This window comes from Anomalospiza imberbis, chromosome 12 (assembly GCF_031753505.1).
Source record: "Anomalospiza imberbis isolate Cuckoo-Finch-1a 21T00152 chromosome 12, ASM3175350v1, whole genome shotgun sequence".
Classification (NCBI taxonomy): domain Eukaryota; kingdom Metazoa; phylum Chordata; class Aves; order Passeriformes; family Viduidae; genus Anomalospiza; species Anomalospiza imberbis.
The window spans coordinates 18,383,032-18,455,120 of record NC_089692.1 but is presented as its reverse complement, the minus strand read 5'-3'; the positions used below and the strand labels follow the sequence as shown (position 1 = coordinate 18,455,120).

Genomic DNA, 72,089 nt, shown 5'->3' with positions numbered 1-72,089 from the left:
AAATGTCTCGTAAATGGGAATGAGAACAGCATGACAACAGCGAGACCTTGAATCGAGGCGAGCTCTGCTCAAAAGCAGCAAATAACCAGGGCTGTTTGTATCTGTGAGGATTCCATCTTGCATGGATTTGCATCCCTGAAATTTCACCCTCTAAAATTAGTCTTAACCACCAAAAATTGGCCTGGCTCGGGCTCCAAGTGTGGTTGAACCACCGGCTCCCATCCCTGAAGCGAGAAATTTGCCAAGGCTGTCTCGAAATTTGGACACTGTTCATTAAAAAGTCAACCCAGTTTAGCTTGAAGGGTTCCATCGTACAAATGAATAGAAATTACAAAATGCTTTGTCCCAGGACTCCCAAACTGGGTTATCCAGATAAAAGTCTGCTTCTTCTCTTATTTTCTATCCTTCCCTCCTTTCCCCCGCCTCTTTTTTTTTTTTTTTAATCAGCGATTTTCATCAGTGAAATTCATTGCTTTGGGCTTGGCTTTTTCGAACCACACACATTTCGAAGAGTCACTTGCCAAGGAACATCTGTAAAAGTATTTCTAGATGTTTGGAATTTCCTAGCAGTAGTAGGGAAGTTTGGTTTGTTTGAATCTTTCACTCAGCAGGAGGAAAATTGAGCTCAACATGTTTATGAGTATAAAAGCCATCTGTTTGATAGGGATCCTGGAAGAAGACTGAAGGTCTGACTCTGAGATGATGAAGTGAAGAAGAAAGGTTTCTGTTTCCTGTTGCTGAGAATTAATTATGCTGTTAATAGTGTGTTAGAAGAAGTAGGAGTGCTTTACGTTATTACTTAAGCCCAAAGAAATAAATATGACTTTAATGAAAAGCTTTCCTGAAGAAAAATCCACCATAACTTTTTAAAGAGCTGGTCACGTACCCAAAAACATTTACATGCTGGGATGCTTCTCCCTAAGTGTGGTCTGGCAAGAGATTTTCCTCCTCCTTTTCCATTTCTTTGTGGATAAAACATTGGTATTTTTGAGGAAAGTGACTTCCTTATGTGCCAGACCATCACCTACAGCTTGGATTTAAGTTGTCACATAAAGACGCTTGATGTCACCTTGTTATTTGCTGCATTTCTTACAATTGGTGATGCTTTGTGGCTTCCCTGGGATGCCCAGAGGAAGGAGGGCTGGTAAATCAGATTCACCCTGTTGGTGGGAGTGGAAATTAGCAAAGAGAAATAGGAGATCCCTCACCAGAGCTGATAAAATAATTCAACAAAAATACCCCACGTCCAGATCATGGGTAAGAGCTGAGCTGCTCGCAGCCATCTTTGGAGGAACTAAAATCCCTCTGCTCTTTGTAAAAGGAACCAAGGGAGATGAGGCTGTAATTTTACCACTGGAACTGGGTTTTTTTCAGTGTGGGGTGAATAAACTCAGTACTCCCTCCCTAAAACATTGTTTAGATAATTCAAGTCAAAATGTATTTACCACAAAATTATTTTCTGATGCTTTACGGTAAAACAACTTATCTGTCACAAATCAGTGATTAAAGGTTATTGTGAATGAAATTATTATGAATAAAACATGAAATTGGATGGTTAAACTACATTGTATAACTTTAAATTAATCAGAAATTATTTATTAGCAAGTGTTTCTGCATGTGTTAAGGAAGCAGATGCTCAAAAGCAATTGGTTCTAAATAGTGAGAAAGAATTAAATTTTTTTTTAAAATAAAAATTATAATTAAAATATATGTATTTGTCTGCAACTGGTGATTTTTGGGGTTTGATGGGGGGGGTTGTGTTTTTATATTTTCTGCGGATGTGGGTTTGTGGTGGATTTGGCAGTGTTGTGTTAAGGGTTGGACTCAATGATCATAAAGGCCTTTTCCAACCTAAATGATTCTGTGAATCCGTGTCCGTGGAATTGAAATCCACTAGGCAGCCACTAAATAGGAATGGAAAATTTCCTTATTCACAGGATTATCTGCAGACAGGCACTCGCAGAGGTCCTGCACGGGGGATCTGCAGGAGGAAGCCATCCCAACGCCCCTGCACAGCACAGAAATTTCCTGCCCTTTCCCCCTCTCCCTTTTTATTCCCGGCCTGGGCTCCCTCCAGCTGCAGAAACCCTCTTTTAAAATTCAAATTCTCATGGCACAAAGCTGAATAAATACCGAGGGTGGAGAAGGTGGGCAGCACCGCCGAGCTCCGGCACACACCGGCTTTGTCCCTGCTGGCACGGGGACCAGGCTGGGGGATTTTGGGAGGGCTGCCAGCAGGGCAAGATGCCACCAGTATTTTCTTTAGTGCCTTGTAAAGCCCAGGTGAGTCCTGACACCGTCTGTGTGGACACTCAGGGCTTTATGTACGAACCGTTTGGAGCGTGTGGAGCGCGGAGCCTCCTGTCACGGCCAGAAGGATTTGGGTGTACAAAGAAAAATACAGCTGAGCTAACAGAGCTTTTAAAAGAAGCTGACTTGGGTGCCTGATAGCCCCTGAGTAGGGCTTGCTTGTCAGCATTGCCAGCCGAAATCTCTGAAATCTGGGCCTTCAACCTGAATGTCCGAGGAGAGCCAAAATAACACATTATGAGCGTTAATGCAGTTGAAAGCAAAACCGCATGTTTTCCAAAGGGTTTAAAAGCTCATTTGAAGTAGGGCAAAGGGTCAGAAAAGAAGGAGTCCCATTTATGGAGCTCTGGCAAGTGTTTCCAAATGAAGAAGCCCCACTTAGAACATGTACACTTCATTAGATCACTGCTGCCCTTGTCGCCGGCAGGAAAAGAGGAGATGCTCGCCCTCGCTCAGAGCTACAAACTCCAAAAGTTTCCCAACATACCCCTGAAAAACGGGAAAGAAACAGCTCTTTGTTAGGAGGGAGTGGAAAGAGCATAAACCCCAAATGTTGGGTTTTTTTAAATTTTAAAAGGGTTTTTTTTATGCTTAGGCATAGGAAATAGGAAAAAAACCCAAATCTGGGCATGTTTGATGGCGCTGTTATTGCTGGGTGTTGTGGTGGGCTGGGGCAGGGGGGCTCAGCACCACCCATGGCAGGACATGAGGGGTTGATTTTCGTGGACAGAGGTGTGGGGTCACTCCTGCTCCTTGCTGCCTCCAGCTCTTTATCCCCATCCCAGACCTTTTGGTCAAGCTTTTGCTTTGGCGTTTGCCACTTTGCAAGATTTTGTTTCATCTCTGATTCCTAAGAAGTGATGTCCTTTGTAATCACTCAGAAACCTGTCCCTGGCTCTGCTCTGGCCACCCAAATCCCCCTTCTGAGTCCTGTTACCCACAGGTCCTGATCCTTTTTGTGCTGTCCCAATTCAGAGGAGCAGGGAATGAGGGAAAGGCAGGATGCTCCATGCCCTACACCCTATTCAAAGTCTGCAACCTCCAGAGAGGACCAGGATGCCTGAAGCAAAATTTCTTGGGCCTGGAGACGCTCCATGAACCTGTAAAGATGTGATGGAGAGAAGCTGTCAGGCTACCTGCCTCACAGGACTACTGCAGGTTTCTTGCCAGCACACCTGGCTTGTAAAAATCTGGCAGGAGCCACCAGGATTTTTCCCCTCAGGGACTGGTTTCCAGTAAGTGCAGCCTTTGGTGTGAATTTCTTGGTCCTATTTTAAAAAGCTGAAAACTTTCCTTGGTGCCAGGTCTTGCTCAGAGTGAATCCTGCCCACCTCACTGTCCCAGGCTTGCAAAAACCACATGCAAAGTACTCACAGCAGGTGAGTACTGCTTTTTTTCTGGGGATATTTTTTTGGGGGAAAAAAGGTGTTTCTGTTAAAAAGAAACACATCCCTGGTCCACGGCTGGAGCTGAGAGCAAAAGGAACATTTTTGTCTGAGGTTCCAGTTAAATCACTGGCAGGACATCACTGCTTTTGGAGCACTTGAACTCGGCTCCAACACAAATCCATAAAAAGCTGTTAAGTTGTGATGAAGGGGAGCCCCGGTGGTAATGAGTTTACTCCAGGCCTTTAGGGCAAGCTGCAGACTCCTGCAGGGCCACGACTCCGCTGTTCCAGGAGGGCAGACAGGTATTGCTGCAATGTCCTGTCCCTCCCTGTGCCCCTGCCAGAAACCCTGGAGCAGATCAGGAGTAGATCAAGAGCGAGCTGAGGTGTTGATCTGTGTCTCCATTACAACTTCCAGCTCTGTCAGAGCCTGGAAAGGGCCCTTGGCTGGAGCAGCAGCTTGGGCTGGTGCTTTTATGGGGATGAATAGGATTAAAAGGTGAGAGAGCTGGAGGGACAGAGCATGTTGTGGATCAAATATCCCGGGGAGCCTCTGCTGGGCACCAAGCAGAGCTTTAGGTGTGTCCCTCACACTAAACAGGATTTCATCTCCCTTCAAAACAGGCGCGGGGAAGGAGAGAAGAGAGATGAGCCTAAATAACTTCAAGCTGAACAGTTTCAAGAAAGCCAAAATTTGTCAGACACGTGGGGAAAACCCACAGCAATCAGCAGCTGCAGATCATCCCAAAACCCATCCCAAAAGCCATCCCCAAACCCCAAAGACCTATGAGGGAAAGGGGAAGACAGGGTCCAAATGCATGAGGAGCCCTTTCCTTTGGGGCTGTGAGTGGTGTGAGATCCTCCGGAGATCACAAAGGCTCCTGGGGTGGAAATGCTGGGAGATTTTGGCCCAGGTGATATTCCCTGGACACCATGGAGAACCTAATCCAGCCTCCTAATGCAGCTTCCCTCCTCTGGGCACCCCATAGCTACTGGAGTGGCTCGTGCCATTTGATACCCTTCATTCTTCAAATCAATCCCAGCACAGGGATTGATTTAAATCCCACTGTGGGATTGATTTCATCCCAGTGTGGCATTGATTTAAATTTTTGCTCTGCTGTAGAAACGGCTCCGAATCTGGGGACATTTGGGGGGATTTATGACTTCAGGAATGATAAAGCAGCAAGACAACCCTCAGGTTGCATCCTGCAGAGCAGTGCAGGGGGATGGCTGAGATGTTCCAGCTTTATTTGTGCAGAAAGGGGAGAACTGGCAGGTTTTGCAGATTTTGGGATGGATAAGAGTGACAATGAAAGCTGGAGGAACCCAGAGATGTGTTGCCCTGCAAGGCAGAGCCTCCTGGCTTCTTGCAGCAGCAAAATCTTTTCTGTGTCCATGTTTCCCCTTGCCTTTGGAAATCAGAATGGTTTGAGGGTCTTTGCATCTGAGAGTCTAAATTAAATATTGACTAAGAGGTTTCATGTGAGCTTGAGTGTTTTTAAAAAATCTAAATGGATACCACAGGGTGAGTTGAGGGCTCCAAAACAGATTCCAAGAGAATAAAGGATGTGTGAGTTAGAGGCGTAGGAAAAGTCTCAAATGGCAGATGAGTCAGCAAAAACCAGAGACCCAGAAGATGCAGAAATAATATTAGGGATATGAAAAAAGTGGAAGTAGAGATAATTTTCCTGTACTAAAGTAAGGAAAGAAAGTTTATCTAATATTCCCCAAATTACTCTTCTCCAAATATTTGTTGGTTGATTTGCTTTTCCCTTCCAAAGCCTCAACAGCCTGATTTTATTTTCCTGGCTGTGTGGAGAACCAGGAACAGCAGCAATCTGGATTGCAACATGAAATCCTATGGCTGGCTGGAAAACCTATACCTGGTGTTGAAGGGGCACAAGCATCAATTTTTATTAGAGCTTTATTTGCTACTTTTAAGCAATGAAAAAAGTCTGCTACAAAGTGAAAACACATGTCCCATAAAAATTATTGATGTGCACAGATAATGCCGAATATCCCTTGGGTACCCAGGGGATGGAAAGAGTCAGAAAGTCATTAGTAGGGAGGGACAAAATAATTATAAAACATGTTGCTTTAGACAAATTGTAGCTGAGACTTTTCAAGTCAATTTTGCCAGTCTGAATTTCAATTTATCCTTCTGTAACTCACTAATTATGAACTGCAGATTTCAAGAAGGGAAATTGGAATTGTAAAATCATGTGTATATATTTTTTTATATTGTCCATCTGTGCGAATAGAGTAGGAAAGTGCAATATGTGAAATTCAGTAAATATTTAAAGCTCTTTCAAGTCGTGAGAACAGAGAACTGATGGAAGTGTGAACTAATTGTATTTCCACACTTTTATCTTTGTTTTCTTTTCCCTCCACAGTATTAAAAATGGGAAAACAACATTTGAAATGTTGTGGTTGTAAAATTAGAGAGCAGTAGACTTTTCTTCTAAGAGTGACCATGTTTTAGTACAAAGTCTTATAAAAAATAGAGAAAAGCAGTTTTTGCTCATTTCTGCACCTCACCACAAAGAAGATCAGCAATGCCAAGGACTTGGTGTGGCTTTGATTAACTTTTCCTGCTCATTCTTCTTGTTAAAGTTCATTTTGAGGTTTGACTGATCCTCCTTTTGCCTCTGTTTTGGTCCTCCCTCAGTGTTGGGGTGGTTTGAGGAGCTTTTTCTTGGGATCTGTTGCTGGTGGAGTGGTGGGACCTTGCTGGGCTGGAGAGGAGGTGAGGGATTGGTTTTATCCAGAGCTGGGGCAGAGGCACAAACTCTCATCCCACGGCTTTGGAGCTGGCACAGCACCCCAGGGAAGGCAGCGGGGCAGCAGCAGGCAGTGCCACAGCTCAGAAGTGGAGCAGGGGATACAAATATAACTCAAACGTCTCAAAATCAGCTCTAAGTCCAGTGCAAAATACTTTAAAAAAAGTTTTATTCCCCCTCCTTCTGACAAAGTCTCTTGATAATCCCCAGGAGCAGCAGAAAAGAAGGGAGAAATGGAAGGAAAGAAAAGGTTTTGGATGAAAAAAACTTTCAAGGAGCAGAAGCAAATTCATATAAGATATCCACTTCCTTTTAGGTTAAATTTTAAACCAAGGCTAGCCTGTCAGTACTGGGTCCAAATTCAAGTCATTCCAGGCTTGCCTAATTAAAAAGAAAGAAAAAAAAAAAAACACTCTCCAGGACTGGTGTCAAGGGACGGTTCACAAGTCTAAGGACAGAGCCTATCCCTTCATCAGAAAACAAAGAGAAATCCTGAATATGCATGAAGACAGTCAGGAGCTTTCCCGAGCTCCCACTCCTCTCCTTGGGAATCCAAAAAATATCATTTGAGACCCTGCTGGAGCTTGTGAGACACAAGCGGCCATTGTCCCCAGACCCACGGCGTGAACCACCTCGAGATTTCCCTTTCCTCTCTCCAAAGAGGGGATTTGCTTTTTTTTTTTTAATGTCAATAAATATCCTGCCCGAGATTAGACTGTCGGGACAGAATGCCAAGGAAAAAAAGCTGCAATGCCCCAAGCTGGAGGCCCCCGAGGTGCTCCCAGAGTGGCCACTGGGTGCAGGTCACACTTTTATTTTTAGCTTTGTCCCAAATTCTCCAAGCTCTGCCTCATGGAGAGTGATGGTCCCACAGGCTGGAATATCCAAACACCTCTGCACTAAAAGAAGCCTGATCTCCCCCCAGCCCAAATATTTAGTTAGATTCAGGATGTTATTTTTCAACTTTCTTTTTCATCTCACTTTGTGCTGCTCCAGCCTCGGTTGTGTCACTGCTTTCTTTGTCCCCACGTCCTGCAGAATGTTGGGTGTCTCAGGCTGGTTGTGTTCAGATTTTTGGGTTGCTTTACCTGGGACATTAATTCAATTTATCGCCAACAACCAAACTTCTGGCCATGAAGTTTGGGTGTCTTTTGGACACATCGTCCCAGTAATAATTTTTTCCCTTGGTGTGCTTTGGCTGTGTCTCCATGGGAATAAATGTTTTTTTCCTGTTTATTTTTGTTTCATTTAGTGGCAAATCCCATTCCCCAGCATGGCAGACTGGTGACCCTGCAGGGATTTTCCTTAAGGACAGTTTCAGTCTAATCCTGCTTCTGCCCTACTCAACACCATCCATTTTTTTACCAACCAGAAGGAAGACAGAAATAAAATGAAAATGTGCTTGAACTTTTCAGAAATGGCAGATCAGCTCAAAATTTGACTTTAAAAGATTAAAAAAAAAAAAAAAAAAGTGGAGAGGAAAGAGAATGTTTTCTGACCACCAGAATTTAACTTGCATATTCAGTAACTGGATTGTTTAAGATATCCAACCTGGAGCAATCTTCTTTCACCTCCTTTATTTTTTTTTCTTTTTAATGATGCATGAAGAGAAACAGACCCCTTGAATTATGACAGCTTTGTGATGGGACAAGGTTCTCATGCTACTGTATTTTAATATCTTTCCCAACAATGACATCTTCTCCTCATTAAAGGTAGGTCAGGGAGTGAATCTAATAACTTGTGGAAACCTAAGGAGCTGAAACCTGCCCTTGGCTTTTCAGGAAACAGAGGTCTTTCAGAAATACCAGAGAAATGAGATTCTATTTTTCCAAGGCATCAATTTTTTAAAAATTTTTTTTAAGTAACCCAAAATGTACATAATCATATTATAGGCAATCAGGGTGCTATTCAGCTCCTATATCAAACAGGCACGTCATTAGCACAGCAGGCTAATTGCTGGAGCTTTCCTTGACCTGGCACTCCAGCATTAAGGCTCTGGGTGGCCAAACGATTTTCATCATTTTGCCTATGCTCCACGAGGAAATCGAGGGCTGTGATTGCTGTGGTAATTTTCCTTTCAGAACAGATTGCCTGATTTGACATTTTAAGTACAGTATCTTGTAACTGCCAGGCAGGGGAACCTTTCAAAGGCACCGCCGGGAGCGCAGCCCTGGCTTTGCCTGCCTCAGACACCCTTCTGTGCCCGGGGGAGGCTCCTCCTTGTGAGAACACAGCAGCACATCATGAGAACCCAGTTGCCACCGAGATAAGGTCATGTTGGGGAGAAATCTGAGCTCCTTAACCTCTGATCTTCCCCACCACTTCCAATTCTGTGACCTCGCGGCGCACGAAGTTCACAGCGACGGCAGGAGAAACGCCTGGATTCCTCTTGGAATCCCCATCAAGAACAGGACAAACTTCTTTTTTTTTTTTTTTTTGATCTCTTAGACTGTTTGAAAATACACTCTGTGCTGTTCTACGGGTTTCTAACTGGCTGCCACCAAAGAAAAATTTCTTCCAGCTCCTCAGCCATGATGATGATGATGTGGCGATCTAAAATATCTGCCCTGCTTAAACTAGAGATGAATTTAGCTCCTGACTGGATCAACAGCCAACCAAGGCAGTTGTTGGCACTTTAAGGAAAGGTTTGGGATGACATTCTCTGAAATGGCTGCATTCTGAAATCTCAGGGAGCAGAAATCAATAATAAACTTGAATTAATCAGGGCCGTGTTTTTTCACCAAAAATTCAGCATGAAACCCCAAATCCACCAAAAGTCAATGGAGGAGGAGAGTCATCAGTGAGACATCTCTTGGTGTAAATTTATTTAAACTGACACTGGATCCAGAATTTCTATTTTCCCTGTGTGTAACAGAGGGGGAAAATTTGAGGTTTTTTTTTTTTTTTTTTTTTTTTTTTAAGGGAAAGGAAAGAGAATGAGCTTAGCTGGAGGCTGGATGGGAGCCTGGAACGTGTGTGCACACCTGGAGCAGCTGCAGGTGAGATGGTGCAGGTGGAGGCAACGAGCCTCAGAATCCCCACGTTCAGTGCTGCACAGAGAATTCCAGGCTGCCATCTCCCCAGTTCTGCCCCTCCAATAGAAATTTCAGATTTGAGCTCAGCTGGTTCAAATGAGCTGTGGCTCTATCAGATATTTGGTCTCTCAGTTTGCGCGGGGTGAGAACAGTTTATCCTTGGGATAATCTCAGAGCTCAAGCAATAAAATCTGGCAGCTCTGGATCCAGAGGTACCAAAGGTCTCCAGCTCTCAACTGGAGCTCTTTTTCTTCAGAGGGTTTTAAACCCAAGCACGTGTCCGCTGTGCCTTGGCAAGCAAATGCTCTCTCTTCTCCAGGCGACTTGTGAGTCTGCTGCTCTTGCCACTAACTCAGACAGTCCTTTCTTGGTGGGAAGAATGGATTTAATTATATCACAGTTCCCAGTTTTATTAATGCTCGAACAATATGAGCATTAAAGTGAAATTATATGCCAAGTACTGCAGAGGCCACTGAAACGTTTCCTGTTATTGTGTTGTAATGGAGATTGCAGGAACACGGAGCTGTTCCAAGGGGCTGCAGCAGAAAATGGCTCTGAGCCTCTCCAAGATCCACAGAGCTCTCAGGACTATCCTGACAATAGAGTTTCTAGGAATCAACAGCTGAGGTGGCAAAGAACTCCCCCAGGAGGGCTGGGCATGGCTCAGGCACTTCCTTGCTTCCTGATGGGCAGCAGATCTCCTGGGGCAGGGCTGGAGCTGCTTTGGGGAATGGGATCACAGGAATGGGATCACAGCTTTCCTGAGCCACACGGAAGCACCGAACTCATGAGCTGAAATTAGGAGCAACTACAAAGTGTAGAAAAGCCGCTGCTGTTGAGACAGCAGAGCTGGGTGGCAAATTTCTGGTAGGAATTGGCATTTGGGCCCATTTTCCTGAAGGCACCTTGCTCCTGACACATTCCCCAAGAGTAGGATGGCATCCAGCAGTGCCTGTGATTCCCAGCAATGAAGAGGAAACCTGTCATCCCTGTGACATTCCTGCGAATTTTCATACCAGCTCACAGCATCACAGAATCACTGAGTAATTAAAGTTGGAAAAGGCCTCCAAAACCAGCATCAAGCACAGCATTGGAAAAGATCCCCAACAGTGACAAGTCCAGCCTTCAAGAAAATACCACCATGCCCATTAAATTATACCATGAAATGCCACATCTTCTTCTTGTTTGAACACTTCCAGCGATGGTGACTCCACCATTTCCCTGGAGAGCCTGTTCCAGTGCTTAAACACTAAACAGGACATTTTTCCTAATATCCAACTTGAACTTCCCCTGCTGCATCTGGAGGCCATTTCCCCTTGTCCTATCACAAGTTTCCTGGGAGAAGAGGCTGCCCTGCACCTTGCCATAATTTATTTTACTCCACCTGAAAGGAACACATTAAACTGTAGCTGTTTAAATTCTCCTGGCTGTGTTCCTGCCCTCCTGGAGGATGGTGTCCTTCCAGCCTAGGTGTGGAATTCCTCTGGAATCCTCACCACCAAAGCATCCTGAACTAGGGGTTGTGCTGATGAGAGATGCAGCTGAACTTCCCTGATTTCAATGGCAAAACTCCACGAGGATGGGATTTCCTGGCCTGGGATTTAACCAGATTCACACTCAAAGTTTCTAACAGAGAAATGCACCTCTTCTGCATTTTATGCCCATTCTTCCTCTGGTCTTTAATGTTAACTTCATCTCTGTCTCCCATCTGACTTTTTTTTCCCCTCCATCCACATTTACTGCAGTAAAAATGAATAATTCCACCATTTCAGCTCAATATATTGCTCTGGAATGAGTTCAGGGAGACATGTATGAAGATGGTTTCCTGCCATGGCCAGCAAGTTGTTTCTTTGTGCAACCTCTCGTGATCCCTTTCCAAGGGATTTCAAATCAGTTAGGATAAATTAGAATATAGCACTGGAATACAAGTGAAAATTACAGTGTTCTCATCTATTTACATGGAGACTCTTGATAAATAATGAGTCAGTGGTTGCTCTGGACCTGGAGTTGCCTGGATAACCCACAACCCCTTTGTTTCCTTTTTAGGATTTGTTGTCACTACCTTAGCTGAGAGTGGCTAGGGATGGTTTAAACCATAATTTCATAGAGTCATAGAATGATTTGGGCTGGAAGGACCTTAAATCTCATCTCATTCCACCCCTGCCATGGATTCCACTGTCCCAGGCTTCTCCAAGCCCTGTCCAACCTGGCCTTGGACATTCCAGGGATCCAGGGGCAGCCAGAGCATCTCTGGGCACCCTGTGCCTGGGCTTGCCCACCCTCACAGGGAATAATTCCTTCTGAATATTTCATTTAAATCTACCTTCCTTCAGCTTTGCAGGCTGCATGTTTTTCAGGTTATATGGTTTTTGTAAAATGCTCTATTTATAAGGTGTTTTGGAACAGCTGAGGGAAAACCAGGCACCTGAAACATCCCAGGGTCTTTGGTCACTTCCAGAACATCAGGAATCTACATTTCATCGACCTGGGAGGTGACAGATTTTCCATGCAATTGGGAAACTTGGTAATAATGTTTAAATTTATTTTCTTGTAAGAAAAGTCATCAGACAGAAGAACATCTCCCTTTTGCCATTTCCCTTGTAATGCTGAAGCACCACAGAAATGCTGTCTGGACAAGGAGTGAGGAATTAAGAACTCAAGCACTGAAAATGGGGGAATTCATCCTGACGCTGGACTTCTGCAAGCTGTGAATAGTACAGGAATTAACTCTGCAAAATGCATGTTTTTATATGAATGATGCCATATGCTTATCTCTCTAGCTGGCTATAAACCACATACAAATAATTGATTTCTCAAAATCCCCTTTCCTTCCAGCTGGACACTCACTGGGATTTTGCAGTTGGTTCTGCACATCAGGACAGGAAGAATTGGAAGGAAAACCAACTGTGGACAAAACTGGCAGAAAATTCGGAGAGAGCCGTGAGCTTGGGCAGGAGAGATGCCAGGAAAGGAAAAGGAGAAGAATTGTGAAAGAGAGACAGGCTGCACACAGTAGTCTTAGTGTTTGCACTGGTTAAACCCCTTTTATCTCACATTCATAAACACAGGCTCTCTATATGATATAAACCACATTTAGCTGTCATTGAAAGGCTGTGATTTATGGAACAGGGCTGTCCCTAAGAGGGTAACAACACTTGGTGCTTATTTTGGCAGGTGCACTAATTCAAACTGCTGAGCAGCTCAAAGAACAGCTCATGCTAATGACAAAAGGTTAATGATTTTAGTTTCTTTTCCTTTCTTTCTTTTTATTTTTTTTATATATTGGAAATATTTGTTCAGTTTAGGCACCACTTCATATGTGACCCCAGCTCCAGCCAAGCAGATGTCAGCTCACTTTGCATTTGGCAAAAGCAGCGTTTGAAGAACATATTATTTTACTTTCAAACACAACTAAATAGCCATCAGCATTGCTGGGCTAATAAAGAGACATACACAGACCTTTGATTCTCCTTTATGTTTGCATTTAATAGGCAAGAAATTATGATCTATTTCCCTAATAAATCAGAATTGGCACGTCCAATAGAAAAATTGCCATTAATATATTTATTTTTCTGTTTATCTATCAGTTCTGGGGGACTTTTTGCAATTTCTCCATGTTCCTTTAAGGGTCTTGTTACCTGAAGCTCCTCTGGCTTAACAGATTTGTCTGTCCTTGGGGTCTTTCATGGGGTGTCATCATCATCTTTCACCTTCTGCCTTATCCTGGTGATGATGAACACGAAACCCCTCCCTGTTCTGCACTGGGAGCAAACAGGTGTAAGAGAAAAGCCTGGGAGCTCTGCACCAGGCACAGAGATGCCTCAGGTTTGAGCTTTTATATTTTTCACATTCTGTGCTGCTTTAGTGTGCAGTTCTGAGCTTCACATGAGGGGATGGTGAGCTCTCTTCACAGAGCAGGGAGACAAAACAATTCCTTCTTCAGATGGGGACCAAGGACAAATGATCCCAATCTCATGCCCAAGAGCACAAACAACGTGGGCTGGAGAGAGAAAAACAAGCAGGATGGGACTGCATGGGCTGGAGCTGGAATGGGACAATGAACTGCAATGTGCCAATGGAGCAGAGCTGATCACAGTGAGAGCCCCCGGGAGCGCTCGTGCATTTTGGGACCATTTTGGTTCATCTTGGGTTCATTTTGAGACCATTTTGGTTCCTCTTGGGTGCAGCCCTGGCCAGGCCTTGTACTACCCAAGACATATCCATTGAGGCCTTTTAATAAATCCCTACTTTAACTCTGTCCATCCTCTGTTCTAGGTCAGCCTTCACAAGGCATCAACAGCACTGGGAAAATAATAAACCCCAGAGTTTTTAACCCTATTGAGAGCTTCAGAGGACAGATCTTCCAGGATGCAAAGCTTTGCTCTCACTGTCAGCACCAGAGTGCTCAGAGAAGTCCTGTACTGAGCACAACAAGGCCACTCAGCTCATGTGCAACAGAACCAAAAGCAGCAGCAAAGTCCAACAATAACAACGAAGCAGCAAAACACTGGCCAGCAGTGAAAAGTAGGTCATTGTGAATGCATCCAAGAGCTGTATCTCCACAAGGAACTGGGCAGCAGCCAGAGAGACATTTGTCAAATTAATCATGGAAGATCAGGTGCCCATCCCCTCCCTGTCCTCTCCTCATTAACCTTTGTCTCCAAGGCAGGTTTGAGGCAAACTCCAAATAAGTGTGATTTTTCCTGGATAGTCCAACTTCATGATTATTATTATTATTATCATCATTATTTTCTGAGCCACAGCATTGCTCACAGTGCAGGCCACGTTCCCGTTGCTCAGCCAAGCAATCCCTGATACAGGGAGGGGAACCGGTCCCACCACTGGCTCCTGGCTCTTGCTGCAGCCTGACACGTGCAGAACTGCTTAAGGTCCAGCTGTGGCCCCAGCTGGATCTGCTGAGGACCAGCAGAGCATCAGAGTGGTTGTTCACATCACAAACCAAACCTGTCCCAGGCCTGGATTAAAGCTGCAAAGCTCCACAAGCAATTCCCATAGTAAGTGGCTGATAGCAGGAGAATTCTCCCCTGGAAAAATGGGGTTGGATTATCCCTTTTTAATGCTCTCTGAGTAGGGCTGTATCTAAAGTGGTCACATTAGGAAAAGCAGAAGTGTACAAGAAGCCCCTGAGGTTTAAGGAGTAGCTGTTCAGAAAGCTCGAGTCCATCAGCTATTTGCTAGGAAGCAAAGAAGGAAACCTGGAAAGCATTAGGAACAGAAAGACCACCAGACATGAAAAATGGTATTTTTAATGCTGAAGTTATCAGCAGAAGAGGTTCTCAAACTTTACAAGCAGGGTTTTAACAGTGACACCACTGCAGGACTTAACAGGTAAAATGTGCGCAAATTTAACATATTTTTTCCCCCGCCATTGGTCAATATTTCCCTGCCACCAAAGTCAAGAGTTATTTTGGCTTGGCACCAATTTTTTTCTGAAGGACTCCTCTCTGCAAAAGATGAATAAATGACAAAATATGTGAGAGGATGACTAAAGCACTGGATAAAAAAATAGATTATGGGCACGGGGTGAAATATTTGGTAATGCCTGCGAGTGTGGCTGCCTAGGAGAGAGAAAGACAGGCTGAGCATTTCAGTGGAGAGCAAAGAGAAGGATGGAAACCTGGATGTTGGAAGTGAGGCTTGGTCCAGGAATCAAAACCCATAAAACACATTAGTTCTGGGGTGAAAGTAGTAAAGAGTCTACTCCAGGTTAGCCAAATATCTGTGGCTTCAATAGAAGCCTTTAGGAAAATATGCAACCACTAAACCATTTTTACTCAGCCTCCTCCAAACACAAAATATTCCTTTAGCTATTTGAGGCTGGTTTTTCCCTCCCAGCCCTCCTGACCTGCCTCACAGGGCTGAGTCAGGAGCAAAATTGGGAGTAATGAAAAATCACCATCTGCTTTTGTCACCCCCATGACCCTGGTACCAGTTGTTCCTCACTGGCCACATTTCTTCCAGCTTGTCCATGCAGATAAGAAAAGCTGTGACATTGAATTTACTCTGCATTAATAATTCAGAAAAAAAAAAAGGAAAAGTTATTTTCAGGGATCTTTTTGCACTGAAAATCCTGGAGAGAAGTGTTTGTTGTGTCTTTGAAGGAAGACCCATCACTAAGTCACTGTAACTAATAATGGGGATATTGAGGGAGAGCAGAATTTACTGGAGCACTGGGATTACTTTTGTTAAAGCAATAATGCCTCATTTGTTCTTATGACAGAGCTTTACAACAGTTACACAGGCAAGTCTTTAACATCCATCAACATTACTGTCTGGATTGTATTATCTAGGAAATCCCAGAGTCACTAGCCTACAGGTTGAATTAGCTGCAAATTCATTTCAGATTAGAATCCCTTTTGTAAATGCTGCAGTCACTCAGGCAATACCTCAGAGAAACCAGGGGGATGTTATTGAATTTTGTGTTAATAATTCTTTCCCAGCCCTTTTATTTTTTTGGGAACTGCTGCTTCTTGAAAGGCATTAAGGCATTAAGCTGACTTTAAAATAACAGCAGCAAATAGTTAAAAAAAAAAAAAAAAAATCTCCCTTTATGCCCTTGCTGCAAGAAAGAAAACATTTCAAATACAGTTGATAGAGTATCTGTCCCTCATTCCGGGTGTTTCAAAAATATGGCAGCAGAGAGGCCCAGAGCAAATCAGTCAAAAATTCCTTCCCATTTTTTGGCCATGCTTTGCCCAGGTACCTTCTCTGTACCTTACCTGCTTGGTACCTCTTGGATAGATCTTATCTCAGAGTGCTTGGAGCAGCTCAGCTCCTCTTCCCTCTGCAGCCTGGGAAGATCTCAGCAGGCTGAGATGCACTTTTCCCTCCTGATGTGGTTCTTTGCTCCATTAAATGTTTTTGAAGAACCTGGGTTTTTTAGACATTGCTGCAGCTTGCATAGAATTAAACCGAAAATAAGAGCATTATTGCAGCTTTTCTGGTGCAAATGGAGGCCAGGACTGCTGACCACAGCTGGATTTCACCTGGGCTGCATTTGGGTCTCTCCTGGATTTTTTTTCAAGTGGTACTCCAGCAAATAATCCTGCGGGCAAGAAAGAGTGTCTTTGACTTGAGAATGTTTGAAGAAAATGAAGTTTGAACTCCAAACCACAAATAGTCACAACAAATTCCTGATTTGAGGGTTATATGGAGCCAACCATGGGGCAGAGCTGCCACCACACGACTGCTCAAATGTCACATACAACTCTTGGGTTTTGAGTTGTCACTGCTGAATTCCTCCCAGAAAATCCTCAGGCCAAGGTACTTTTTGGCTGATAATGCTGAAAAAAAGGATTTATCTGAAAATTCACTCATTGCCCACATTACTTCTACTAATCTTTTGCATCTTGTTATAGGGAGAATGGAGAAATCCAAATGAAGGAGCAGATCCCTCTCCTTGACGCTCTCCCTAAAGGACCCTTTCCATGCAAGGGAGTTAGAGCTTGGTTTCAATGCCCCATTAAAATCTGTGTTGATGATACCCAGGATATTTTCATTTTGATTCTTTAATTTTCTAACTTATCTTTTTATGTAAAGTGTACTGCTTCCCTCCGAGAAAGAAAAGGGAAAATATCCTCCGTACTTTCTTTATAATTAAAGACAGTTTTGTGTTCTGAATGAAGAAGTAGATGCTATTTATTGTGCCAGAAACAGTCAAAGCAGCTGTTTAACCTGAAATCTGCAGCCTGCTCCCTCCAGGGCTCTGGGACATCATAAATAGCTGTGGGTGAATGTGGGTTTCATTGATAAAATTTTTTTAAGTATTCAAGGTGAGGTTGGATGAACCTCAGAGCAACCTGGGATAGTGGAAGCTGTCCCTGCCCATGTCAGAGGGTGGAATGAGATGAGCTTTAATGTCCTCCCCAACCCAAACCATTCTGTGACTTTATGATTTTGCTACCTGAAGTGAATTAATTTTATGAATTCTCAGAGCAGCTTTTTGCCTGTGTTTGAAGACAAAGCTGCAGCTTTCCTTCCCTAAAGAGTGGTTGTTCCCTGATTTGTTAAGTGCCTGTTTCAGTTGAAGCGCCTTGTTTTCTGGGGACCATAGAGCCCCAATTCCTACCCAAGCCAGGTCCCTGTGACTGCCACCCCCTCCCCAGACACACACACACAGAAATAATGGCTATTTTAGCCTGTCACTCTCTGCAGCCAAGCCCTCACCTCTGTTCACCGGGGTCTTTACATAACCTGACCTCCAGAAGCCAATTACATCTGTTTTCTTTGTGCTCATGTGTTTCTGGTATTGACACCAACCTCGCTTTCAACAAAGGGTGGGTTCCCATGAACTCCGTCCTTTATTACCAGCTGGTTCTTATTAGAGATTACCCAATAAAAAAGGAGTAATACAGTCAGCAGTGTGTTCCTACATGTAGCACTTTTCCATGTGTTTCAATTTACCAATCAACCAATAAAGCCCTGCCCTCCAATGAACTGCATTCCATACCTCACATTTTTTGCTTATTTTGATAAATGTAGCTTTTCATAGATAAAAAGGGCAAGAATCTGGCTAACACTGTCTACTGTTAGCTGGAACGTTGATGTTGAGTAGATGAATTGGGGAATGCTACTTGATCTTTTCTCTGACAGCTTATTATACCTCGGTTCCTGGGCTTCTAAAATTTCTCTTGCAGAGCTCCCTGTCATTGTGCTTAGTTAAAACTTGTCAAAAAATTATCAAACCCAATTTCAGGCTTGTTTTACTTATTTCCTTCAGCACCGAGCAGGCAAGGGAGGTTTTGAAAGGCTACACTCAGTGCTGCTGTTGCAGAGGTTTCTGAAAGCTAAAATTCCTTATCCAGCATTATGTGTGGGATTAAAGGGCTCAAAGTCGAAAATGGCAGCCCATAAAATGGGTCATTTCTAGAGCAAACTGTTGGGAAGGAAAGTACAGAAAGCAAACAGCAACTGGATGGATTCCTCGAGTAGGGAATCTGGAAGCAGATTTGGAAAGTTGTTCCTTGCCACTGATCTTCTCTCCCACAAAACCTTACACACATATTTAATGTGAAGCACTTCAAAAGTTGCACTGGAGGCAGTAAATAGCTCACAGGATTAAAAAGGAGCACATGCATTCCTTCATTTTCATCTTTTACCAGGAGGAGCTGAAGCCTTGGTTGTGGCTCTGATGATCCTCACTGGGGCCAGGCACAAACCCAGCGCCATCAGCAATGAGCTGCCCTTCAAAGGCAGGTGGTGGGCATCTGGTACAGCAATGCTGAAGAGTTAAACTCTCAACGTTTTATTTAGAAATTTTAATTTCAGCAAATTCATTTTATCATTTTGGCACATTTTAAGAAAAATGCACCCTACTTGTATGAAGCTGTGGTCTGTGAAGGACTGACCTGGTCCCCTGCATGCAAAGCAATCCAGGTGGGATGAATGATATGAAACCCTTTAATTCTCCTAAACACACCTTCCCTTTGACACTGACTTCTGAACTTGGCTTCACTATCACTTTTCAGCAGGAGAATGAAAATGCAGTAAATCTCTCCATTAAACCAAGCTGCTGAAGAGGGAACTTTACTGTTTGAAGGTAGTTCAAAGTAGGTTGAAAAACTCTTTAAACCCCCCTGAGGTATCAATGTGCTCACTGGAGGCCTGGGTGCCTCTGACTCTTCCCTGCCTTTCTCCATCAGAGGCAGGGGAAGTTCAGCTGTAGGAGGAAAAGATCCAGAAAGTCACTGAGAGTTCATCATGTGAGATGTGGAAACCTGACCTTGATGCCACACAGATATCAGCAAACCTGGGATTTTCCAGGCTGTCTCAAAGGCATCTTAATTCTGTCAGATTTTAACAATCCAAGGCACTGCAGCACCAACAATCTCCTTTTAGGTGACAATCAAGCAACAGCTACGAACCCTCACCCTGCACTAAAATCCTAAAGACTCAAATAATATTCTGATGCCTTGAACTTTTCCTTTTCCTTCTCCTTTAGAGAATTTTAGGGGAAAAAATTCAGTCCCATCAGAGTTGAGGACAAAGTTTTGACTTCCAAGGAGCCTCATGGAAAAGTGTGGGTTTATGTCCCCACAGTTATCCTGTAGAAATCACTGAATAAACACTATTTTCAGAATAAGAAAGTTTGGGCTCTGCCTAAAGCACTTCCCTGAAGTGTCAGCCTGGAAGATGAGATTCCTTTGCTTTTCCTCTCCCACTGCCTTCTCCCAGGGCACAAAATGCTTTTTCAGGGTGTTTTTCCCAAGGGAACACAGGCTGGTTCCCTGGTTCCACAGAGGCCAAGGTCCTGGAAGGGTACAGCAGAGCACAAACCTACTGCAGGCATGAAGGTCCCCTGCTGCTGTGGGGCCAGGTGAGATGGATCCATTCTTCCTGGAGATTTTTCAGATGGAGGTTTTGTTTTTGTGACCATATTCTTCATTTCTAGTTGCAATTTGGAGAAGAAATCAGGAGAGGGCTGCTCCCCCTCTGATACTCCTCCCGATGGAGGTGAATTTGCCACTGGTGAGGTGGAATTCTACCACTTCCTCGCTGGTGAATTTGCACCCTGTGCCCACAAATCCCAGTGTTCCTTCAGACTCCCACATGCTTCCAGCTTCCCAGAAAGCATCCTGAATTCCTGAGCCACAGCTTCCTCCAACACACAAGAGGAGTTTTTACTGAGGTGCAACAGTTACTTGGCAAACACATTCCATTTAATAAATACATTCCACTGAGTCATTGATTAAGTCTTACATGAAAAATAGAGAGTTCTGCAGAAGATTCATTTCCAGAAAGGGATTTTTTTCTCTTTTTAAAAATAATTGGAATTAGATTCTGGGCTGGAGGGAAAGCTGGGGGTACTGATAACATTTTGACAATGATGAGTGAGGCTTTAGGAAATAAATACAGCCAGGATTATTGAAGTCTTTTCAGCAGCAGTGTCTCCAATTCAGTGGAATCATATGAAAAAATATTTGCCTTTTTCAAGTCACCTAATCATTCTAGAAAGCTGGCAGCAATTCAAGTGATGTACATTTAAAATGTCAGGCTAAATTATGGATTTCAGCCTTCAGAATGTGCTGTTAAGTATAATTCATTTGTGTTTTTCAATCGAAAAAATTTTGAACCTTAAGCTTCTTCCTGTATTCCTGGTGTGGGTTTTGTTGTTTATGCCAAGGAAGCACCGAAATAAATAAGTGAAGGAAGAACAGGCAAAACAAGAGGACATGGAGTAACCAGCACATTTCCTGGAAATCAGAAAATATGCAAGAAGGAGAAGGAATTTATGAAGAAAGAAGGGCCAAGACGTGATTTTCCCCACACTCCCTGGCCCTGACAAGCCACATCACCCAGAAAGGCTCTCCCTGAGATCACTTCCATCACACACCCTTGGCCGTGGCTGTTGTTTGTTGTCACTGTTATCCAACCTTGTTCTTCCCCACAAAGGGAACAGAATTACATTAAATGCTTCATTTCCAACTTCAATTTATTTGGCTTTTTCTCCCAGCCATTGCAGCTCAGCTGTCCTCTCTTGGCTAGATTAAAGAGACCTTTAATAGATGTTATTTTCTCCTCGGTGAAAATACTTAATGTGTTGTAATCAAACCTCTGTTTGATCTTTTTAATAAGTTAAACAGACCAATTTCCTTAAGTCTGTTCCATCAGACACCTCCTATATTTTAAACAAAAGCTTTTGCAAAGGAAAGCTGATTTTTGCACCACTTTCAACACCCATTCCAGACTTTCAGTACATGCTCTCCAAAATAATACCCCAAAGAGCCATTTTGAGCCTTCACTGCCTCAACTGCTCTCAGTCCCTTCAAGATGAAGACATTCCAGCTGGCAACTGAGTTTTGGATAATGAAATCATGTTCTCAAGGACAAGAGGATGTCACTTTTGATAGGATGAGGAGGAGGATAAGGTGCCAGAGGAGGTTTAGATTGAATATTTGGAAAAAATTCTTTATGGAAGGGGTTATCAAGCATTGGAACAGGCTGCCCAGGGAAGAGGTGAAGTCTCCATCCCTGGAGGGGTTAAAAAGCCCTGAGGATGTGGCACTTGGGGACATGGGCTAGTGGTGGGCTTGGCAGTGCTGGGGGAGTGGTTGGACTTGATGTCTTTTGGTCTTTTCCAACCTAAATGTGCAGTTTTACACACCCTTGTTGCCATGTTTGTGAGATGGGACCCACTGGAGTGGTGTTCACACTCCGAGTTTGCATCAGCCCCAATGCCCGTGGTGGCCACGGCTTCCCCAGCTGGACGTGCCACTTGTCCCAGGGGCCACCAGTACAAGGGACAACGCCTGCAGACAAACTTGGCATCACAAGGACCATGGGAGGCAGTGTCACTCCTTTGGGCTGGTCAGCAGCAGGGTCCTGAGACAAAGAGAAGGAAAAGCCCTGGTGCCTCTGGGGTTTGTGCGGGGTCACCCCACAGCTGTGTCCCCGAGGTGCTGGCACTGTCCCCATCCCAGTCCAGGGGCCAGCTGGGGAAGAAGCTCAGGGGAAGTGGTGGCTGGCAGAAAATAAATCACAGCGCCTCGGCGCTGTCACTCTTTGCCCCAACTGGTTTCCACAAACAAAACTTCACTGTCCACTGACAAGAACAAATAAACTGAGTTGGGAGAGACTGAAAGTCACAAGGGATCAGAAATATTTACCTTGATACCTTATAAGGGTAATAACCACTTTGCTGCTTTGCAGCCACTGACAGAATTAAAAAAAAAGAAAATCAAAACACAAACCAAAAATCTATCTAAAATGTTTGGGGCTTTTGACTATTCCAACCTGTCCTGGCAAAAGCATCAAAGCAGGATTACAACAAGGTTTTAATTATACACACTTTCCCCCACCCCCCTTCCCTTCTCCCCTCCAAATCTCTTGCGTTTGATTATCGAGATCAGTGGAGTCAGCCAGATATTGCAGTTCATACAAATGATTTCATTCAAGCTCCTCCACCAAAGACACAACGAGCATTTTAAAAGCTGGAGGTGCCCCTTTTGCTCTGGGCTCTGTGTGTTCACCAAGTCCTGTTGTGTTCCTTTCTTTCATATTCTTGCAAGCCACATTTTTCAAAATTACCTGTAAGAGTCAGAAACTCATGCGTGCCAACAGCCCCAGACAAATAAATAACCCACCCTGGGAGGAAATATCCATCATCTGCTGGACATCAAATAAATCCTGCTGGGTCCTGGGCTGCCTTTGGCCAATGCTCCTCAGAGATAAAGTAGTGGTCAATAAAAATATGGATCCATTCACTTATTTGGGAAGTATAAAACACAGCAAAAGCTTTGGGAGGGAATAACTTCACTTATCAGTGTTTTTTCCTTGTCTGCACGATTGCAACAAGGCTTTAAGTCGACAGTTGAAAGAGCTGGAGGTGAATAGCTGAAGCAGCGCCGGGAGAGATTTGTGTCATCTGGGAATTGGACACAGTGGGTTAATTGTAGCACTGACACACCGGGATTATTTACCCCTGGTGATCAAAGGAAACTCATCCCCAGTGGGTGAGGCTGGAAGGGATTTCAGCCCTGGATGGCTCTGACAGTTCAGGCTGAGCTCAGCGGAAGGCGTTGGGTGTTTCACTGCGCTGAGCATTGGGCAAATGTTCAAATATGGAGCCTCGCGTTGAACTTCTGATCTTTACAGTTGAGGTTCTCCACTGAAAGAGGGTCAAAAGTTTTAATTTTCCGAGGCTTCAGATCAGATGACAGCCTCAAAAGTAGCTTTGCCAAAATGCCATTTTTTAAAGACAATCTCCTTCCACCTGTGAAACAAACCAGCCTGGTATCACATTTACAAGGATGAGGAAAGGGAAAAAATCCTGTCTGAATAGTTCAGTCAGTGTCAGGGTGACCGTGTGCTCTACAGCCAAAAATTATGTGCCTGACTTACAAAGTGTAAGAAATCTGACGGCTTGAGGCACAAGAACAAAATCAGAATTAAATGTAATTTTCGGTTTGCTGCTTGTCCCTTGTGCAGCCTCTCCCAGGATTTTAAACTGTGTGTGACTCATGGTTCTGCTGGCCCACCTCTACCCTGAGCGTGAAATCGTGGATTACAGGGCTACTGTACTTGGATTTATGACTAAAAGGCCCAGCTCTGCCTGTGGATCCTGTTTTCATTAGCACTTAAATCGAAGCAATTGCATGTTTGTGTGTGTAAACGCATTTAAGAAAACCCACTGATTTTCCTTCTTTGTTTTTATTTTCCTTTTTAATCAGCGATTAAAGTTTTCCTTGGCTTCCCACTCCCAAGTCTCCATAGATGCAGAGTTTGTTCATCCCTGACTGGGAGAACTCCCTTCCATGTGTCTCCAAGGCACCCAGCCCAAGGATCTTAATTAACACAGTAATGGGCTGGGCAACCACGATTTTTCCCACTTCATGATTTTCAAATGCGCCTCCTGACATGTATTGCACCTAACGCACTTTGTTTTTTCTTAATCGAATTGGATTACAGCTTTTTACACGGAATTCACCTTATGAAGGATGAACCTGTTTTTCCTGGTCCAACCCTTTCCCTTCCAGTCCCTGGTGTGTTTGTCTTGGTGCCATTGGTTACATCCCTAAATCCCAATTCTCCAGTTCTTTGTGGTGGCTTTCATATTTCTAGCATTTGGGAATTGCTCAGGTTTTCAATAAGGATTGCAGGTCACTGCATTCATCATTAGAAATCCCTAATTACAAATAAGTTGTAGGTTCCTGTATTCATAATTAGGACACCCTAATTACAAATACAGCTAGAGGAGCAATATTATCCCTGCCCATGGCAGGGAGTTGGAACTACATGATCCCTTCCAAGCCAAATAATAATAATAATAATAATAATAATAATAATAATAATAATAATAATAATAGTAGATTGATGCATTAAAGGTGTAGGCAGAAAGGATAATGAGACTGATTTTATTTTTAGAATAAGAGAAGACAAATAACTCTCAATTTTTTGTTTAACTAAAATACCAAAGACAATGACTATTTTATATCTTCACTAGAAACCTTAGGAAATAGAATTAGAATTGACCAAGAGGTCAATTTCTGCATAACAAAAACTGATTTAGGGCATGAGGTTTTACTATTCTTGGTACAGCACAGTCACCTACAAAATGCAGGGAATACACAAAAAAGCCAGATGCCTAAGATAAAAAAAGAATGGAAAATATATTTCTGAATAATCTCATTTTGGATAATAAGTTTTTTAACAAGAGCTGGTTCTGGAGGAAACTGCTCTTTGGAAGAAAGGTCAAGAACAATTTTTTTTCCCCCTCTTTTTTCTGTGGTCTGCATCTCCAGTGGAAAACACTGCCCTGGAAGATGGCATCTGTGCCAGCCCCAGTTGCTGAGGGCTAAGGAACGTTCCTCAAAATCCAGCAAAAGGCCTTGGTGGGGAGGACATGCTCTCATTCCCCCTCAGTTTACAGGGCATGTTTTCTCTCCACACCAAAAGTCATTTGGGGTCATCCCACAAGCCCATTCCCTGAGTTTTTGGTATTTGGGTTGCATGAGGGCCTGTGGTGGGGACGCCTCCTAAGGAAGGGAACACCAGCGGCCCCAGGAGCACCCAGCTGCCTTCAGCATTTCCTTTTCCCCCACAGATTTGTTTCTCCCCAGCCCTGGTGGGAAGGCTGTGACATTTTTTTTTTCTGAGGAGGCTGGGAAGGCAAAGGGGACAAAATGTCCTGGGACATGCTGGAGAAGGAGAAAGTGGAGGCCGATCAGCCTCAACTGTTGCACTAAAGGATTAGGACCACAGAAGATCCAGCAAAAACCACCAGGAGGAATTCCAAAAGGTCATGGTCAATGCTGTATTTCATGTCCAACCCTGAGGAAAGACAGCTTTTGTTGCTGAAATATCACAGGTTCCTTTAGGAAACCTTATTTATTAAAGCCATGGGATGTTTAATAATGACAGCTTATCTAATGCTGGATATAAATGAGCTGCTGGAGTAAGAGTTGCCTGCACAGAAACTCCACAGCGTGATGGGCAAATTCCTACAGCCCCAGAGCAATATCCCTTGGGAGCAGCTTTTGTGTCATGGAAGCAAATTTTGGAATATCTCACCGAGGACTACCAGGAGACAAACCAGGAGCTCCCATATTTGCTATTGGGGTGTTTGCAGCTCCTGCTAGACAGTCCCACAGGCTGCTTGGAAGCAAACAGGGCCACTTGGCCATGTGGAGACCTGGAAGAAATTTAAACTCCAAAGGGGTTAAATTTCAAACCAAGTCCATGTCTTCTTTGAAGTTGCCTGACCCTCTCCCTCCCATCCTTTTGGTTTCCCACTGATAGGGCCCCAGAGAGCTGGGGGTTTTAGGGCTCTGCCAGGCCCATGGCCCAGTGCTGGAGCCTGGGGCCAGCTGATTATTTGCAGGGTCCAACTGGGAGCCATCCTTCAGTTTTCCTTGACAAGGATCCAAGAATCCTTCTGCTGACACAAGGAGCCAAACAGTCCAGAGGTGCAATTTGTCCATCAGTACAAGCTGTTATTAAGCCATCCATTGCAACCCATTCCCCTCCCTTGCTGTCACATTCCCACTTCTTTTCATGCCTCTAATTTGTCATTCCCATTCCCAGGCTGAGAATGGCACAGAGCAGGGACTCGCTTTTTGGTTTGGCCCATGTATTTTCACCCCAAAGCATTTCTGCCATCCCTGCTTCCTCTGAAAAATCCCTCATTTCCAGGTGGCAAACGAAGCTGGATCTGGCTGTGCTAGCTCAGGCTGCTGTGATCAACCAGCTGTGGAAAAGCATCACCTTAAAGCAAAATATTTTCTGCAACAGACACAGCCAGAGACAGTCAAGAAGACAAAGTCTGGCTGCTTTTGCTGTCCCAAAATTACACCCATGACTGGTCTGGAAAATGGCCCAAGTTCCATCAGAAAGATGTTTCTGCTCCCAAGATTAAAGGGGAAAAAAAATCATTCCTTAAGTTACTTTTTTCTTTTGTCTACCTAAATCTCCTTTACCCATTTTAGTTTATCAATATACCCCACCTAGATACAAACCACTCCTGTCTTATTAGAGTCCCTGATTTTCTTTCCCCACCTTATGGAACAATTTTACTTTACAACACATATTTCTGCTGTTACAGACTCTCATCCTACAAAGATTCATGGGAACTAGAACCAAGCTAAATATTTGAAGCAGGAATTGAGGCAGAATTCAGTATTGTCCCTGTGAATTCCTTGTCCCTCATACTTAGCCTAAAACAATCCCAGAGGTTAAAAAGACTCAAATGTAAAAAGCTTTTTCTGCAACACATCATCTCCATGTTTCCTCAATAAATTAAAAAGCTGAGTGATATTTTATAGGGGATTCTTTGGTAGAAATACATGGATATTCCTTTATTTTCCTCCTTCCACGATTTTTAGGAGCAGCAAATGTCCCATATCTTAGGATGAGAATAAACTATTTGCATGGATTACCAACAATTAAATAGCTGGGTCACATTCTGAACAGATTTCTGAGGCTGAAATCCCTGCCTGAAAAACAGCCCAAAATTCCAAGATCGATCACCAAATGGCTGGAGCTTCACACATCTGGAATTTAAAACTTTTAACGTCTCTTCTCCATAAATTTTAGCCACCTCAAGGTTTTTCCTTTCCACAAGTACAACTTTCCTGACATGTTTTAGTGCCTGAGGTTAAAAATCACACTTTGCCTCAGCTCTGTCAGGGTCAGATTTGTGGAGGGTAATTGTGTTGGACAAGATATCTTTGAGATTGCTTCAAAATCTGTCACTTGGGGGGAAGAAATAAGACTTTTCCACAGGGCCTTTGAAGAGGAAGCTTTTCAAGTGAGCAAAAAGGGCTGGCTCAGCTTGCAACAGGGGGAAGAAAAAGTGAAGCTAAATGACCTAAACAGCATCTCAGCCCTTTCTGCAGCCAGATTAAGTGAGCAGATTGAAGTCCTTGCCAGGGTTAAGGCCAGTCACCTCAAGAATCGAGCAAAAATCAGTGGGTGAGCCAATTTTCCCAGAAATCTCCAGAGATTTGCTTTAGGAATGATTTTTCCGTTCTGCTCAGCACTCAGTGGCACAGTTTCACAAAGCTCCTCAGACCTTCCAACATCCAGCTTTAAAGGGTGGTATTTCCTATTTTGACTGGTCGAGAGCTCATCTGTGCATCTCTGAACATGTGCAGAAGGTCTTTTGCCAAAGCCTCCTTTTCTCTCCCTCTCCCTTCATGGGCTTTAATGGACAGAAGGAATGTCCTTGGTCCATTTGCCACCTTTGCCTTTTTTTTTTCAGCATTTTGTGTGCTCCTCCTGTGAGGCTGCAGCCACTTAAATCAAAGCAAGAAGGTGAACCACTGGCATCTTAGCCCATGGCTCAAACACCTGAGCTCTTAGCAGGAAATAAAAATCCAGGTTTCGCCTCTAAAGAACAGGATTGCTCTTAATGGAACCAAGTTCCAAGAAAAACCTGAGGTACAGTCTTTCTGGAGGGAAACATTCCAGAATTATTGCCTCTGAGTCTGGTTAAGGTCAAATTAAGAGCTGTCATAAAACACAGTGTTGGCAGGGAGATACCCAGTGCCTTGTGCTTCCAGTCTGTCTCGCAGGTGGGATGAGCTCAGACATGCTTCTTATAAATAAATTTATTTGAAAAAAATTAAAATAAAGAAAATAAAAATTGAAATTAATTTATTGGGAAAAAAAAAAGAATAAAAATCTTGATTATCTCCTGGCTGAGTGGAGTTTTTAAAGCTCTCCCTTCCCTTTGCTGTGCTGTGGGATGCTCATGGGCTGCAGCTGCTTTTGCTTTTTCACTCCTGTGTCCCTCCCATGCTCTCCTTTCTGAAGGTGAGCTATCCCAGGCAGATGCTCGCTGTCAGGAAGAGTGACAACTCCGTGGCAGGAGCCCAAGAGCACTGGGCTGAGCAGCAAGAGCCCCTCAGTTTGTTTATTTGGTTCTGGCATGTCACTGAACACAGATCAGACCCTGCTCCTACCCATTGTGCTCCTCCCGTCCTTGGCTCGCAGGATTTGGATGTGATGGCCCAAGCCAGGAGGTTTCAGGGAAGTTCTCTGTGTGTCTCCTGAGCTTGGAGAGACCCTCAGCAGCTTCTGCAGTCCTTGTGAAGCTGTGATGTTAACCTCCATGTCCTGGCCACATCCCAAAATAAGTAATTACAAACTTCCTATCTTATTCCAGCCTCCTATGTCAACTCCATGGAGTGTTCTTTGGCTCTGATGATTTCTTCTCCATTTTTCCTAAATTCTTGCATAGCACTGCTTTGTGCTGTTTGTGCTGAATTACCCTTCTTCCACTTGTGGTGGTTGTTTGGGATGCAAACTCTGCCCTAGAAAGAAATGAAGGGCAGAAAAGTTTCCCAAAATTCTCACATGAATTCTGCACGAGGTCTGTGCGTCCTGGCAGGGGATGGATGGGAGCAGGAAGCTGGCTACCCTGTTCCATCTATTTCCAGCTGATGGATGGCTCTGCAGCACCGTTGGCAAAAGCCATCATTCAGGGTGTGTCACAGGACAGAGCTGCCCCCAAACCAGGGGGCAACTAGTCCCCAGACACCTCACATGGGGTAAAGCCTGTCCCCTCCCCAGTGGTGAGTCCCAGTTTGTGATGCTCACAGAGCTCCTGGCAGAAAGGGAGCAAGAGCACATCTCAAACTGGTTGTGGTTTATATCCAGCCGCTGCTCATCCGCAGAGGTACAATGTGGCAGTGGAGGTAAACTGTCTTCTGAGTCACCCAAAAATCGGGATAAATACCCCTTCTTGCTAACAAAGGAACTTTCCACAGCCCTTTCTGCCCTGCAAACTGAACTCTGCCTTCCCAGCCTCAAACCGGCCCACCAATCTGCCTTATCACCCCCCGATCATGCAGTGCTCTCAACTCCAGATTTCCCCCAGGACTTAACATCCCTGACCCTTGGCCAGACAGTGCAGGAAACACGTCATAAAAAAGTTTAGTGGGTCTAGGAACAAGCCCAGGGACATTTGTGCACCCTGAGAAAAAACACAGGCGCAGCTGCCTAAAGCCAAGACATTTACTCACCTTGGGATATTTATTATTCCTTTCTTCCAACCTGCTTTGCGCGCTGCCATCTGTCTCTGAGGACAGGAGGAGCACATTCCAGATTATCCCTGATGCTTAAAACGTGGGAAGGCAATGATATAAATGGCAAACGAGGTGCTCAGAGGTCATGGGCTTTGCTGAACATCTCTGCTGACCACCAGACCTCTCTGCCTCCCACTGACTCCCAGGTTTGGAGCATTTCCATAGGATTTCTTTAAAAATGAAGGAAGGCTACTTCAGACACATATTTAATGAAAAAAAGCTGCATTTTTATGTTATAGGAGTAGGGCTTGAGGTGGGTGATGTGGGAGGATTCAGAGTTTCTGGGGATTTGCAGCCCTGTTGTGACAATTTACATCCAAGTACATCGAAATCCTTGAGAGGTTTCTGTGACCGCAGACCTTGTGTCTGCTTCATTCACTTCTCCACTCTTTTTTTTCTGATTGATGTGAATCAAACCCCTAACACAGTGCTAGTGGGGCATGAGATTTGCTTGCAGAAAAGGGTGAATTTCTGTTTTGAGGTTTTGTTTTTAAAAATCCATCCTGAGCAGTCGCAGCCACACAGCTGAAGACACCTACTGCATGTGTGCAAATAGGTAAATATACAAACACATAAAAGGTGAATAAAGAGTTTTCCAGCTAGGACAGGCAGCTGTAATCTTTTGGGGAATAAAAAAATTTCCTCTGAACCCTCTTGCCTTATTTTGACCCTTTGAACTAGGACAGAGTGGCATTTGTGGGAGATCCTACAGCCAGAGCAGGCTGCATATTAATAACTCTGAAGCTTCAGCACTGGAGGGACAAATGTTTTAAGCCTGAAATTTTTGCAATCACACAATTTTTGCTGTGTAGGGCCCTGTTAGAAGTAGTAAGTGCCCATGTTTTGCTACAGAGGAAATGAGGAGTCTGAATCCTTCCTGTCCCCCATGCAGGCCCCCTCTCCACCCCCCATCCCAGCTATGCTGCTGAGGCACCAAAGGCCATCCACGTGAAATCTTACACTGAACCTGCTTCCTTTTTCCACCGCCAAGGCTTTTGCCACATCAATGCAGCTCCCACCCTAGGATCTGGAAATTCTGTATCCCTTTTCAGTGATGGCCCTTTGATTTTTCTTGGACCCGGCTGTGTTTTTAAGCCTTTCTAAGATAGCTGCCCAGGAGCAGGAAATTCTGTAGACCCCACTCTGTCTCAGGAAGAGGAGATGGAGCCAAACTCCTATTAGCTCTTCCTTTTCATTTGTGACTGTTTGGAAGAAAAAAAAAATAAAAATCATCAGACACAAAAGATCACCAGGCCCAGGCATTTTTATGGAACTTCTTTATTCCTTTTCCTTTTCTTCCAGCATTTAGCACAAAATGTTTCCATGCATGGCCCATGCCCAGGTCAGGGGTAACTCTGTGCAGAGCCTGTGGAAGGCAGAGCGGTTGTTGGTTGTAGAGGAGTTTTCAGCCTCAGTGCGTGAATCAAATACCTGAATCAAATTATTATGTGCAGCTGTGAAAATTGTGATCCTGAAACCTGATTACGACCGCCCCCCTCCCTCCAAAGGTCAGTGACAATATACAAAAGACTTTCCCTTCTCCAATGTAAATATTTCATGAAACAAAGATGACTTTCTCCCTCAGCCCTGTGTTTCTCAGGGAATGGGGCTGGACAGTGCCAGCAGAGTTCAGAGCTCACGGGAGGTCAGGACAGAGACACGCTGTTCTCTTGGTGATTGGTCACTTCTTTTTGGAAACATTTTTTTCCCCTTGGCTGCTTGTCTCCCTCACCTCACAAACCATTTCAAGAAAACTGGTGCTAATCCCTAAAGGGCCTTGTGATGTTTCGTTTTCTAACAAACAAACATTTCATTTGACCATGGCCCTCTCCACATCCATTTTCCATGCAGTGAAAGACACACAAGCCTCTACCTTCAGAGATTTTCACTTGTGTGCTGACAGGCACTGGTTTTCTCCCTAAGCAAGGTTTGTTATAGTGACATATATAGAGAATAAAGTGATCTGCTCATTCTTTGACTGGTTGAAATGTTGTGCTCCAGCCAACAACCCAGTAAAGAGGATGCAATCTGAACCAGAACGACCCAGCTCATGATACTCAAGGTTCCTCACAGTGAGATCCAACCTTAGTTTACATCGGAAGTCTTATTTCCCCTTTTTCTGGAGTGGATGGATCTACTTGTTAGAGCAGAAGTGATTCACACCAGTAAAGCATCCCAGACTCAGCTTTCAAACCACGCATTAACGGCGCTGGATGCAAATGTCTTCCGTCTGCAGAACATCTGCAGCAGCTGTGCTTTCCAGGCGGGCTTTGCTGACAAAATGTCAGCCTGGGCTCCTGCTCAGGCTGCTCTGCTGGGAGTTTGGAGACCTGGGTTCAACCCTGAGCAAGGCACAGCCTCCCCGGGGCCTCAGGGAACAGCGGTCTGTGGGGACAGGAGTGGCGGATGCAGACACGGAGAGCTTGGCAGGGTGGGACCTGCTGGGCAGGACACAGGGACGTGCTGGCTCTTGTCCCTGCCCTCCTTTGTCCCAGCTGCTCCCTGGGAGTGGCAGAATCTGGTGGGACACAGCAGGAACGTGAGAAGGGCAGGGTCAGTGTGGCCGAGCTGGGAAGGACAGCATGAGGATCCTCCTGTGGAGCTGTGGAGCACACAGGTAGCAAAGCAGAAAGATGGAGCAGGAAGGAGAAGCAGAACCACCCCTGCCCTCAGGGCTTGCTTGTTATGGGATGAAAGCCCCAAAGCTGACTGTGAACTTGGGCCTTGGGATTGGCAATTTGCTGGGCTCCCTGCCAAGCCACGAGGCCAGATGTTCCCGACAACGTCTTTGAAAACCACTGTCTCAGTCAGTAAACATCACATCAGCCCAAGCTCAAACCTGATTAAAGGAAACTTTGGATTTTCCCCTTAATGAGGAAGGGGTGAAAGGTAGGAATGTACAAGGGATTGCTCTTAGCCAGAAATGAGTCAAGCAAGTCAGTGTCTTTATTTGAGTGACTACAACTACTGTGTAACTTCAGGCTTGGTGCAACTTCAGTGTAACGTGGTCACTGGAGAGCCTAAAAAATCTTGGGTTTCAGTCAGAGGATCCTCCCAGAGTTCATCTGATTCCTGAGGCTCATAAAAACCCACATTTCTTAAGGTAAGAAACCTGGGCTGGAAAATTGCACCAAAACAAAGTGTCTGTGGGAAATTCCTGCTCCTTATTGCTTCCATGGCTGATGCTTCCTTGTGGTGTGACATTTGGTGACAATGGTGTGACAGTCACACGATGTCCCAACACATCCAAAGAAAGGTAACCAGGGATTTCAGAGTGGCACAAAGATGAACTGCTGCTCTCTTTTGAAAATACAAATAAATACACAGCTTGTTGGGGTTTTCTGCCCTCTGACTGTTCATTCTCTGCCTGTATCACAACAAGGCTGGACATCTTTTTGTGTCAGCATTGCACTGAGATGATGCTGTTGAGGCAGAAGGCTCCAAACTGTGGCTTTTTCGTCTTTATTCACAAAGTCTTCTAGAGATGCTGTGCTCCCGAAACACTCCCAGCAGCAGTAAACCAGAGTGCTTGCAAATAACACAGATTTAAGCTCATCTGAGTCGCTTTCTGCAATGATATTTCAAGTTCTAAGTTCCTAAAGGGAATTTTCTGGTGGCGTTTCGAAGTGTATTTACAAATATATCCCAGACTTGGCAGTCTCTGTTTCTGAGAGACCATCAAGAGAACTTCCCAGCTTTTTACTGGGATGACAGCAAGTGGATGGGAAGTGGATTGTTGATGTTAATACCAGATGAACTCTCTGGATGGATTTTGGTGTATGATAAGATGTAGGGCTTGGATGTGGATTTATGGTAACTACTCCCAGAGCACCTTGGCTTTGCACAGCCCAGGCTGTGGAGCAGCTCCTGTGGAGGCAAAGTGGATTTGACTTGGGAAGTTCTGCTACAAATCTTTATTTACACAGCTCTAAGGGGGCTGTGCAGGAAAAAAAAAAAAAAAAAAAAAGCTCAGAAGTGTCTCTGTTAAACCCAGATCCTCTCACTGATGTTTCTGTGCAAGGGGTACCAATGTGTGTGGTGTCCCACCTGTAGGCAGGTACAGGATTTATTGGGAAATAACTCCACTGGAAAGTCCAAGAAGTGGGAAGAGAGATGTGGAGGATTACAGCTGTTGAGGTTTTATTTCTTTACAGGGATCATTGTTGCATATCTTTCTGCTAGAAACCCCAGTGCCCAGCTGCAGGTTGTGTGCAAAGAACAGCCAAGATCACGTCTGAACAGGGACTTAAAGCATAAAAAAATGTGATGGATTTACATTTTCAAAGCTGGAGAGGTGGCCAAGGATGTGAGTGTGTGTGCACAACCACTCAGATGGTGCTTCTTCTTGTTATTATGGTTAATTTTTAAAATATTTCTTCCTTTGGAAAGAAGGTATTCTCCAATAAAATGGAGATATTGGGCAAACTGCTGAGTGTAAAAGTGAAGAGTTAGGAAGTTTACCAAATCTCGTGGAAGCTGTAGGGAATTCCAGGGCGAGAATCCCCATCCCCATGTCAGATAGCCCAGTGTGATATCCACCCCTATTAACTGCTCCAATAGCAGAGCACAGCTATAATTTATTTTTCTGCAGGCAATAAGAAAAAACATTCTGAGCCCTAAAAAGAGTTTAAAGCAGATGAAATCAGATCAACTACTTGGTGGGAGTTAAAAATGACTGTAGGAGCATTCAGAGACATTCAACAAACCATTAAATGCTTTTGTTCCTGGCAGCCTGGACTGGCCAAGCTGATGGTCGAGCAGTAATTTATTGAACTACTTTGTCCTCCACATGCACATGTGTGATGTAAACAGAGAGATAATAAACAGCAGCTGGGGATCCCTTTTTCAGGCAAAAGGGAACTTGTTTGAAATTTTTCTTGCTCCCAACTGTAAAAATGTTTACTTTTTTTCAGGCTGGGACAACGGCCTGGGTATCAGAGCAGCGTTAATCACCCTGAGTGACAGAGATGAGAAAAGGGTGGGAGCTCCAGCCCTTGGTGATGGCTTAAAGCAATCCCTGGAAATCAGACAATGTCAGTGCAGTTTACTGCACATTTTTATGTACGTAGTCAACGCTGCTATTAACAGCTGGACTTCAAAGCTCAGATGGAGCAGGAGCCTTGAGGTCTGGGCAATGTTACTTTTTCCCCCCTCCCCATCCTTGTAGTCATTAACCAGAGTTGGTTTACATGAACATCAAGTGCTGATAAGGATGTCTGAGTATTGACACCGAAATTGCTCAGTAAAGAGAGCAATTTATAGGAAAGCCAAGTGTAAGACATTAGTCATGCACTATTAGGGGACAGCGAGGCTTTGCAGGAGGAGCTTTTGAACTCGATTGGACTTGAACTTAATGAATCAAATTCCAGAGGAGAGGTTTGCTTTGTGTTGGCCAAACATATTAAACCAATATTGCTCTGTAGGTAATAATAGCATTTCAATTAGCCTAATTCTGCCTTAATTGGAAGTACAATTATTCTGAACAATCAGAGCTAAATTGCAGGCTTATAACTAGTAAGGAAGGCTGAAGGTTGAAAAGGGGTTATTCCCTAATATTTTATCTGCTGATAAATGAACAATTGCAAAAGATTGCTGCAATTGCAGCAAAATAATTGAAGTGTAATAGAAGTTAAAATATAACAGAGTTTCATAGATGTAATAATGTAAAAATAGAAATTGTATGAAAATAAAAATATTTTTAAATTTTAATTGGCACGTTAAGGCAGAGAAGCCAATCCCAAGAACTGTGTCTGATTGACAGTACCTGATTTCCATGGTGTTGGCAATCCCATGGAAAATTTATTTTAAAATAACCTTCTACTGAGGAGAAAAAAAAGACAGCATAGAATTAAAGTCACATTTAATATTGAGATTTAAACCAAGTCTGAGTACTTTTCACAGAACACACTATTAACTTGTAGAACTCATTGCCACGGGATTTTATGGAGACCAGAAGTAAAAATTAATTGAAAATGAAGAAACAACATCCATCAATGACTATTAAAGTCCAGATACAGACTCCAGAGCAGGAAACCTCATACGTACTGATTGCCAGGAGTTGAGAAAGTCCAGAAGGGAAAGATCATTTAATATATCCTGCCCATTGCAATTTTTTGGGATGATATCTACTGGTCCCTGGTACAGCTGAGGTGACAGCACAGACAGGAATTTATTCTGATGTGGAAAACCAGGTTATAATTTTCTATCTCTTGATGAGCATTGTATTTGCCTCTTCCAGGCTGTGAAAAATAAGGGTGGGATTTGTGTGTGAAATAAATACAACAGCTGCAGCCTGGACCAGTTTTTGTGGTGACATTTATTCATGGAAACAGCAAAATCATCAATGAGTCCTTTAAAAAGAAAAAAAATCTTCTCGAGTCCATGTCTGGCTGTGGGAACACGGATGAATTTTGGAATGTCAGGGACTTCAGGCTGGGTACCACAGTGCTGGTGGGGGATGTCCACGTCCCCAAGGTGCACCCACAGAGCCAGGCTTGGATTTTCAACGTGACAGCACCTGTTAATTGTCCAGTCAGGTATTACCTATTAAACATTTACTGCCTATTTCCTGTACATGTCTGGTGAGGCTCGCAGGAAATTTAGAACAAATTAAGCAGCAGCTGTAATCCCTCACACTCCCAACAGCCCTGAGATGATAAAATATTAGAAATCGATGCCACGAGCAGCAGCCACTCTTAAGGCAGAAAACTTCCACCATGTCCCCAGCCTGGGCAGCCCAGGAGGTGAAATTACTCAGCTGGTATCTCTCCCCTTACGCTGCCTGTCTCTCCACCCACACTTTTGGTATGTTTGATGGGGCTCTTTCATCCCCCCCACTGTTCCCACACAATTTCACATGTGGTCTGAGCAGGGCACTTCCTGCCGTTAAAAAAAGCAAACCCAAGCCCCCTGCAGGAACAGCCTGCGTGCAGAACACCCAAGTTGACAGAGTGTGAGAGAGAAGGACTAATCCATACCAGATGAGCAACAGCAATAGCCCTACTGAGCCAGGCCAAACACAGAGCAGAAGACAGAACAATCCTTTTCTTCCCCCCCACCTCCTCCCTGCTCCCTCTTCAAGTGGACACTTCAAAACACTAGGAAAATATTCCAAGGAGCATGGCCCTAACTTTAAACCGATATTGTTTGGGTTAAGTTGCCTACCATGCAATGTTCTTTCTTCACTTTCAAAATAAACCCTAGGAAGCATTAATGCAAATACTGTATAAACACACATTCATTCCTACATTTTAAAATCTGCCCCGGCGCTCGGGCTTGGGTTGCTGTTTAATTTGATGCGAGAACCAGATGTATCTTGAAATTGCAGATCTTCACAACCTTCTTACATGTAAACAGGAGGAAATGTGATCCATATCTGAGACAGAGACCTCCAGAAAGCAGCCCCTGGATCCCGAGTGCTTGTCCTGCCTTTGGATGTGCTTATCACAGCTCCCATTTCATTCCAGCTCCCAACTATCAGATCGAAGAAAGGAAGTGCACCAGAGTCAGATTTTTGGACAAAGCTCAATAAGTGCCTTTGGATTTTAATTTTTTTTTCTAGTTAATTACTTTGGACCTCTTAAATACTATATTTTTTGACTTTAGAATAGGCATATTATAAGTTAACTTATATTTTCAGTTAAAGAAGGCAAAAAGAACAACCTGATACTTAAATTGTATTGTGATGTGATTTTTCAATAGTATTAAAAAGGCTTTGAATAAATACAAACACAAAATTTAAATACAAACACATAAAATCAATATATTGTATTATGGCATTCTAATATCAAATTATTCTTTCAATTGTCTTTCTGAAGGACGCTGCCCAAAGTAACCTTAGTTCATTGAAAATAAATATGTTTTTTTTAGACATTCTGAATTTTAGGAATTCAGTTTTAACCTCAATTTTTAAACCTGAATTTTTTTTTGTGGCCCCAAAGTGATATATTATGGGTATAAGACTTCATGAAAAAAAAATCATGCCCACAAGTGCAGCGGAAAGTGATCATTGGAAATTTCTGGTTAAAAGGCATTTTTTTAAATTGGAAGAAACCTAAAAAAAATTCCACCACCTTCCCATAATATGTTATCAATTAGATGCTCAGTTGGGCATTTGAAAATTCACCTGCAGACTGAGGTGTGGTTTCCAAATGTTTTCCAAACCATTCCTCCCCACAGGCACTGTGGATCATCTGGGTCGCTCCTGGATGCCTTTGGGCACTCAGAGGAACATCTCAGGGTCTCATCTGGATCTTGCTGTGCTCACAAAGGAGCATTTTGGACCTCCCCAGGATATTTCCCTTTTTGAAGCCTCCATGTAAAGCAAATTCAGGGCTCCCAATAATAACGCACAGTGGAGAGAGAGCTTTGAAGGATGCACCATCCCCTCATGTTGGTTCTTTGAGCCTTGAAGGGAAAACTTGAGCCACTTTGAAGAAAAGGAGCCCCTAACCTCTGTAGTTCAGGAATTTCCCCCATCTTGGGTACAGCTCCAGTCTCTGGCTGAGGGATTTATTCCCTCTCCATCCCTGGCAGGTCCTTACTCCTACAGAGCTGACTCGGGCTCCTTTTGGCTCCTTTTGGAGCTAAATCCAGCCTGGTGGGTCACAGATCCACTTCCAAAAGAAGTGCCTGGATATATATTTACACAATCCCACACCCGATGACAGCTCCAGGGCTGTGACACCCCGACGAGCAAACAGCTCCCACTGGAGCTCAGCTTCGCTCTCAGCTCCTCACAACAGGCACAGCAACCATCCAAAAGCTGCTCTCCTTTCCCTTTCACACCCCTTCTGTGCTCCTGGCCAAAAGGAGGAGGAAAACTCCCCAAAGGAAGAGCAGGAGCAGAGGGAAACAGCATTAATCCTGTGTGAGGACGCCTGGGAGATGATGTCAGCAGGGATACAAATCCAGCTCTCCGGTGCTGCTCATGACAGAGCAATTTAATTCCTCTTCTTGCTGTTTCAGTGCTGGTGACTCTCAGAACAGCTCTCCATCATCATTCCTTTCCTCCACTTGAACCTTTTCTCCCTCCTCCGGACCCTCCTTTGCCTGGGGGATGTCACACAGGGGCAGGAATGCCCCACACACTCATACCCCCATCAAAGCTGTGACTGCGGGACAGCAGGGGTTACCGAGGTCTGTCCCCAGCAGGTGGCCTCTGTGGGTGACTGCCCATCCAATTCTGGCTCCTCGAGGGTTTGGAGGAGAGGGGAACAGCTGGGATGGATGGGGAGGTTAAACAGAGGAGATGGAGAAGATGGGACTGTCCCCTGTGCGAAGGAAAGCAACGATTTCAGTTTCATACCCACAAGGAAACAGTGTGATTCCATTTCTTGCCCGTCATGTCAGGGTGAGGAAAAGACTCTGACAGACCCTGGGGATGACCCTCAGAAAGCTCAGGAAAGACATGAAGGGTGTTGGTGCAGGAGTTATCTCTGGATGCCAAAGCACTGCTTCAAGAAATGATGTATTAAAGAGTAAAACCATGCAGACATTTACCTAAAAATACTTCTAATCATAAAAGTCCACTGTGGTTGCCCCAGGAAAGTGGTTGGAGTGGAAGAGGAGACAAACCTACACCTACTCTCCTTACTGACACAATTGATCCACATGGGAGAACAGCCAGAAAATCTCAGTGGTTCCTGATTCTAGGAATAATGCCCCACAAGTAATCATGGACAAAATTTCCAGAGAGGCATTATCACTGAATTTTTTTCACTTGTGATTAAGATGACTGGTTTCTGTATCTTCTCTTTCTCATATCCTTTTTTTTCCCAAATCTGGGCATGTTCTTGCTCCTGAAAGCCCTAGAGACACCACTGTGGTCACAAAATGTGACTCACCACAACATGAGCCATACCTATCACTGCCCAACTTTTGAGATTATTAAAGGACATAAATCACTCACAGAAACGGGAGCAGATTTGTACCCTGAAGCTTGGGCACTGAAAAGCCAGCCAGCTAAAAAATATTACATATATGTATACATACTTCGGGTCCCACTTCTCTTACCATTGTTTATTGTGCTATCCCACTTCTATGTAAAGAAGGAAAAAGTTCACTGGCAGTTGCTCTTTCCTCTGAACAAAACCCTCATTCTCCATTTTTAAAGCCTGCAGCTGAATAAACGAGAGAACCTGGCCTTTCTTTCCAGGCAGGGGCTGTCAATATTATATGATGCTGGAGAAACACGGGGAGAAGTGAGGCAAGGAATGAAACACCAAGATTTTCTGTTTCAAATACCAAATGTCTGAAGCCAGTGTTAGGCTGTGCCAACACACTGAGGAATGAGTGAAATGTGAAACATGATCTCCCTAAGACGCTGCAAGACACAGAGGCTGGATTCTCAGAGCATTGCTATTAAAAGCCCATTTGAAACTCTGGGTTCTCCTCTGGGAGGATAACAAGGAAAAAAAAAAAGAGAATTTGCTGGTAAAAATTATATTTAATTCCATGGTTAGGCTGCCTGGGCAGAACATCAGGAGCAACAATATATTCTGGGGGTTTCTCCCTTGTGGGGCTTTCTGCAAGATTTTTGTTGTTATTGGTTCTTGGGGCACGGGTTGCCTTTCTCCCTTGGGTGCATGAATGGCTGAAATGTCATTAGCTGCAATAATTAATCTTTGCTTCTGTGCAGTTTGGAGAAGCTGAGGCTTTATTGAATAGCCTTCTATTTAAATGTAAGCCAGATGCCGCTCTCGTAGCCATCACAAACACAAACTATTAGTTTTAGTTCAGGTCACGGCCAGTTGAGTTATTTGAACTTCTCTAAATGGTTGTGCCTCCCAGCTCTCTTGCTGGGGCACCGAGTCTAAATAAGGCAGAAAATGGTCATTTTTAAACCAAACTTTAAAGCCAGCACAGAGCCGCGTTATTAAACTGAGAAAGGAGTTAAATTTTTCAATTCCATAGTAATAAGATATAACTTTCTTTTATTAACTTCTCATGTTTTCTCTCAGCATGGGTGTTTGCAGCACATTTGTATCCACAGGCAGGTGGAGCCAGCCTTTGTGTTACAAATATTCCCTCTGAAGGCAGGAGAAGATTTTTTGGGCACTGATACTCATCATGAGCAAAGGCCACTCAGCTGAGGACCTGGCAGGTACCTCACTGTATTTACACTCACATTTCACATAGGCATTGTTTATAATCCTTATTTCTGACATTCACATACCCAACTCTAACTAATAAAACCACTTCTGCTGGTCAAAGACCTGCTCCAGCCTCTCTGGGTGGAGCTTGGGAAGACTCCCAGGCTCTGCCACTCCTCTGAGAGCTTCAGTGAGAAGCAAACTTGGTCTGCAAAAAGCAGCAGCTCCAGAAAGAAAGTACATAAAATTTTTCTTTAGAAAGAAAAGATATAAAATCTTTCTTTAGAAAGAAAATATATAAAATTTTAAAGTCAATACTTGGTGGAGTAACAGCTATGTGGATGTGAAATTCTATGAAGGAAGGTAAGAAAAAGCAGCCCAGGGACTTTATCCCAAAAGCAGATCAAAATCCAAGTGTTCAAACAGATGCAGACAAGTGGTGGGAGATGTTTGCAGGACAATTGCTGTGCACAGACGTGCTCTGTGACGCATCCACAAAAAATTTAGAGTCCACCGGGCTAGAGCTGAGCTCAACAACCCAGATTCAATAAAGCAGACGCGTCATGTCCAGAACTCTATGCACAAGCCTCCCTCCATGTATCTGGATATTGTCATCTCAGGAATGACACGAAGGAACCTCTTCCTGGCTGGTTTTGCCAGCAGTGACACAGCGTGCGCGGAGGATCCGGCTCTGCCATCGGCGGGGCGCAAAGCAGCCCCGACATTTTCCAATTTCCTGACGGATTCCACGGAGCGCCAGCAGAGTTTAACTTTTTAGGGAGATCATTAAAAGTGTTGGCAAGGCCGTGTCGATCATGTCGCTGGGGTAGTTGCTGCATCGCTGTAATTGCTATTAATCAAGAGCGTCTTGGAGCTGTTGTGCTCAGCTAACAGGTTCCAAATGGCTTCACACTGAAGTGAAAACAAAGAGACTTTTTTTCTCCCCTCTTCGTCTCCTTTTCACACTTTACACTACATATTAAAAAATCTGCTTTCTGGATCCTGATATCAGATAATCTGGGTGTAATTAATGCCTGAGAACATTTGTTCCCTGCCTTACATTTACAAGTAGGAAGTGTGATATTCAGATTGTTCCTGCTAGAAGGAAAATATATAAAATTTTAAAGTCAATACTTGGTGGAGTAGCAGCTATATGGGTATGTAATTCTATGAAGAAAAAGAAGCCCAGGGACTTTATCCCAAAAGCAGATCAAAATCCAAGTGTTCAAACAGCAACTTAATTACTGTAACCCATTATTGAGATGAAGTGATTTCATCCTTGCTGTCCCATGAAACAAGACCCCCAGCTACTGCATGGTGAGGAACAGATGGAGGGGTGTCAGGAATGATAAAAAGTCCTGGAGTATAAATGTAACAAATAGGTTTAGGGCAAGGAATGGCGCCGTGCATATCATAAAACCCTGCCAAGCTTCTCATGTTCCGATAAATCTTGATTTTGCAACGGGCTAACTTCAGAGCCCCCTGCCTTGGGTTTCACGAGTGATTAGATCACTGATGTATGGGGCAGGGGACGGCAGAAAGGAGGAAGGGACACCACTGGGAGACCTTAAATGACCTCTGCTCGCTGATCTTGGATGCAGGAGAAAAGCCCATGGTGCAGGGGTGTCATTATTTCATTGTTCATTTTGGGGTGGCCTCGTTCCAAGATGAGTTTAACGGGAAACAAATTTGCTGCAGCCTGTGCAAGGGGACCTGTGGAGGAGCTGGAGGGGTGAGGAGCCTATCAGGAGGGTGGAGCAGCAGCTCTCATCTGCTGATTTTCCCCAAAATAATGCAGTTCACCACCAGGCATGACAGGGTGAGGAAAAGACTCTGACAGACCCAGGGGATGATTCCCAGAAAGCTGAGGAAAGACATGAAGGGTCCTCCAGCAGTGAAGTAGAATGCCAAAATTATCTTCCCATCATTCCTCAGTAGGAATAACAGCATCTTCCCATTTCCCTGGTGAGAGGAGCACCACCCCAGCTCAGCATTTGCAGTGCCATTCATTCATTTTTACATCCCACTTTCACCCCCATTATTTTCCCATTGCATTGCAAGAGTGAAACCTTTTCTCCAACAACAAAACAAACAAACAAACAAACCCCCCAAAAAAAACCTCTTCAGACAGTGATGTATAAACAAGAGAGGCTTCCTTTTAACAAGCAAGAAAAACATTAAGATTCATTTTGGGCAGAGAACCCCCCTATTCATTTTTCTTCCTGCTGCTCCTTTTTGCACTGAAAATACTCCTAGGCTCTCAAAATCCTCAAGATACGTTGGCACTGCTGAGGTCAGTAACTCGATCTGGGTGCTAAAAAGACACTAACAGTTCTGGAGGGTAAAGGAAAACTCGTTAATGATTTTAGCAGATGAACCAGAGGACGGCGGGGGGGAGGGTCAGCTGGTAAATCCCATACTACCCTACAAAAGATAACCTTTGACTTCTCCCGACTCTCTGAACTGTGCTGCCAGCAAAGCCCCGAGTCCTTGTGGGACCAATAAATCCTGGGGTGCTCATATCAGAGATCCTTTGCCCTGGCTGTAAAACATGAGAATCCCAATCAGCCCAGTAGTTAAAAGTCATTGTTGGTAAACTGAACTCCTTTCCTTCAGAGGGGAAAAAAATCCATTTCTGTGCTGGAATGGCAAAATAACCAAAACAACACATCTGTAGGCCAAGCTCTGCACTCAGATATGCAGGGGCAGCTTGGGAAGCAATGAGGATGAGGAGGGTTCAGCTGAGGGCAGGGTTTGACTCAAAGCCCCCTCAATCTGTTTGTCCCTGGCACACTCTGCTGAAGGAAATCATCCCCAGCCTGAACCTCCCTTAGACAATGAATTCCTTCAAAAGGAAAAATAAAGACCTCAAGCAAGATGGGTTTGAATTATGCAAATCAAAAGATACTGCTATCTTTATTCTGAGGAGCAGTCCACAGAGAGTATGGGATGCTGCTGTTTGGAAATTTCTGTTGAAAATGCATTTCTCTTCCCAGAACGATGCTGGGATGTGATGCAACTGTTCTGACCAGTGAGTGCTTTCACAGCTGAAGCACAACCTTTCTTTGACAGGATGGTAAGGGTGCTTCTTCAGGCTCTGTGTGGTTTTTGGTGGGAGCAGAAAAGCTGCTTTGAGCCACATCTTGTTCCTGGTCACTCTTCTCCCAAACCGCCCATGCCTTTGAGGGCTGAACTGCTCGGCCTTCCCTGGCTTCTCTTAAAACAAACCAATAATCGCTTCCCTTTCCAAACTGCCAGCTGCCATTCTTTGGGGTTTGGTGGACAACACAGAAAAAAAAAAAATTCAAGGACATTTCCATGTTCATACCTGTGGTTATCGTCCTGTCCATGGCTGCTGCCCAGAGGAGCTGGGAATGTGGAAGCAAACCCAAACTGGGTTCAGGATGGAGCTCCAAGACTGCTGTGGGAAGCTTTGGGAACAGGAGGTTGGATTTAGCAATGAGATTCCTTCAGCCTTGGGTCTTCTGCTCACATTTGGGGTTTTACAGTCATTTAATTGAATTGAAAACAGACACAAACACAAACCCAGATATGCACATGGTAGAGAGATTTTGTGATGGGTCATGCAAGGGATATTTCAATAATTACTCCAGAATTCCTCTCCTTCCTCTTTTAAATACGTTAATATGAGAGCGAAATAATCACTGCTGTGGACAACTGTCCTATTCACTCTGTAGCTCTTTCATTGCACCTTTGCTGAAGAATGATACACCTACTCCACTCAAACTACTTTTTAAATTTTAAGAATGATGATTGGCAAAGTCAAATAAGAAGTAAACAGTGGTAATTTCAGCGGTCTTGGCTGCTTTATATCATAGTGTGCTTTTACAGCTACTTCTGGCCTCAGTTTCCCCAAATTAGCATTACCAGATCACCAGAGGCACTGCTCATGGAACAGGGGAAATAAAAATTTTATTCAATATTACGTTGCTCAGTAATGATGGTAATGAAGAATTCTGGTTTCTATCATATAAATATGCCAGATTCTTGTCCAAATAATATTTTCCAATGGTTTTTGTTTCCATTTTCCTGATGATTATGAACATATGCAGCAAGATGAAATGGAGACATTATAGAAGAAAGTAAGTAGTAAGATCAAGGGTCATGAGTATTTGCTCTTGCACTGAACCTGAAAGGAAATCTTCCATAAAGAAGTTTTTCCTGAAAGGCCAGTGGGAAGCTAACAGGAGCATTAAGATGGAAGATAGGATACCTATAAAAAGTTATGTTTCAAAAGAAGGATGTGGGAAGAAAGGAAAGTAGGGAAGGAAATGGCATTTTAAACCATATTAAAGTAAGAAGCTGGTTTCCTAATCCTGAAAGCCTTAATTAGCCCCTTTTTAAAAGTGAAGCAAAATAGATTAATCCCTAAACATTGCATTAAATTCACCACAGTTCCTGCCCTTCTATTTGTGTGTGGGTAGGAGCTTCACAAAAGGGCTCAGCAATAATAATCATAAAACAAGGACAGCAGCCCAAGAGGCAGCGAGCAGCCCATCAGTAATAAAGTGGAGTGTGGAGCTCAGAGCAACACTCCAAAAACAAATTAGTTGGTGTGCACAGCCCAGCGCCGAAGGACAACCCAACAATAACAAACCAGTGTGTGCAACCCAAAGCACTCTGGAGCAACCCAACAATAACAAACCAGCCTGGATGCCTGATGGGAGAGGAGAAATTCCGCAAGGAAGTGGATTTCAGGCTGAATTTTCCAAGGGGTTATTATTATTAACAACAGAGAGTTAAACTATTAATGTTTAAATTAAGAATAATACCAGAAGGTATAACCAGAATAATACTCAACCTTGCTGCCATTGGCTTTAACGAGTCTAGGAATGGGCCCAAAGTACCCTTAAGGGATTTAGCCAGTGAGGAGAACAAATTTTACCTGGAACTAATGAGCCCACCATGGCAAATGGAAATTCTGTTCATCTCCACTGGATAATGTGAACTGGCCTTTATGGCGAGATGGAAACTGTTTAAGTCCTGGCACCAGGACTGTGCTTGTGGTAACCTGCTCCCAGATGCTGCTGAGCTGGACCAGGCTTAGATCACCTAAAGAGAGGATGGCTTTCCACCTCGCTGTTTTCCTGCTGTGATGAAATTCCCAGACTTCTCTTCAGATGGGATAAAAGGAGGATAAGTCCTCTGTGGAGCCAACATAATTCATACCTTAATGCACGTACCCCCAGCCAGCATGCCCTCACAAACACACCCCACTCTGTGCATTATGGTGTAAATATATTATGGTTCCTTTTCCAAGCCCAAATTCATCATCGAGGCCTCCCTGAGCAGAACCCTCTGTGTCAAAGCCTACTCCTGAGCAGAACCTGACTCCTGATGTCCTGAGCACAGCCCCAAGGCTCAGACACAGCCAAGCTCTTCAAACTTCACCGCTTGAGCTCCTCTCTGACAGAGCTGACACCTCCCAGAAGCAAGTCTTGGACAGCAGACATCCCTGAGAAGGGATCCTTGGGAGAACACGTGGTTAACTGGAGAAGAGGTGATATCCAGCCTGGCATATACTTTAATAAAAGATGCCAGCTTTTCCTTTTCTGTCCTGTTTTGGTGAGAAGAAGAAGTCAGGTCCATCTCTTTGCCCAGGACATGTCTATAAAGTAGCCCCTGTTGTCAGTCTGGGATTGATTGAGAAGAGGTTGGATGGAGTCAGTCAGAGATGCAGAATAACACTCAAAATCCCCTGACTGTCCACACAACACAGACATTCACAGACATTCTCCTTTTTGTCTCCTCTGACCAAGGGATTTGGGAAAACATCCCCATACAGAGAGAGTTCTGCTGATGAGGGAGACAAGGACAGTTCTGGATTATGAAGGCAAGGCAAATATTACAAAGATTTTGTGGGAGCTTTCTTTTTCCCTTGGAAAGACATAATCCCTGATGTTGTAATCTGTGGTTTGGCTCCCACGTACATTTTGCCCAGTAATTGCTGCAGAGTGAGCCTTGATTCAGACCAGTTTAGCTGGAACCAGAATACAGCTGAAGGTGTTTGGAAATTACTTTCGATCCTCTACACTCCAGAGACCTGGCTGGGAACGTTGCAAATAGATCAAGGAAATTAAAAGGAACACTGGGGTCACTACCAGAGGTCAGGAGAGAAAAGGAAGAGTTGACTCTGATTAATCAGAGTCACGATGCTGTTGAGAAGAGAAAATATTTTGGGGTTTAGACTCCTGGCAAACAACAGCAAAATACCAACCACTGCCATTGGATGGATTTTTTTCCTTCGAACCAAACCAGAGGAAATTCCTGAACTGACAATGAACAGGAACAATGAGTGAGTCAGTACCCCCAGTGCCAGAAATTCTCTGGATTTCCTAGCCAGACTGATGTCTTTGGAAGGTCAGAGTGATACAGAGATACATTTCTATAAAACTTGGGGGTTGAGTATAAGCCAAGTCAAGACACAGATAATGAAGGCAGAAATATCCCAGCTACCCATAAAACATCAGATCTTTGGAGAGAGAGAAGGCACACTTTCTCCCTCACTCTTTCCCTATTTTTTTTTTGCTCATTTATAACATTATGTTGCTTTTAGTTTTATATGAAAGGTACTCAGATGCCGTCTCTGATGACAACCCTGTAAAACCACCAAAGAAGAGCTGTGGGAGGATAATGCTAAGAAATCCTATTAGTATTTTAATCCTGTCTATTCTGATTCCAAGGTTTTTTTCCCTTTTGTAGAATGGGGCCCTGGCAATTCCTGACACCAAAGAGCCAGAGGTAATGTAATATTGCTCTTTTCTTTTTCCAGGAGTGTTTATGTCTTGCCGTGGTACATCCTCGATCTATTCATGTTTATCTCTAATCTTCATCAACATAATTGTGGAAAAAGTCCCAGACTGTCGGGTTTTTCTCAAAACCAGACCAGGTACAATCACATATAAAAAGAAGTCTAATCAGCATAATTGGCATCAAGTCCAAAATTTCATCCATCTGGCGGTTCATGCTGAGTTTGGGTGGACCAGTTTCTGTTCTGCACCCAAGGATGCCACAGACCCAGGGTGACACACTGCCACCAGCTCAGGAAGTGCTCCATAAATGATGTAAGCCCAGGAAGTGAGGCAGAAACGAGCAGCCAGAGGAGAATGTGATTTTTAAATCCTAATGGGAGCCTGTTCTCTGCGCAGAACATTCCTGCCATACGTTACTCATTTGTTTACTTGCTTTTAATTTGAATGCAAAACTGTGAACAATATCTCTGGGACTTTTATTCCCCTGGTAGCTGTAAAGTCCCAAAAATCCCAGTTCCCAGTCCCAATGTCACACTGTTAATATTATTACTAGGCACTCACACGATGGATAGAAGCTCTGAAGATATCCAGATGCACCAAACAGATACACAACGTGATATTATTACTGGCATGCTCCAATTCTCATTACTTTCAGCAAGTATCAATGGAGGAGTGACCTCCTTGCAATGTGAACACGACCAGAAACCACAGCCCCAGGCCCTTTTTTCAAACTGTAATTTCCTAATCTCACACTACTGAACCCAAACACGCAAATATGCAACAATGGATGGAAAGAGAAGAAGGCCTCGCTGTATGAGTGTTGGATTAGGAAAGGAATGGCTGCAAAACCTAAATTGTAGCAGGAGAACATTCCAGCTCAGGGATCTGATGACACTGGAGCTGAGCTCTGCTCCTGTGGTTTGCAGTACCACCAGATGGATAACCTTGGGCTGGAAACCAACTCGTGGGTTGTTTTCCCCCAGCACAATCAGCACAGCCCCTGTTACGCTGAGATAAAGATGAAAAGTTTAACCTGGGAAAAACAAGTGGGGTTTTTATTGTTGTTATTTGTTTCTCTCTGAGATTTCAAAGGCTGCAGCAGGAGCAGAAGGCATCCTCTGGAACACGCTGCCAGGAACTGCGAGTTGATACAGATGTATTGATTTAATCAGCCTGGATGACACCATTTATTTATGCAAAACATCTGTGACAAAAACGTGGCACTTTGAAGGTACAGTGATATGTGCCTGGTCCTGCCTGGCACGTTAAAATGTGTGATAAGGGCACCCAGCCAGCTTGGAAGGGCTGATTTAAGGGTGTTATTTGCTTTATGTATCACCTATATTCATGTTATTCAGGATAACTCACAGGCCAGGAGGCTCTAAAAGCTTTTTTGTGGTAAATTTTAGAAAATTAATTCAAAACTGCCACCCAGCACACCAGACTGACATGGGCAAACAAACCAGAAAGCACAAATATTATAGGGGAAAAAAGAGGAAATATTAAAGCATGTGTTTTCTGCTCTCTATTAGACAGAAATTAAAGAGCTTTTAATCCATGGGAAGGCAAAATCTGTCTGCAAATTTGAGAGATTACATGATGGAAGACAATGTGAGATTGTCATCTCTTCAGCAACAGCATGAGAAAATATTTGGAGTTCCTACGTACACCAGCAAAAGTTTACATGATAAATCAGTAGCTTGAGTGCTTCCAGAATCCTGGTACAGATGAATGTGTTGAAACTATTGTTTCTGTTGTCTTTTTAATGCTACTGGGAAGCTTTTTGTGGTAAAGCAACAGCTATTGCCAGCTACATTATTACAGTCTCAGTCTAACATCTGCAATTACTAGGGAGTAAACGGTTCGCATCCCATATGAAATATAAAAAAAAAAAAATGAGGAACAGATTTTGCTATTATTCTCCCTCTCTGCGAATTCTGTGACATTTTTTACTGTTTAATCGTGCCCAGGCAGTTTAAAGGTCTGGGAGCAAAGGAAGCCAAAGGGTTAATTTACAATTAGCGATGGCTAAACATTAAAAATAAAAAAAAAAAATAAAAAAAAAGAGGAGGAAGAATTTGGTGGTTCAGAAAAATTTGAGATGATAATCAGAAATTTATGAAAAATCTCTCTAGAGATCACATTTTATTGGTTTCCTCTTCTTCATTCTGTTTATCCCAAGGTGCTGCTTCACCCTGCCCATGCAGCTCTCCCACTGCAACCCTCCAGCCACTCCCTCTGAACAGCACCATCCACCACCCCACTCTGCACATTTTCTTCCTCACAGAGAGCTGGGAGGAGTTCCCACCATAAAGATCCATCCAGCTCGCTCATTTCCTTGCTTCAAAGCTCTCCTTTAACATTTTCTTCTGCCACAGTGCCTACAAGGAACAATAAAATCCATAAAAAGTTGCATTTCCTGGCATGAGGAAGTAATTTTGCCAATATTTATGAACTGTATTGACTTCGGTGTGGCTGCTCAGAGAGCAAAGGGCACCAACCATGCCAAAATTTAGTTTTTGCCCTATTTTAGGTGCTTTTAGGATGAATTCTGCTGCACAAGGTATCCAAGAAACTGGACCTTGTAAGCCTTTATCCTTGCTGGGATATTTTGGGCCCTTCAAGGAGACACATGGAGCTTGCTCCCAGTTCTCCTGGCACAGCGTGTCCTTGAGGCAAGGCTTCATTTGTGGGGAAGCCCAAGCCAAGTAGGGTGGGTTCCAGCCTTTAAAAAATATATGAAAAAACTGCTTTTATGGAGCTGCCAAGATGTGTTGCTTCTGCATTTCCATGGCAACCCCAGGCAGGCACTGGCCATCGAGCCCTCACGGCGATGCTGTCAGCCCTGATTCCATCCTGGATATTTCCAGTGCCAAAAGCTGCTCCAGAAGTAGCCAGTGCAGGTCTTAACACACACAGGATGTCCAAAATGCTTTCAGGTCTTCAAAGCACTGTGCAAACAGGAGCTAATTAAACTTTAATTAATGTCCTGACAGGTAAAAGGTTTGTCATTTTGCTTTTAGCTGATGCTCATTCATGGCCAATGGAAATCATCTGAGACCCCAACCAAAACACTTTCAGGTAAACAGACTCTGATTTGATGCATACGTTTAGCTAAGAGCTGAGTGAACACTTTTTTTGTAAATGTATTTACTTATCCTTTAAAAAAAAAATACTATTTCCTTGGGTTTTTTTTTCTTCCCTGCACAAAGATAAATAAATAGCAAGCTGGAACGAAATGACAGAATATATGTAAAACAGAGGGGAAAGGTTAAATACCAAAGTGAAATTGGGCATTAAAACAAAAGTCCATTCTTGGGGTGTAAACGAAGTGTCCAACCCTTTCATCAAAAGTGTTTACAGCTTATTTTTGTAATGTGAGTCTAAGTGGATAATGTAGCACACAGCAAGGGGCTGTGCATAAATACGGCCCTGTTTGGGATTTTAAAAATCATAACAGCCTTTGAAATATGAAAATCCTGAGTCTTGATACAATCCATATTATTGAACTGATGCCAGGCACCTCCATGGATTTGATTAGCTTGCAGCAATCCAGGGATTTGATAGAGACCTGATTTAAGAGCACAGCCTTCGTAGGGTGGCGATGAAGTGACACAAACTGTGCAAAGATTCAAAAAGGTGAGGATTGCTTCCTACTTCCATGCTTTAGCTTCAGTGGAAGTGCTCCGTCGTCAAGTTCTTTGCAGAATCATCTCATCTAAGAGCAAATAAATTACTCCAGAATTAAAATGGGTCTGAGAAACTCAGGTTTTCAAAGTAAAACCTTCATCTTGCAAGATTAGCAAGAAAATGTCCAGGTGCCTGCAGGAGATCTGAGCTCTCATCTGCTCACCTGCTATTTTTCTTTTAATCCAATATGTCAGTGTTAAAAGCTGCTTTCACTTTTTCATGGCCAAACCTAAATCTTGGCACAACAGCTTTATCAAAGACCTCTCCTCACTCCACCCATGGAAACTTCTAGGGTCAGATGCAGCCGAAGATGCCAGGTTGGATGGGGCTTGGGGCAACTTGGGATAGTGGAAGGTGTCCTTGCCCACTGCAGTGGGGTTGGCACAAAGTGATCTTTATGGTCCCTTGCAATCCAAACCATTCTGTGATGCTCTGTCCCTGCTTATTGCACTGGGTTTGGACTAGATGGTCTTTAAGGCCCCTTCCAAATCAAACTATTCCATAATTCTAGGACTCTAGGATTCTAGGATTCAATCTGCTGCGTGATTCATGTTGGAGGAAAACCACCAAGGACACCTCAATTAGATATCACACTTGGGCATAGGACTTGCTCTCAGCCTCCACTGATGGAAGTGGTTTTGAGAAAGGAACGTGGATCCCAGTGCCAGAGAGGAATTCCATATTTCACTGCCTCTGCCAGCTCTAAACATCTCCCAGTAGGAGAGCTGGGCCTTATGGTGGTGTGGACATTCCTCAGGTCGTATGGACTCCACCTGTGGTTTGGGTATCCCACAAGGACAACATGGGAATTCTAGCCCACATTTGGGCACCTCGCTGGGAATTCTGGTCAAAAACCACTTCAAGAAAGCTGGACCTGGACCAGCTTGTCCTGCATGGGCTGATGTTTGTGCTGGGAATGTAAATGATGCTCCTTCCCCTGTTCATCACACCTTGTGCTCTCCGGGCTGCAGCACGCTGAAGGGGTTGTTCTGGCAGGGTTAGCTGAGAAATATTTTGAAAACCTGGAAAGATGGAAGACTCAGTCCTAAGCCCTCAGAAAGCCATGTTCTTTTGTGACTGAGCTTTCTGGATGCACTCACTGCATTTTTAGCAATGAGACCATTGGCAGAGTTTTCTAAAATCGTTGGTTTCCTGCACCAGAAAACAAAGAGAGCCAAACCCTTTCCATTGAGTTTGATTGTTCTTGTTCCTTGCTTTGCTGCAGGAAGCATGAGAAGCCAATATCTTTAATAACTGGGATCCAAGCAGCTTTCTCACATCTCCTTGATGTTTTTTTCAGATCAATTTATATAAAACATTTTGCAAATTCTGGTCAAGTTTACCATTAGGAACAATTCCCGTTATTCATTCAACATTTTCCTTTGTTTGATTTAATGGGATTTCTCCGAAATTTCTTCTTATGCCAATCAAAAAAATGCCTTTCCTTTCCTAGTGGTTTACAGCCCTCATATACATGCAGACAGTTATCATATCCTCCCTTAGTCATAATTTGGACAACTTAGCCAAATTTAGGTATTTTAATCTTTTCTTGTAAGCCATTCCCCTTTGGCTCTTCATTACTTTTATTACTTTTTAAATATATTTTTTTCCCTTCTTTGTCCCAGAATTCTCTCTGGGGTGTTGATTCCTTGCTGAGGTTCCCTGAGTGGAGCAGCATTCAAGAATTAAGATGATCACCATGAGGATGGTTTGGAAAGCTGTTATCTCCATGGTTGATTCAGCTCCATCTCTTCTTCTGGAGCCTCATAAAGGACAAGTTTTCCACTGCCCAGCAGAGACCAAATGTTCTCCTCTGTGGTGGTCACATCCCCTTTATGCACGGAGGCTTTTTCTGCTGGAGGTGACTTATCCTGAGTTATTGAAGCTTTGCCAGGAATTCATCTCCTGTGTTTTTCCCGAGTGTTTTCCCCCATCTGCGAGTCCAATCCACATTTTGTTTGCTGTGCCCTCCAATGAATCCATGAAGAAATTAGATAAAGTCAGGCTTAACACATTTTCCTCTCCAAGCAGCACCTCCTTCATCTCCTCAAACGTGACATATCAAACTTTATCCTGGTTTGTGGTATTCCAGCCAATGCAGAGACCACAGACAAGTACTCATATCCAGGCCAGACTGAGTCAAGCTTTCAGTTCAGATTTTATAGGACTATCAAACGCTTCACTAAAACACAGAGATATTTGCCCAGAAACCATCGTAGCTGTTTTAATCTTCCTGCTCAGGCAATTAGAGTTGGAGGAGCTGGTTGCAAGATTGTGAATTTCTCTTATGGAGGTCTCTGCTAGTTTAGAGCCAAAAGGAATGTTTTTAACGGAGCTTTCCTCTCCACTTAAAATGCCCTGAGCTCCAAGAGCTGTACCAGCCCACTGGAGTTGCTTGGTAGTCAGAGGAAATCTGGGCACTACTCCTCGACCTGTGATTTTCAGATGCAAAGTAAAGTGAGCCTGGTCACCAAATCGACCCCATCAGTGCCCTGCTGTGCATTAAATACCTCCATTTGTCTCTTGGTGGCCCTGCACAGGTTGTCAGAGCCAAGACTGGCAGAGGTACTTGATGTCCACCCATGTAGACCTGCCCCTACAGCACCTGTGGGCTGCCCTGGGTCACCTCAACCCAGAGCAAAGGAAATAAGGACTGGGAAGGGAGAAGCTCAAGACCTGAGGCCGCTCTGTGTTGGCTTGTCATCACCTGACTTAATAGTTAACATTATTATTACATTTAAGAGAGAACATAAGGAATGCATTTGTCTGGAATTACTTATCACTTGGAAGTCTGGGCTCTCAAGGAGATATGAACAGCTTTAGCAGGTCAGGCTGGAAGCCCATGCCAAATAACCTCCTATCTGCAACAGTAGTGAGAGCCCAGCAAAGAGTACAAATGTAGGTCAGTCCTACAGCAATACTTCCCCCCAAACACTTGCCCAGCTTACAGTGGTTTCTGGCTCAGGCACTTTCCGAACCAGACATGGAGCCTTTCTGTTTAATACAAAACCCAGATGGATTTTAAAAACCTCTGATGAGTTTTTCTTTCATGAATGCATCCAGTAAACTTTTAACGCTCCCAGGATCCCATGGCAAGGAGTTCCACGGGATGACGAAGCACAGTGTGGAGGATTGCTCCTGCTCCATTGGACCTGCCAGCCACCAGCTTCATTTCATGCTTCTGAGTTTTGTGTTAGAGGCAGAAACAGCAAACAGCTGCTTGCTGTTCTCTCCTTGTCATTCCTAATTCCTGAGAAGGCCATCAGATCCTCTCACTCATCTCTCTTCTGGCTGAAGAGACAGAATCCATTCAATTGTTCTCACACTGAGGACTAAATCTTTGATTACCCTTGGCACCATCCTCTGTGTTCCAGCTTGACTAGTTCCTTTAGGAGCTGGGAGATTTCAGGTATTCCAGGTGGAGATGCACTGAAGTTTATAAAGTAACACCTTTCCCTTTCCCTTTCCCTTTCCCTTTCCCTTTCCCTTTCCCTTTCCCTTTCCCTTTCCCTTTCCCTTTCGCCTTTCCCCTTTCCCCTTTCCTCTTTCCCCTTTCCCCTTTCCCCTTTCCCCTCCCTTCCCTTCCATTTATCTATCTTCTTCATTTCTTAATAGTCTCTAATATTCACTTGGTTTTCTGAGAGCCACAAGTCCAAGCTATTTCCCAGGATAATCACCCTCGGAGCTCCATCTCTCCTCAAAGATTAGAGTTAGAGTGTAAGAGTCAGGGTTACTTTAGAGCATTTCCAGCACCCTCCTCCCCCGTGTACATCACTTGACATTTATCTGTCCTGAATTTCACCTGGTGTTTTCTCACTCAGCCATGGACTTCCAGATGGATTTTTGGCATCTCATCGCAGTCACCTTTCATCTTTAGCCCCTGAATAGTTTAGTATTATCAGCAGGGTGGACTCATCAGTCTGTCTCCATCCTCATATGAAGATTTCTCCTCCATCTTTCCTTAGTTTGACACTGGATCCTAATCCATCTGTCAAGTGGAGTGACCCATACAGAACTATGCCATTAGTGACTGCTGAAATGCCTTGGAAAGCATCTTTCCCTGCTAGGATGAGTGATGTGGGAAGAGAAGTAGAAAGAAATTTCCTCCTATTCCTGGAAATAAATGACAATTGTTCTAAAAGTCTGCAGACGTCTGGCTATTACATCATCTGAGGCTCTGGAGCTTCCAGCTAACAGTCCCTTAACAAAGGAGATGCATTTCCTTCAAGGAATTCCACCATTTACACATCTGATATTAATTCTTATTGGGCAAAAACAAGAATAGGCACAAGTGACTTTTCCAGTTGATGTTTACTTTTTCCCAGGCCACAAAACATTCATTGACTGTGAAACTTCAATTTGCTGCATAACAAATGCCTGCTTTCGTAATAGGTTAATAAAGCTGTTTCACAAATAACAGCACGAGAAGCTACAGATGTTGACCTAAGGGGGAAAAAAATAAATACAAGCAACATCCGGGTTTAATTTGATTATTTATTAAATATTTATCACAGTATCTGAGAATGGAAGGAATTTCATTCTGCCCAGCTGGTCATTCTGAGCTGTTGAAGACAGCAAAGGGATGACTGGCAAGAGGGAGATCTTGTGTCTCCTGGGAGTTCTAAATTGCACATTGAGGCTACAATTTGGTTCTTTGTTCCTATTTCCTCATCCTTGAGGCAAGAAGGGTGTTTCTTTGCTCACTTACATGGGAGAAAACTTCAATTTAGAAATTGTGGAAAGCACAGAAATCTGAATTTTCAGTAGCCCTGCCCAAGCTTGGTGATTGTGAATGAAATGAGCCAGGAGAAAACCCTTGATCCTGGGGTGTGAGGGCTTGTAGCTCCTGGGATGATCCCTGGGATCCAGGCATTCCCTGCGAGCACTCCTCACATCCCCATGTTCACCCAGCAGAATTTCTGGATGAGCAGAAAATGTGGCTGAGCACACGAGGGAATATTTGGGCTGGAAAAGGGAATTAGATGTTGATTACTGTGTAAATATTGCCCCCTCTGAAGCGAGCAGGGCCGTGTTTGGGCAGGATCAGATACTCTTTGCTCACAGTTTGAGGCACATCATGAGTTATTTTGAGTTCCTGCCATTGGGAACACGATTTCACTGCAGCCTATTGCAAAGGGCCAGCTGAGGTAAAGGGCAGGGAAGGGCATTGGGATGCAGAAGCCCTGTGGCCACAGCTTGTTGTCCAGCTGGAAAATCCCTATTTTCTGCTATAACACAACCCAGCCATCAGCCATTTTCCCAGGCAACTGCTGGGTGGAAAGGGCAGAGACATCTGGATATTACCAGGGAAGTTGTCTCTGCCATGCACCATGCCTCCTTGCTCCTTTATGGAGTCTGAGAAGCTGAAAGTTGAGCTTTATTCCTGCCTGGGAAGGCTTTATTCTGTCCCTTTCTGCATATCCAGTAGGGTAATAAAGTCAGGACACGAGGAATTTGGTCAATGTTGTGTTCCATCCCTACCACACATGCCAGTGCCCTGTATTTAAAAGCTGTGTTTTGGAAATAAACCTTTTTTTTTTTTTTTTCCCTATCGTTTATCCAAATCCTGGTATTTTTCCTAAGCAGCATCTGTTCCAGGGAGAAGTCAGTGGGTGTCAGTGTCATTCAGGATCAGACCAGGACAAGCAGGGCTCTCCTACGTCAGAGCTTTCCAGGGTTTTACCACATTTGGATGCAGTGTGGAGCAGGGATCTGGCACGGATTGTCCTTCCGCATCTTCTGTCGGTGTCGCTGAGACAGAAAACAGAAAGCATCAGCTTGCAATAAATTCCCAGATGTGCTAAGTACCACACAATAGAAATCCTTTCAGCAAACTGTCAGGAGGAAGAGACTTCACTGGGAGTAGGGAAGGGCAGCTGCCTCTCTGCTGAATTTGGCACACTGGGTTTTACAGCTGCTCCCCAACCTATGACAAGCTCGTTTATCTGCCCCATCCCCATCCCTGTCCTGCCCCTGCTGCAGAGCTGTGCTGAGGCAGACCTCAGGATGAGGAGCTTCATCCTCTCCAGGGGTGCTGGAGCTGTGGTAACAGCACTAGTGCTGAGGGCAGTTTCTGAGAGTTTAAGGGTTTGGGCAGATATTGTAACAAAAATCTTTCTGCTCATGTGAGGACAGTTTATTTAAGCCCAGAAAAAAATCAGATATTTGGCATTTTCTGAGTTGCCACCCTCCAGAAAGAGCAGCAACTGCCTGGGTCAGGATCAAGTGTATGGAAAAAGGGAAGAAAAAGGGCATAGCTGTGGCTCCAAGCCTGCTGGAAGCATTTCCATGCCATGCTGAAGCCTCGGCTGCTCTGCCCTCAGCAGCGGGACAGATGTGTTTTTTATGGCCACAGATAACTTTCTTCTGAACATGAAACCCCAGAGATAAAAAGGCCTTTATTTACTAGTGTTGGAGCAGAAAGGTTGCAAACTGCATCCCTGAGGCAGCCAAGATTTCTGTCCAGGGAGCAGATTGGGAAGTCAGTGGCATTGGAAATCATCCATCGCATTTTGCCCCTGGCACTTCTGGGCTCTTTTGCACTTCTTGCACTGGGCTCTGTGAATTTCTCCTGCACAGAAAGAACAGAAATTAAATAGAATCCAGCTTTTCACTCCTCCCAGGCAAGCTAGATTCATAAATTTTTTTGGGGGGAGGTTCATATAACTTGGAAAGTTTTGGGCCATGGATCAGGGAGAGGAGTCTTGCAGTGCCAGCTACCCTGGCCCAAGGGGATGAGACCCCTGTGTACCCCCATCTGTCCAGACTGGAAAATCCCAGAAGATTTCTGGCCTCAAAAATGGCATTATCTGCAAATAACTGCACCACTAATTCTGTGGGGTTTCTTTTTGTTTGTTTGTTTTGGTTTTTTTGGTAGCTGGTGGTTTTTTGGGGTATTTTTGATTTTTGTGTTTTGTTTTTTTGTTTTGATTTGGTTTGTTTTTTTTTTTTTTTAGTGGGGGGGAATGGGGAGCATTTCAAGAAGTGTTGCATTTTTAAAGCTTCCTGTCTGAAAAGTGACCTGAAGGAGGTTCCTTTTACAAGCCCACACTCCAATGATTCCTACAAACTCATCTAGCTGGGAGCCTTCCTACTTCACTTCTTTCCACACAGAAATAAGGGAAAGGCTGAGAGAAGGGAGGCTGTGAATGCCTGTAAAGTCAGAATAGCAGCATCACTAAGAACTCTTAAATCAGGAGGACTTGCAGCCCTGGCTCCCAGGAGGGAATGTTCCCGGGAATGCCACGTTCCCAGCAGGAACAGCCTCATTTGCATTATGGCAGGACATGGAGACCCAGGTTGGGTTGGAAGGGTTGAGCAAACCTGGTGTGACAACATGGGCCTTGTTTCCAGACCCTGCTTAGACTGAGCTGACCCTTTCCAGACCCTGCTCCCAATGGAGGCTTTGTGGGAAGGAAGGAATAAAAGAGAGAAAAGGAGGCAAAAAGCATTTGAACCTTCACTGACTCCAGAATTCCTGTAACCTCTCAGACTTCTCCATTTTCTAATAGAGCTGGTGAGATTTCAGGCTACTCTGATAATTATCAAATTGTGAAATGGGCTCTTTTGCAAATAATATCTTTGTCTACTTTTTAAAAAATAACGAAATCAGAGGTTCAAAATTTGTTGTTTTTCTACACAAACACAATGCCAAAGCACAGTGTTATTAACATGAGGGTGAGAAATCAGCTGACATGGGCTGTGTTAGCCACAAACCACTAATAAATCCAAAGTACATGGAGGAAAATATCATTATCAGACCAAACTGCACTCTCCAACTACAGGCTAAATTATTCCATGATTCCTGATTTTGCAAGATGATAAAATTCATGTTCTTATGAAAGTTCAGCCTCCAGCTTGTAAGGAGTCCAGTGCTCAGCTCCAAATCCCTTTACAGCAGATAGAAATGACTCATTAACTCCAACACGGCTTGGATCAGGCTCCTCTCTGGGAAACTCCTTAAAAAATGGTGGGAGTTTGCAAATGGACAATCCTCAGAAATAATCTCCGTGTTTTATTTGTACACTTGTGTAAAAACGGAAAAGCAGGGAAGCTGTTTTTTTTTTCCCTGGAGATAGAAAAATAATAAAAAAATTGTATCCTAATGGAATAATTAATCCTCCTTGTGGGATGAACATTTCAAATCAGAGGAACAATTTACTGTAGGTAATGATTTTAGGAGTACAAATGTCACAAGAGATAAGATTTAACTTTGAATTTAACAATATTCCTTTAAAAACACATCCTCTGATTATAAAGCTGCTCTTATGGGCACAACGTTTATGGATTAGTTATAAAAAGAGGAAGGATAATAAGCTCTACTCATTAAAAAATCAGAAAAAATTATATATTTCAGCAAATAATTAAATATATTTTCTTTGTGTTCAGCTTGAAGGTTATTTAACAATCATTTTAGCTACAGGAAATTATAAGTAAGATTATATTTTCTAGGGTTTGGGGATTTTTTTGGTAAAACAAAATAAAAAAGTAAGATACATATATTTTACTGTAAGAACTATGCCATTAAACACAGCAATGTTTTACAAATTGCAGACAGCTAAAAGTAAGTTAATAATAAAATATAAATACAGAGCTAAAAGTTTCTCCTTTTCATGAATAAGTCTGATGTCATATATACAAATATCTAATCACTAGTAATGATTTTTTGAAGTACTGTGCTGCGATTTTAGAATGGAACTGATATCTACAACCTTGATGGGAACATAACCCCTTTACTAGTGTTTGGGTCACTATAAAATTCTGGTTTTGAATGCTATTTCATCCTGAGAAGAATATGTTATAATGTTACATTTCCATATATCTTGTGGCTCTTAATGTGTTCTGTGATTTATGACCCATTTTGTTTTTCAGATCAGTTCTGCGCTTCAAAGAAATATTTTGCCAGTGTTGTTATTCCCGTCTAAAACTCCATTTCAGTGGTAATGTATTTTTAAAGAGTGAAGCCCAAGCACAGAAACAGCACGGATTTTTTTTTAAATCTATACAGCCTTGTATAGTTTTCACATACAGCCTAACATTCATCATCATCTGCCTGCTGCTTTAGAACCGCTAAATGTTATTATTCCCTTCTTTTTCTGCTAGGTAGGAATATTAATGAGATATCATTTCCCTGCTTTTGTAAAAATCTCTCTCCTGTTGCTTGTTCAGCGGATAAAAACTCCAAAATCAGTGAGCAGCGAGACCGCTGGTGAAACCCCATCCCCTGAACCCAGCTTTGTAAACTCACAAACCACGCTTCACATTTCACCCCTGCTCCCTGCTTCGTTTTCCGCTGCCCCCAAATTCCAGAAGCCAAAATCCCCCCAGTCCCGCCCGTTTTGCTGTGGAAGTATCCAACGCTTCACTGAGGCAGGTCAGAAAAATCACCACAAACAAACAATCGGGCAAACTGATTAAACCCCGGCAAAAAAAAACCTTCTTAGACATCAGATTTCCTGAGCTTTTTCCCCTCTCTCGCTGCTCTACTTACTTGTAATTACGTCTGGGGCCATTCCTTCCTATTCCACGGGTTAAACTGGAATATTCTGCTCGGCAGTTTTGTCTTGAGCTCTTTAAACACCAGAGACCTTAGAAGCAAACAACCCTTTTTTTTTTTTTCCTGCCAGTTATGAAATTTCAATGATCTTCCAAGGCTCTCGAAATCAAACCAACTTTCTTCCCTCCCCCTGCCCCAACAACTTGGCTCGTTTGTACCTTTTGTTTCAGAACTGTGCCCAAACTAAATACACCAAACCAGGAGGGAATTCCAGCTTTAAAATAGGGGTTAAAGTGGCCCTTGTCTTCCTGTGCCTCTTCCCACTCCTGGAAAATGTGGAATTTTGCTTGGGGAGCGTTGGAAAAAGCAGGTTGGGGAGTGGAAAGTGGAGCAGGGATGCAGGCTCTGGGCAGAGAGTCCTCAAAAGGGGTTTCATGGAGGGGATGTGGGCCAAACAGCTTTGTGATGGATGTGTTTATCCTTAAAACTAAGGTCCCATTCAGCACCAGGATAGCCGGGACTGGGCGGGAGAAGTGCCGGGAGGACACGGGGGTGTGTTAAGGAGCCTTGTTCAAGCATTCCCTCAAGTGCCTGGGCAAGGGTTTCTCTTAAAGGTGATCTGCAGACCCCAAGGATCACCAGGACAGACCCCAGAAGGGTTTTGTTTCGCTGAGAGAGAGGAAAACCTCCCTCTAACACCTTCCCGATCCCTGGGCACAGCCGGGCAAAGGGCTGCGATGACAGGGGAGCTACAAGGTGACAAAAAATGCTGTAAAATAAGGAAAATGCCTGGCTAATCCCTGCTGCTGGAATGTATTTTCTCAACTCAGTACTTGTCTGGAGATTTGGGAGCTCTAAGCACTCCCAAAGGTATCTTTGCACCTCTTGTCAATCCCCTTCACCCCAAGAACTCCAAATCCACAGTATTCGACTCCTCTGTAACACCTCCTGTGCTGCTCAGGCACAGATGGAAATTACAGCCTTTCTGGACATTCCCTAATTGATGCCAATTGCTTTTAGTCAGTCTGGAGAGAACTGGCTGAGAATCCCTAAAATGCTGCTTTGCACCCCTGAGATACCCCAAAAACCCATTCCAAGTGGAGTTAGCAGCTTGCAGCCCAAATTTCACCTCAAAATTTGGTGTGTGGAGAACATCAGGACAAAATATGGCCTGGCTGGAGGCTGGTAGAGTTAACCCCACTGCAACAGCCCATGGAGCCCTCTGTGCTTCCAAAAGCAGGACTCGGGGTGGTTAATAGAGGTGGGGAATGTGTGGTAGGAATTTCACAACTTTGAAGGGAGTTTTGCTGTCTCAAGGCGAGGAGATCTGACATAACTGCACTTGGCTCCAGAGGAAGGAGATGGAAGTGGTGGATTGTCCTACTGGATTGGTGGCTGTTCTGTCCCCATTTTATTGTCCTCATCAATCCATTGGGAAATGGATGCCTAGAAGAGACAGCTCTAAGAAAATCCAAGGAAAGAATTTGGGGTAAGAAGAATTCAAGGTAACAGTGCAGGTTATGGGGTGCAGGCTGGGGATTTGGGGGGTGTTCAAGAAGCCCCAGAGCATCCCTTCTGCCAACAGCTCAGGGACAGCAAGTGCTGCATCCCCATAAAGGCTGCACTTCCCAACTGCCCCCAGCCCTCCTCATTTAGGATTGAACCCTCTGGAAGGGGCCGGTGCAGGGCTGAGCCTGGCCAAGGGCCGGCCTGGGAACAGGCTGCGGGTTGGGATTCGCACAGCCCAGTCCCTCACTCCCACGGCCCTGGGCAGCATTGTTCTCTAAAAGCAGACATGTTTCCTTCCAAGGAGCAGACATGGAAAGAAAAACACACACAAAAACAAATCATCTCGTCCTTCCTTCTCCGGATGGCGCGCAGCCCGCTCCCGCTTGTCACTGAGCCTTGAGGTGGACACGATCCCAGTCTGGCAGGGGTGATGGGGGAGATGAAGAAGTTGTCTCTCAAGTCCCTTTTCCCTGGAAAATCCTCTCCTGATGATGGCAAACCCAACCAAGCTTTCTCCCCAACTCCTCCTATGAGCATCTCCCAGCTGCCAGCCCATCCCAGCACCTCCCAAAGGCAGGCATGGGGTACCCGGGGGTTTTCCACGTGTCCAACCCTTTCTCCTCTGTTGGGAAGGATCTGAATTAGCTCATGGCTCTGTCAGTCTTCCCTAAGATTCACCCAGTGCACTTCCCCACCTTTCTGTAAACATTGGAGCTTTCCTAAGGTCTTTCAGGGGTTTGGGGCTGCAGAGTTTTGGCTGGGAAGAAATCACTGCAGAAAGAAGAAACAGCCGTGGGTTATTTCATCCCTGCTCCTGGGCTGCATTCAGTCCTCATGGCCTGAAGGCACTGAGGCACTGGGTAAAGCTCTGCTGGTGCAAAAATCCTGGGTGTTGTGTAGGGGATAAACCCGTCCCTTGTGATGGGTTCGCCACCACTTTTCACCCTGCCTCTGTTATCTGTCCCTCATCATGTATTTTTTTAAGCTTTCTCTACTCACAAAATATTCAGTAGATCATAACATGCTCAAAACACAGTTGGGCATCTATCCTGCTGCTGGGGCTTTTGGCTGCGTTTCAGTCATTAAACGGGCCTGGCTCTACACAACCTGACAAATATGAGGTGAACTTTACCCCCGGGTCTGCCACTTTCACACAACAAGGGCGCATATTCCACAGCTGGGGAGCTGTTATTCGGCTCGGACTGTACCACAGGTCAGAATTTATGGCTTTGTTATTATTATGTTTGTGAGCTTTACAGCCACACGGGTCCCGCGGGAACCCGCAGCACTTTCGCTTGGCCGTGTCAGTCAGACAATCATAACCCACCAAAAAGGAAGCATTGAAAATGCTGGGAATATCCTGTCTAACACTGTCTCTCATCTCTCTGACCCTCAGGTAAGGGCCAGACTTTGTTTGCACCCAACAGCAGAGGAAGCTGATAAAGGGCATTAGAGGAACATGGAGGGGGAGTGAATGGCAATGAACACTCAGCAGCGCTGCTGCCAGACACCTCTGCTGCCCTGTTTGTTCCCTCTAATGACACATGTCCCAAATTTCCTGATCATAACAGTCATCATGTTGCTCTTGGTGTTTTATTGCCCTCTGATGTTGAGCCAGGAGCTTCACAATGGGAGCTAACCTGGTGTTAATGAATTTAACCACTCCAGTTCTTCTGCTGACTCCTCAGAGCGTTAATGGCTTTGTGGGGGACACAGAGAGGGATTGTCACTCAGGGACAATGTGTAAACACACCACAGTCTGCCCAGATTTCCCTGTGAGCCACCACAGCCATGCTGACAACTCAAAAGCTTTGCTTTTTTGGCTCATGGATGCCCGTGGTTTGTCAGGGAGGGTGGCACTGGCGGGGTAAAATATCCAGGATGGCAGATTTCCCTCATAAATGCCATGGAGAGATGATAATGAGCTTCTGTCAGGCTTCCTTGTGGGGACTGCAGTGAGCAAACTTCTCTGCTGCAATGTGAGTTGTAGGGTCACTGACATGGGGAAATGTCTCACTGAGCAGGACCAAGCCATCCAGTGAATTGAGCTGCCAGAAATGGTCCTGTTTGGGCATGAGCCCCCCTGCAGCAGCAAGGTCCTTCCCAAGAGCCTCAGACTCTTCAGAAAAGTCCAAATATTTCAAGGAACAGAAGTCCTCACCCTCAAGGAGCCCCAGCATCTCCTACCACCCACAGCCAAGAGCTGCCACTGAAATTACAAGATGTCTGTAACAATAAACGTGTTAAGTCCCTGATATACAGTGTTGTGGTTTTCTGTAGCATAGGATGAACTTTCTGACCACCTTTTTTATTCCCCTCCTGGCTGAAGAAATTACTCCATTTTGCACCTGTCCACGGAATACATCATCTTAATTCAGCATACCTCAGCTCCTGCTGGGCAAGGGCAACTGGATACCCTCAGGCAAAGGCCAAACCAGGAGTCCTTTAACCTAATAAGGCAGACAAGGCTACAAAGGCATCTACAATTCCCTTGGATTTTCCTCTAGGGAGGCAGGTGCTGTCTATCCTTGAGGAGCACAAACATCTGACATGGCCATGACTCTGTCGTGCCTTTCTTTCTCTGCTGTGTGTTCCTGCACTACGACAATTCCTGAGATCATAAAGTCATGGATCCTGGAATGGTTTGGGTGGGAAGGCACCTTAAAAATCACCATTTTCCTGCCATGAGCAGGGACACCTTCCACTGTCCCAGGGTTCTCCAAGCCCCAGTGTCCAACCTGGCCTTGGACATTCCAGGGATCCAGGGACAGCCACAGCTTCTCTGGGCACCCTGTGCCAGGGCCTCACAGGGAAGAATTTCTTCCTGATATCTAATCAAGATCTACCCTCTTCACATTTTGAAACTGCTATCAACATTCTTATCTGTACATGCTCTTGTCTAAAGTCCCTCTCCAGGTTTCAGTTGCCCAATTTTTGGCAGCAGTTGCCCAGAGTACCTACAATGGCTGGATTGGTGTAACCACCACCTGCAGATCCCTGTGTCACCTCCCTTGTGCTGAGGACGGCCCTAAAATCCACGTGCTGGATGATCAGGGGGGCAGAGTGCCCACCAAAAATGATGGATAGGAACAAGAAACTGGGACTGGTCCTCCTGTCTCACGTCAGCACCTGCAAATTCCCAGTGACACATGAGAGGGACGGGAGCACCCGAGGATGTAATGGTGCTGCTGCCAAAATGGAAAATTTGCCGAGGGCCCAGGGCAGTTTTGGTGGGAGAACAGAAGAGATTCAGTGTCCCCAGGACCTGCAGGGTCTCCCACATGCGCCAGCAATTCGCACTCTGGCTTTTACGAGGTGAGAGGAGCTGCTGGAAGGATTTCTCCCCAGCTTGTTGGGGAGGCTCAGGCAAAGCCCTCCTGGTGAGGGCAGGCTATCAGGCCAGGTGTGAGTGACAGCAGGCAGGAGTTCCTGGAGTCTGCACATGCCAGCCTGGAGAATGGGCACAGGAAAAGGTCAGAAATGCAACATCTGCTTTTTTAAAAAGTAAAACAGTAAAACAGCCCTCTGCTCCATAAGTGCTTTGCTGCACTAGGAGAATTTCCCTTTTCCAGCTTCTGAATGAGGGAGCCAAGAATTTGAAAAGGCGAAAAACCAGAAGAAAGATGGAGATAAACTTCAGCTCCAGTGCTGTGGGCAGAGGGTGAACAAATGCAAACTGCTTTTGTGGCACTCAGCAGAAAGGCAGAGCCGAGCAGGAAGAAAGGAGGATCCGATTTCACATCTCCTCCTAATGAGCCCAGCATCACACGTGCCTTTCACTGGGAGAAAATGCTCTGTAGGCTCTGGAATGGCTGCCTGTGGATTTGTGCACACGTGGGACAGAGCTGGGTTCAGCTGAGCTCTTTGAGCCCAGCTCCCCACTCGGGCACGTAAATTAATCCTTGTGGGTGCTTGGATTTGCACTTCACACTCTCAGCGAAATGTTAGACATTTGTGAGCTGCGTGAGGGGGAGGAAAAGCAGCTTTTTGCCTGGCAGCCAGGGTGACCTGGCCTTATTTTGGTCCTGGCACCCTCCAGACCCACTCACATTTTTTGATTCCTCATTACATCCTGCACGAATTCCTTCTGGTCTGAGAGTTTCCATTCTTGATCTCTGTCCAAAGGTGAGCGTTCTCTGTTGAAAGTTTGCTCTAAATTGATTTAACTATTTTTAAAAGTTGCTCACTGCTGGATAAATATCCCTTTCCCCCTGCAAATGCGTTTCCCCGATTTTCTCCTCCAAAGGGAGCAGCAGGGACATAGTAAAACATTTTGGGAAGAATAGTCTGGTTGATACCAAGGGAGCCAAATGAAAGAGAAACAAAGAAAGCAAACAGGATATTTATGGCAACTCTAGAGGGCTGTCTGTATGTAGACATCAAAAATAGCCCAAAAATAACAATATTGGCTTTCTGGTCTATCCTCAAACACAGAGAACAACCTTTGAAAGACTTGGATCCAAAGCTTGTGTGAGTAACTGTGGATTGACAGGTGAAAGGAAATAATCCTTAATGTCCTTAACCTGCCTAAAAGGCAATTTAACTTCTGCACACCCTGGAATACATGCACACTGCTCTGGTTTTAGATGGAGCTTAATTATTCACTCCACATTTCCTTGGAGAAAGCTCGCAGTTCTTCATGGCAAAGAAAAATGTGGCTAAATTAGGCAGCTCCCGTGCCTTTTCCTGCTACAAATTTTGAGTTGCTCCCTGTCCTCTTGAAAAAGTGAGTCAACAGTATAGTTCTACAAGAAAAAGATTGCTGTGCTTTCAATTTATTAAATAAACACAAGAAAAAACCATGCAAGGTTTATGTAATTTGCAAGTGACTTAAAAATTAAAAATCCTACTATTTTTTTCACTTAGACATCGCTAATTTATAGTGGGTAGATCTTACTGTTTTAGCATTTTTTTTTCTCCAAAAGGGTCCTACATTGCCCAAATGTTATTTTTTTCTGCCAAAATAATAAATAACCTGATCTTTCCCTTTTTGTGCACAAGAATTTGTCACATCTACAACCTGAGGTCTTCCAGTGTTGGCTAGAGCCTTCTGAAGGGAAGAACTGCCTGAGAGATTTCTTCCCTAAAGGGTTTGGTCCTTTCTGCTCTTTTCTCCAGAAAATTTATCAGATCCTGCTTCATAACGTGTGCTGGAACAAGTAGGGCAACTTTTCAGCATCCATTCTATTTTTCCAGCTGAATTTAAAGCTCTTTTTAAACATAAATGGCATCATTAACATCGATTTGTAGATCTGTTAAGATGTAGGTGGTCTGATGTCTTAAATATGACTGTGCTTCATTGACTCCACCACTCTGAGAAATGCTTCACCAGGAATTGCCATCCAACTCCTCTTTTCCCCCCCCCCTCTTTTTGTTTCCCAAAACAGCTGTGTCACAGATAGCCCTCCCCTCCCCTTGCTCCTCTGACCTCTTACTCTGCAATCCTCTTGGATTCCCTCCAGGGAAGGCAAATATTCCCTCCACCTTCCCCCAGGATTGTATGCTCCTTTAACCTCGGAACAATCTTTGGACACTAAAAATAGAAGCCAAATTCCCAACCTTGCCAGCCCTTGTTATGCCACCAATGCTTTTTTGACATTCTGTCTCCTCAGTGGATCACATGCACCATTCCTGCCTCCTTGCCAAGGCTGACAAAAAGCACAACGTGCCACCAAAATTTTAAACAGGAATTCTAAGGATCAGACCTAAAAAAAAGAAAAAAAAAAGAAAAAAAAAAGAAAATAAAAGAAAAAACCCAACAAAAAAAGCCAATAATGTGTTCAGAAGTTTTTTCATGCGAAGACCAACAGAGAAAAACATTCACAGAATTACAAACTCATGGAAACTCAAAATGGAAAATGGATAAGGTCATCCAGGCAATTTGTTTGCTAATTCAGGGTAACCCCCTGTGCCACTGACTGTCTTAAAAGCCCTAAGTGAGAGATGTCTTACCAGCATCTAAGAAGATTATCCACAACTCAAGATGTGTCTGAGAATTTCTGACATTAAGACTGAATTTCTCCTCTCAGAGCATCTTGTCCCTTCCCCTTATGGGTCTCCAATCCTTCCATCTCATCTTCACAAAAGGACTTGAGGTATTGAGACATTCTCCATAAGAAATGTCTGGGTTTTTTGCATGAATATTTGTTGGATAGTATTGCCTTGTGTTTTATCAAAGTTGAAGTACTCAATGAGCTTAGAAGTCTTTTCTAAGTTTAATGATTCTATGTTTCTAATTAGGATAAATTAACTTTCACCTTTCCAATTGTCCCGTGGTTTTAACTGATTAGTTTGTTGCACAGCATAAGGTACCTCTAAAGAATGCACACACACAGAGGTAGCCCCAGAGAAAATAAAAAAAAATGAAGGGAACCCCCCTGGATAGTCCAGATTTGAGGCATGGACAGAAGGTGAAATATTAATTTCTATATTATTGTAGTCTATGCTACCCCATCCCTGATTTTAATCAGTCGCTTGGATCCCATCAGTTGCTTGCCTTTTGGAGAGATAAAGTGCTTGTGTTATTCAAGTGCAGCACAGTCAAAAAAGAGTGAAGAAAAACAAATCTGAAAACTTAACGCAGAGAGCTCTGACAGGTTGGTGGTCTGGGGTGGTTGAATGATCCCTTTCTGGATTTTCTTGCTGCTGGGGGAAAATCCTTGAAGCTAAAGGAGCAGAGCTCCAAACCAAACCATTTGTATCAGTGTCCTGGTAGCACCATATATCACTTTGATTTGAGAACTGTCCTCACAATCCCTGCTTGTTCCTGATCAATACTTCACTATGAATAAAAGCGAACAGAACAAATGGGAAAGATTTATTAACCCTGCTGATATGTTAAAAGCATTCTGTCAAAGAATTTGAAAAATGCTTCTCATATTAAGCGTTCAGAGACAGAAAATCCCTTTTGAGTAAGGAAAGGTATGTAAAACACATCAGTACCTCAGTGTGGAAATCCAGACCTGGCTCACTCCATGCATTACTGATGAATAGGTATTATTGAAAACTGCATGTGGTTCTTAGCAGGGAGAGCAGCTCCACACAAGAATGAGAAAGCAATTGTCAGCACTCAAGGAGAAACACTGGTCACATCTTTAAGGGGGTTGAGAGAATGGGAGGCTTTAAGATGGTAAAACACAAGATTAATGGAATTGGGAGAAGCTGTTGACAGAATTTCTTGAGGGGAATGAAATTGGAAAGTGATACTCGTTGGGACGCAGCCCTTGGAAATTTGCAGCAGTCTGAAGCTATACACAGATCTCCTCTCTGTAATAAAAGTATGGTCTGGGACAAGCTGATGGTTTGAACTGCATGTCAGAGAGTCACTGCTGGAGCAGGATTCCAAAAATCACGTTGCAGTGCAGCCAATGAATCCCAGACACGGGCACAGAACACGCAAGAAATGAATCCAGCATGATGGACTGCTCTGCAGTAAAATCAGCACTTTCAGCACTGTCAGTGAGAGCAAAAACCCACCCAGTGTGCCACCTTCACCCAAAGCATTTCTCCAAAGCTGGGACAACACCTTGTGCAGTCAGGCATGGCCACAGAGGGAAGAATTTACCTCTGGCCAAATTGCTTCCCAGTTTGTGCTTGGGATCTTGCTGGGCTGGCATGAAGAAGAGAGGCAGCCTGCAGCCCAGCTCAGACCAGTGTGCTGCCATTGGGATGGGGCAAAACCAAGAAAATATATCAAGGAACATCCTGGATTTGGATGCAGGGGATATTCTGGTCATTTCTTAGCGATTTTGCAGGGCCAAGGAGCAGCACTGCTAAAACATGAAGCAAGTTCATGGCCAAGAGTTTGAAGGCAGGTTTTTCCCTCTGTGCCTGGCAAGGAGGCAGGGAGTTTTATTGGAAGCAGACATAGTTTCCACAGTTGCCTTTGTCAACTCCAAATTAGACCGTTCTTCTGGAGAACATCTTCAATCAACTGGAAGCTGATCAACCCACTTCATGGGTCGGGTTTTTCACTGGAACAATGTCGTAACACCAGAGCTGTGCTCCACTTGGAGATCTGACATTTAAAACCCTAGATGGCTTCAGCTATGTACTTTCTTTAAAAAAAAAAATCTGAAGAGAAATGAGTAGGGCTTTCTCCACAAGGAACCTCCAGCTTTGGAAACAACTGCCCCTACTCTGGATGGAAACAAACTCCGATGTGGAGAAGATATTGGAGTGAACAGAATTCTGCCATGAAGGCGTTTGGCAAAAGGGTGGTCAAGGTCTTGAGAGCGCTCAAAGAAAGAAGAGCCTTCCAAGAGCAGATCTCTCTCCTGGGATGCTGAGGCAATACCTCCTTGGAGCTAAATTTTCTAACTGAGGGGACAGCATCCACTGCAGATTGTAGGAGGTCTTCCCTGTGAGGTCTTCCAAATCCCTCGTGGCCATGTTGAGCCTACCCAGGCTGTGAAAGCCAAAACCATTTCAGGCAAAGTGAGTACAGTAGTAGGAAAGTCAGCTGGAAAGCTAGTTTTTAAAAATTTCACAACAGAAAGAGAATCGAGTTTGGTCATTTCTTCCACAGTGCTAGCCTGGAATTATCAGGGATTATAGCTTGATGCAACATGAAAATTATCTCACCGTGTTTTACGTATTTTTGTTCTCTTTGGGGAGTTGGGGAGGAGAATTATCGAGAATACAGAAAAAAAAATGGTCACCTTACAAGCTGCTTGATTTCCTAAACAAAGTGACATTGGAATACTTCACATTAAATGGCATTTTCGGCCATACCCACAAGTATGTCTTTCCTGCCTGTTGCATTATAATCCAGCACCTAGGAATACTCAGCCAGCTGGATCATACCTTGGGCAGACTACTCCAGCCAGTCCCTCAGAAAACAGATGTAAAATTCGGCACTGGAAAGGCTCCTGAAGACCTCCCCAGCACCACAGTGAGAAGAAAAAGTCATTTAGAACCTCACAAAAAAGCAAAGAGGTTTTTTTTTTTTGAGGGGGGTGTGTGTTTTCTGATTGGTTTTGAACTCAGAACTAAAATGAGGGATGCAAAATTGGGGGCTGCAGAAGCATCTGAAGATTTGGACAAGGGGGTCTGAATCTCAGAACAGATATTAAATTTGGTTTCTAACTCTCAGTGTAGACTAGCAAACATCCTCAGTGGAATATCAGATTTTCAAGAGACCCTGCAGTCTTCCATCACAAATCCTCATCACTAAGTCAAAATAGATTATTGTCAATCTTTAAAGATCTTTTCTGAGAAAAGGGTGAGTTAATTTGCACAATAAGTTGTCAAAGTTGAGGGGAAATCCCTCTGCCATCTGCTCTCCCCAGTTGCTGGAGCTGCTGTGGTTCCACACAAGAAAATGTTGATCACGCTGGGTTTTTTTTCCATATAACTCCCTACTTCAGTCAAAGCCTTGGATGGAAAATACAGTGGGAATGATTCCAGGCTGTGCCTCAAAATGGAGTCATTTTTGCAGGTCTCACCTCTTTTTTCACAGTAGTTGGAAGGGGCATGAACTTGGAGCAATCAGATGTCTGAAGGCTTTATAGAATGGGACAGTTTAAGGTTGCTTGGGTGTTCTGGGTCCAAGCACTTCTTAATCTTCTCAGAGCTTGACTTTACAACTGAATCATTTATTTAAAAGCTGATTTTAGATGTGCTGCAGAGTTTAAAAAAGGCTGGCATTGTAACTTGGAGTTGTGTAAGAAATGACAAAGGAAAAGCACAATTATTAGGATAATCTACAGGGATTAAATTGCGGAGTGGAAGTTAGGATTGACTGTGATGTTTACCTGACCTACCATAGAGTATTTAAATAAAGCAGATGGCACAAAGGACTTGAGGTTCTTCACTGTAGGAAACAGTTCGCCAGTGATCCCATTAAATGGCAGGAAGATGTGCCTTTCCTTCATTCTCCTCCTCAGATAAATGATTTTATGCAGAGCTTTGATCACCACACTCCACCCATAAAAGTACTTTTCATATCCTGGGCGTTGAAGAGCATGAAA

The 72,089-nt window shown here is 44.0% G+C and overlaps 1 long non-coding RNA gene across 2 annotated transcripts; it reads right to left on the bottom strand.

The window, feature by feature from the left end:
• Positions 1-55,589: 55,589 nt before the first annotated feature.
• LOC137480987 (uncharacterized) lies at positions 55,590-60,782 on the bottom strand. Of its 2 annotated transcripts, none has more exons than XR_011003236.1 (2): positions 60,604-60,782; positions 55,590-56,864 (listed from the first exon to the last, which is right to left on the bottom strand). It is a non-coding gene; the product is annotated as an uncharacterized lncRNA (long non-coding RNA). The 2 variants fall into 2 exon arrangements; XR_011003237.1 differs by lacking the exon at positions 60,604-60,782 and adding an exon at positions 57,520-57,581.
• Between the last annotated feature and the right edge of the window lie 11,307 nt (positions 60,783-72,089).